Here is a 72,089-nt window from a genome sequence, read left to right on the forward strand (position 1 = left end):
CAAGTAAATTGAAGTTAATCTTTTGTAATCCTTTTTCTTCTTTTTTAACAAGAAAAAACACTGTGACAATAGCAAGAGTCACAATTGAACAAGTTCCAGGATCAAGCAGACTTGAAAATGGCATTTCAGCTGCTGGTCAAATTTTTCTTTGATCCATGAGTTGAAGCATTCCTAATCAAACTGTTCAGAGTCTTTTTAAGCCGGTTTGACTCATCACTATTCATGAAGGTGAAATCATTTCACGTGCAAAATTAGAATGACCTACTTGATAAGTCTGTGATAAAAATGTAGCTGACTACAGCAGAGACGCAGCACTTGCACCTGAGAGATAAGTCAGATTGAATGAAGCACTTCTTTTCCATTGGCTTGGAAGGTCAAGGAGAAGGGGCAGAACTTGGGTGTGATACACTTTTCTATAACAATGAACGTATGTTTTCTTATCTTACTGAACAATAGTGGAAATTTGCAAAGAAAATGGATCACCTCTCAGGAAATAATTTTTAATATTCATGTTAGCACTTTATTTAATATTTAGGATAAGATGAAGAGTATTTTTTCACAAGTCTTTACTGATGAAACAATGGAATTTGACACACTTTTGAAAACGATTAACATGTACATTGAAATAAATCTGCAGTGCTTGCATTTCTTCCTTGATTTTTTTTGAGGCATTGTTAACTGTCACATATAGATTAACAAATCTACGTGCACGGCGCTTCAGATCAGACAACATACTACAGCTGGTAGAATAACTTCCTTAATATCCTTGTCAGGTTTTTCTTTTGTTTATATGCTTTGTTTTTAATCTAAATAAAAAATACTTCAGGGAATACCAAATTTCCATTCACTTCTGTGATTCTAGGGTTTCCTTTGTTTCTTTTTTTTAAGGGGGTCCAATATGCTTTTAAGGAAAATATTGTCAAAAATGAGAGCTTTTTTTTTTTAATTTTTCCAATGAAATACCTCCTGGAAATGAATAATATTTATTTTACCAGCTTTGTAAATGCCCATTCTTAGTAGCATAAATTATGCTGTGCATATTCTAATGCCCATGTCACCAAGCGTATTTAATCTCACTCTGACAGTACTCTGAGCCAACCAAAAGCCGTGTAGCCACATAGCCATGGCAAAGGAAAGCAAATTATCTCTGAGACTCTTGGCTTTTCCTGTGTCACAAAGATCTTTTGAAATTGTTTGTGTACTAAGGTTTATTGGCCGAGGTTTGGCATGTCAGCATCATACTAACACGGTTAAATGATTCCTGGATCCAAATTAGCCTTTGTCATGCAGTACACAATAAAGTCGTGTCCTAGTTTATTCAGTCATATTTTTAATCCTTCATGGAGTTAAAACTTGATTCCTTGTCTTCTAATTCCCATGCTAAAGCCTTAGGCACAGACCAGCTTAAGACCAGCTTTACACGAATTGGCCTGGCCAACAGAAAACATGCAAAATCTTTCCAAAAGAGAAAACACGATTGTGACTAGCACAGGGTGCAGAAACTTTGCACTTTGGTTGTATGCCTCCCTCTTTTCTCGCCTGTCTCCTGGAAATGGATGTGACTTTTCTATTAAAGCCATTTTTAATTATATAATAATACTGATTTATTTTTTTTCCAGTTGTTGTTGACTGCAGTCATAGATTCATACAATGGTTTAGGTTAGAAGAGGCCTTAAAGATCATCTAGTCCCACCCCCCTACCATGGGCAGGGACACCTCCCACCAGACCAGGCTGCTCAAAGCCCCATCCAGCCTGGCCTTGAACACCTCCAGGGATGGGGCATCCACAACCTTCCTGGGCAACCTGTTCCAGTGTCTCACCACCCCCACAATAAAGATTTTCTTACTAATATCTAATCTAAATGTCCCTTTTTTCAGTTTAAGACCATTACCCCTCGTCCTGTCATTACACTCCCTGATAAGGAGTCCCTCCCCATCCTTCCTGTAGGCCCCCTTTAGGTACTGGAAGGCTGCTGTAAGGTCTCCCTGGAGCCTTCTCTTCTCCAGGCTGAACAACCCCAACTCTCTCAGCCTGTCTTCATAGGAGAAGTGCTCCAGCTCTCCGGACTTGTTCCAACAGGTCTTTCTTATATGCTCTGGAAATGGAATAGTCCCACTTCCACCTAAGCAAGAAACTAATCTGAGATGAAATTTGAAAATATAATTATCAAAAGTAGCCTTTTAAATTCATACTTTTTAAATTTTACTGACAACCATTTCAAAGATAAAGTACACCAAAGTCCTGGGGTTTTTTTAATGGGAGATGCATTTAGTCACATGGATATGGAACTGGTTCTACCTGTTTGAGATGACCTTCACTTTTTCCATGTCAGTCAAAACCTGAAGAGAGTTTAATCTGTGGGCTCCATCTGAGTTTTAAAAACTTCTTTAACTCCTGGAATATTTGTGTTTTCCTGTAGCCAATTATCTCAAATGTGTAACCTTATCAAAGGACTTTTTGAAACTCAAAGTTGATGGCAACCCCTGTGGTTTGCACATCTCACCATAGCAGGAATAACTTCAGAAATGTATTATCTGTTTCTTTGCTCTGAAAATTCCATTCTGATGCACCTGGAAATATGATCACTATCACGGATAGCTTTTTATCTCCCTCTATTATAAAAGAAACAAACAAAGCACTCTGGGCTCAAAAAAAAAAGTGCCAATTTCTTATCATGGTCTCTGCCTCCCCACTAGCTTCTATATTGGTCTGAAATCGTTGGGGTTTGTTTCATCTTCTGTCCACTGCAAATGTTTTGGGAGAAGCACCGCTGGTTACCTATCCAAATAAAAGTCTACAGTGTAACTCAGTGATGAGTGAGAAGCAGGTGCAAAAAATGCAAAATGCCTCACTGGACTTAAAATATAAAAGAGGAAAGAACTGGAGAAATATATAACTATTTAAATTTGAGTTTAAAATTTTTAAAATACCCTGTGTAACAAGTATAGTGGTCATATTTCAGTCTGAGCAATATTTCTCTTTCTATTCTACAGTGTTGATTCAGCATTTAACACTTTGATTCTTTCTTTCAGTTACTAACACCATAGACTTCTGCCCTCTCATCCACCTAGCCGTCTTTGTACCTTACTGTTTCTTTTTTCTACTGTTACCTTTCTATAAATTCACGGTGACCTTGACTGTCCCTTTTGCATTTTATTGGAATAGTTTTAACTTTTAGTGTCCCTCGAACTGTTCCTTTCCTGCTTTTGAGTATTTGATTTGTTACCATCTTCAAGAAAAGGTGAATGAACTACTGGATTATTATATCTGAAGCATTGTATTGATATGGTATTTATCCTACACTTCTGACCTTTAAAAGGGCCATGAAAGCGTTCGGCTTCCCCTTGCCCCTTTTTTTTTTAAATCTATCCGAGGGGTTTGGAGGGCATTTCAATTTTAGCATCTTTCTTTGAAAGGTATTGGCCCATGACACAGGTAGATTTGGGCTGGATAAACTGTGGCTGCTAGTCTTACTGGAAGTTCTTGGTCATGTAGCTTGTATGTCTTTCTCATACGCTGATGATTTAAATATGTTTGGGACAAGGAAGAATTTTTTCTTCAAATTTTTAAGGGACTTGAAACACTGGTAATGATCTGGAATTTTGTTTTTCCCTCTTTCAACAGTATAATCTAAATTTTATAAACTTTTGTCCTTTCGCCCTAATGGTGTGAGCAAGCCATTCTCGCCATACGTGGAATGAAGATTTTTGTGGGGATTTTCTTTCAAACACCTAGTGCACGGTTGCCAATGACACTGAAGCACATAGCAGTCCTGTGCTCAGCTAGTTATTAACTGTCTTATTTTGCTATTCAGAATACAGGCCGTGAATAGCATGATTTTAAAATGATGCATGAGAAGAAGAGGGAACAAAAAGCAGTTACCCTCCTCATAACTCTGAAACCTAAGGACTGATAAGTGGGTCGCAACGCTCTTGGTAGAATCTGAAAGGTTCCCAGGTTCCTCTGACTTACACTCGAGAGAGTAGCACTATCTCTGGAAGTTACAGGACTGCAACATTTAACCTCTCCTTTTCATCCATGCATTTTTCCCAGAAAGCCCTCTAGAAAATGGAAAGAAATTGATTCCACTGGTAGATCAGAGTCCTTGGTCAATGAACATATTAAAACTGTTATTCTCTTTATCAAAGTAAGTATTTAGGCCACTGATTTCATATCCAGGAGCCTCAGTTCCCAGATGTTCCTGGCTGCAAATATACAAGTACTATTGATGGTAATAGGAAAGGACCTTGCACCCCACTAATGTGGAATGAGCTCTAGTTTTAACCAGAGCGGCCTCTGGAGGATGAATTTGCCCCTGGACACCGCCAGTCTTGGAGATTATCAACTAAAATCCCTGAAACAAAGAAGAGCGTGAGAATTTTGCCAGCAAATTTGCTGTAGCCTGTATTTAATCTACCTACACTCTCGCCATGCTATGAGTTGCATGAAAATCTTAGCTCTAGCTCCCTCATTACCCCTCCAATTTAAATGTTTTGAAAGATCCAGTTCATCAACCCAAAATGCAATCAGTTCAACCAGTTAAGTGAACACAACAGAGAAATCTATACCCATTGCCATGAAAGGAAGAGACGCTGAGATTGATTCATTAGAGTCTGCCTTTCTTTTGCTAACCTGCTCAATCAGAAAGCACATCCTGTTGAAAATTTAAAGGACTTCCTGATAACTTAATAAAAATATGGAAGCAGCTCCTCCTGGTCAGCAGATTTAACACTGTAGTTTTCCGTTTGCGCCAAGTTCCCTGGTTATAAATTGCTCCTCCTCCAAGTTCCTTGTATGTTGGAAGCAGAGGGTCTTGAGACACGAAATCATTTATAACGGGTCAGCAATAATTTGTAAGAATGTCTTCTCTCAGGGGAAAAAAAATAAAGGCAAATAAAAAGCAAAAGCAAACAAACCAGCTAAATTAATTCTGCTGCAGTGTATTTAGCATGAATGGGCAAGAAAGTCACAGCCTGAGGGTACCATGCATGGTAATCTATCATGACTAAGGTAACTGATATCCAGATTTCCTGCGCTGCAAGAGATCAGACTGAAGAGAGAAATCTCAAGTGAACAAAGGACTTTTGCTGTTCCTGCTACCTTTATTAAAAGTCTGAGCATTTTATTAAAAGTCTGAGCATTTATTTACAAACCCCGGACTTCTGTCTGGAGCTGGGCATTTACCTAACTGTATGTCCTCAAATGCTTCTGCTGAGTTAATGAAGTGTGAATGGGTTTCAGTGATGAGCACAGGGCTTTTTGGATTCAAGTTCTCCATGAATAAGACACCCTGGTCCAGATAAATGGGCATTCTAAATTAAAGATGCACTTACTGTGTTGGATCATCAGGCCCATGTCCTTCCAGCTCAGAAAAAATCATTTCCAGAAGGCATTTTGTAAAGGATTAGAGCTGTCTCTTTTAATGCATGAACTGGTTCTTGAGAGTCCTGATGGTTCACTGAAGACCCTCTTCCATAGTGCATCACTTTAGGGGTTGTCTGCGGCTCGGTGAAAGCAGCAGCACAGTTACTGACAGTCACATGCACTTGCAGCAGTGTACGCCAGCCCTCTTTCTTGTTTCACTTCAACACACCTGGACTATGCAAACAGTACAGTCCTTTTAACTTCATTAGTCAAACTTCAAACGCCTGAGTCAAAGCGTGTATCTATACCAACAATGTAATACGGACGGTAGTTTATAATCTTATTTGCTTTAGACTTAGTAGCATATTGAATTTTCCCTGCTGATATATATGGGTTGGGGTTTTCTGATCCCTTTTTTTTTTTTTTTTTCTTTTTAATTAATGTAATGTAATTGGTGATCTTTGTATGATAGTTCCCTCTGCGGCTCCCTTCTACAGACATTCCCCATTCAGCACAGTCAGTATGAGATCCAGCTCAAGATCAAGGTGCTTCCATGTAGGATTTTATACATAGGGATCTACATATGAGTGAGATGTCTAAATTATTATTACAGTGTGCAAATATCTAATTTGTTGATTAACCAGGATTGACTTGATTTTTTTTTTTATTTTATTCTTTTTTTCCCCTCTAGACAGGCATTTAGTCCCATTTGAGATATCACAGTGCATCCAGGCACCCACTTAGCTGTCAGATATGAATAGGTCTGCTGGGAGATTTGCAACCAGGAGTGATACCCTGTCCTTATGAACCTTGATCAAGCCTTGCTATTTAATACAAGTCAGAGTGAATTTCTATATACAGTTCAGACAGGTAGACGTCTACACTTGAGGGTCATTAACTGGAGCTGAACTCCATCCTAGCTCTGCAGCAAAAGCAACAAAGAAAGGCCGCATCTTTAACTAAGGTGGAATTGGGTTCTGTGTTTCCTTGAAAAGAAGACATTTTTTTCTTAGATAGTCCTGTAGTTGTAATGTGCAAGTGCTTCACAAGCACACACAGATTTTCCCAAGAAGTCGGGAAGGATTTTTACGTGCACGTTACAGTGGAGCAGCTGAGTTGAAGAGTCCTCTGAAAAAAGAGATATCTTGAAGCCAGTAGGATTCATCTTATATGATTATAAGTGTTCACTTATCTAGATTATCTAGAGCCTATGCCCACCAAATATTCTTCATACATCCCTATTGCAGTGAACAGGGAAACTGAAATGTTTGACTTAGCTCAGGGCTCTATTTCGCTTTGGGACAACACTTTCCAAAAAAAATTGTCTGAAGTATGAACCTGTTTGGCAAACATTTGCTCCTTTCCCAAAGTACTTGAATCCTTTTTTATGTTTGTCATGGTTTAGCCTCAGACGGCAACAAAGAACCATGTGCCGCTCGCTCGGGCCTTCCCAATACAGGAAGAATCGGAAGAAAAAGGCAAAACTCTTGGGTTGAGAAAAAGGCAGTTTAAGAGAACAGCAGAGGGTACAAGAAAACAACAATAACAGGGATAGAGGACTATACAAACACAATTATGGAACCGCCGCTCGCTGACTGGACCCGGGAGCGGTGACTTCCTGCCCCCTCCCGGGCAGCTCAGGATGGGCATGGCTCAGGTGGGATGGAATACCTGTGCCCTGGGGAGAATTAACCCTATCCCCACCGGAACCAGGACAATGTTAAAGGTGAGTTTTGTTTCAGAGCTGCAAAAGTAAAGCTATTGTTTTAAACATCATGAAGCATCTGGTTAAGCACAAGTCATTCATCATTAAGATTTGGTAGCGTTCTGCTTGTGTGTATCATCTGAAAAACAAAATTGGAACTGAACAAACAAAACAAGCAAACAATCAACAACAACAAAAAATAGATGAAAAACTGAGGTGTAGGTTTCAGCAATTTAAGTCTCATTCATCTTCAGACTTAATGTGTTGTATTACAATCCAGCCAAATTACATTCAGATCTGCCATGAAAACAAATTCAGGTGCACAGTGGGCTTAATTACGCTTTAGAAAATAAGAGCATCACCAGTAGCAGAAGGGGGCACTAGAAACTAGCTGCTATATTTTCTGAATCAGTTGCTTCTTTTGCAATCACCTTAACATTCATAATATGTATAAAAAATATGCATGGACATAGTCTCATTTACTAACAAGTTGCCCTCCCACCCTTTATCAAGGTCTTAGTGGATGTAGTGTGATGTGCATCCCATCTTCAGCCTTTAGCTTTCGTGACTGGTATTCTTTACCTGCTCTACAGTTGCATAAGAGATTGCCACTTCAGCAGGCCCAGCAGGGCTCATTGGACCCTAGAGCAGTCTCCTTTTAGAAAATCACGGTACACTTTCAGTGACGCAGAAATTAAGTATTACCTTCTAAAGAAAGTATTCTCTATTAACTCTGTGAAGGAACAAAACCATTTGGGGCAAAGTGCAAAACTAACAGAAGGTCTGAAGGTTGGGGCATTAGTTACACCTTGTTGGAACTTCCCTTCAAAGAACCTGGAAAGTTCTCTACAAGAAACAAGGATCGCCATCTCCTCTCAGCATCAGCATGTTTCCCATGGTAACTAGATCTTTTTTAGCTGTTATATTGAACTAGTTTTAATGAAGAACTCTTATTCCAAAACCTTGTGATTTTAGGTTTTCATTGATTGCAGGAATGATCTTAAGAAAATAAAACCTTTCAAGACAGGAGGTATCTAGAAAGCAGTGGTTAGCCTGTTATCCTAGCTGATTTAGAAATAAGGCTGTGCAGAATTTCTTCTCCTAACAATTATTTTGTTTTCTTTGGCTTCACTCATTTTTGGCCTTCTCTGATTCATCACCATTCAAACACAACAACAGGTAACTATTCTTAGACTCACAGTAGGCTGTCTAAACTGAAAAGCTTCTCTGTGCAATATTTTTTTTTTTTAATTTGTTATCTTTAGGTGTCCCAGGATCCTGTCCTTTCCTTTCAGAAGCCATAGAACTTTCCATGTTTTTCCACAGGTTTTATAGCCAGAGGTACTTTCTTCTTATTTTTTTCCCCATCTATTAGCCAAATTAAGGAACACCCCCCCACCCAAGAAGGCAACATATAAACTAAATTTCATCTTTTAGACTTTTTTATCTAGCTTAAATTTTCCATTATTCAATTTCAAGCTATTATGCTTTTCTTTCGAAGAGACATACAGAAATCTTTTCTCTCCCAATTGTCCTGAAATGTAATAAGAAATGGAAGGAAATATGCTTTAAAAATTTATATTGAGGGGTTATAGTGGTTGACATTGCAATTAGAGGTTAAGAAAATGCTAAAGGCATGTTGTCCTTTTAATGGAGGTTCCAATTCAGATCTTTTTTTCTCCCTGGCTAGAAGCAGGTATACAGGGACTCTGAAATGGATGCATGCAGGATCTGTTAAATGTGTTTCTAATTGTCTGAGTTTAATAATTGATAATATAGACATAGCTTGCGATTTTTTCTTTCACATAAAAGATAATTGTGCCTGAGTATAGCATAGTCTGAAATTAAATGTGTTAAGTGCTCCAGGGACTAGCATGTACGTGCTATGAAAGATCATTCCTCTCGATCAGTGTAAGTTAGAACATGTAACAACTTTTATTTATTTGGATTGTAGTGGCATTCAAAGAGCTAAAGCAGGGCTGATGAGCCCCATGGTGACAGGTGATGTCTATTCTCTTCCCCATAAGGAGGCAGTAAAAGGTGTTGCCTACCTTCATGATTCTACTATTTTCTCCCCATTCGAAGGCTCCAAACAGGACCTCTGGCCTTCCAGGCTGCTCCTTCAAAGGTGACTTCTCTTTCTTTTGTGCAGACCTCTCTCTTATCCCCTTTCTTTCAGTCTCCTGCACCTCAGGGGAGCAAAGAAGAGGCAGAAACAAATGTTTCAGGTTTCTTTTCTTTTCTACTCCAATAGTATTTGGAGGAAGAGGAAGGATTTTTCAAGGGCTGAGAGGAGCAAAGGACACAGGGCATGTGAGGGATGTTCTAGGAGGATGTAAGATCCTAAAAATTTGGACAAAACAGAAGCTATGAGAAAACAGCAAGGGAGTTGAGGTGCAAGTTGATCATTGGGGGAATCTTCCAGGAGACAGAGAGGTCAGAGTGCATCAGAAGGAAAAGAGAGAAATTTATGCTGATGCTTACTATGAATTTATGGATGAGTAACATGAGAAAGTGGCCAAGAAAGAGAAGGAAAGGAAGAAGAGAGAACCAAGGGTATGTAAGATTTTTAGGCTGCATTTTTAACACTTGTATAATCATGGCAACAAATGTGTCAGAATCTTTATATATTTATAGAAAATAAAGTTGAAACTCATGGGCCAGAAAGGTAGGAAGAGTCTAGAAAATGGATGGAAGGAAAGAAAAAGAGCTGTGGGATTGTCCTGGTTTGGAGTGGAGCAGAGACAACTTCCAGTTCAGTGTGAGAGGTTCTTGCATATGCTTGTTGCCGTGGCAACCAGGATCCGCTGACTCGGTTGTTAACCGGGTGGAGGGGTCACACCTGTGGGGAGGAGTGGACAGGTCAGGTGACCCAAACTGACGGTTAGGGTGTTCCATCCCATCTGCCATGCTCACGATAAAAGCTGAGGGATCAAAGAGATCAGGTTGGCTCTTTTCCAAGGGTTCTTCTTCTCCAATGGCACTCTTTCTTCAGTGACTAAGCAGGACCCTGTCAGTTCGTCTACCTTTGATCCCGGTCAGTGTGTTCTGCAATCCAGTTCCCATTTGTCACCAAGTCCAGTCTGGAACTTCCCCGGTGCCTGCTGGTGACATCTCCCTGGGAACTTGATATGGTTTTGTATATATTGTATCTATTTCATTATTTCCTTTTTATTTTATTATTAATATGTAATGAAAGTAGTTTAGTTTTCTCTAACTTATAAATCTCCTTATCTCTCTTTTCTCCTTGGAGGGAGAGGTGGGGGAGAGCATCTGTTGTCTTTTCGTTGGCCAACTGGGCCCAGACTGCGATGGGGATACAGCCAAAACATACGAGGTTTTTTGCTAGATTTCCAGAAGGCATAAGTGTGCAAAACAAATGGTAAACAGGCAGCAATAATTTTAGTAAAAAGGAACTGTGTTCACAGAGATTAATGTTAGGCCTCGATAGAAACCCAACAAAATCTAGAGCAATATTGACTTCATAGGGCTTTGGATTAGGGTTCAACAGACTTTATCTGTTGAGATGCCTGACAATAACTTTTTCTGAAGGGATGGTGGGCAATGAGTAGCATTTTGCTTTAGCAAATGAAGCATAACCCAATCTTACAAAGTTCTTGTTTTGACAGACACAGAGAAAAGGTACTTTCACAACACTCCAGCTGAGGTGAAGCGCCCACAGATAATTTGGAGTATTCCTTCTGCCTACAGCTGCTTATTGCAGTGGGCTTTGGTGCTGGGCTGGAAAGGGCAACCAATGACAGAAATACTCCTGATTGATTGTTTCCCATGGCACTTGCTAAGCACAAAGATGACTTTGCAGGACTACCTTTCCCTGCATTGCTTGGTTTTCCTGGAAGGTGAGCAACAAGACATCACCTTCCAGAAGGCAAAGTGCAACTCTTCTCCCAGATCTCTTCTGTGTGGTTTAGCAGGACTGTGCTCTTGAATCATCAAATAGTCGGGCAACGAAGGTTCAGGAGATGGGTTGGGTTCTTCTGGTTTTATTTTGTTTTGTAATGATGCTTTTATATACTAACCTATACAGGACAAATAATACTCTGCTGGCAAAACTTCTATGGCTTTCTCAAGAGTGCCCACGCTTTTGTGTGTTTGAAATCACAAGCTTTCATCTCTCATTCTAAGGCACAGCAGTCTTTAATGTGTGTGGTCAGGTGCCTGCAATTGCTTTCTTTCAATACAGAGAATCAGCACTCTAGAAAATTAGACACAAATCCTATATACAGGAATAATTCTGGATGAAAATGACTTCTCTGTTGCATTTCTGAACTAAAACTGGCTTAATGTAAAGATTTTTCTCCCCAATCACAGTCTTTTCCAAGCAAATCAAAGAAATTCAGTGAAGCACAGGAAGCTGTATGCCAAATAAATAATAATAATTATCTGTAATGTGAAATCATAGGAAAAAAGCTAGCCATGAAATTAAGAAATTAGAATGAAATTCACAATGGTTGATTTAGATGCAAAATTGATTCAAGAAAAGCACTTTTCTAGTGATGAACAAATCTGTTTGCAATTACATCAATGTAATAAAGGACACTGGTAACCGCATAGACTCTGATAGTGAAGATAAATGGCAGTGATGCACAAGATGATCCTGAAAGCTGGATAAAAAACTCACTGCCATACTACAGCAGAAATTGATGATATTTGAAATGATTCATTGATGAAAAAGTAATAGCCATTAAAGCAAATCTACAAAAAAAAACAAAACAAAAAAACCAAACCAATGCTAGAAATATGTTTGTGTTATATTAAATATATGCTCATAAACAGTTTGTGAAGACTTAGTAAGTGGTTAATCAAATCCAGGAGACTGTCCAAGAGGTCTGTAAGTTTGTGATAACCCTTATTTACACTCATCTATGTAGTCTCTAATTAATAGACCTCTGGATCAGCACATGCATTATTAACACACACTAAAGAAATTACTATTATGAATCCTTTATTAACTACTTAAGTCTCTTTTACAGGTTAAGGGTATATTGGGGTAAGGTGAAAGCCCAAATACATTTAGAAATTTTGTCAGTGATAGATGAAAACTTAGAGTTAAGACACCCAAGAACTGTGAAAAAAAACCCAAACAAACAAAAACCCAAAAAACCACTTTGCAGTTGACTAAATACTAACAGTTATGAATACTAAAGTTAATAACAGCTAGTCCACTCACCAGTGTCATCTTTCCTGTGCGACATGAGCACATCTACTTTGGAAAATGGAAAAATACTTTTCAGTCTCCTCTTTTCTCATTGGTATTATGGACTCAACAGACCATTATGATCCTTAGATCAAAAAGATCTTTAGATCATTTGCTTCTTTTTTGATATAGTAACATTTCTTTTCCATTCTTGAATTAGTCTCAAAGTCTGATGATCTTACAAAGTTCAGCACAGACAATCGTTGCTTTGATCCAATGTCATAGACTCTATCAATAATTACCCTATATTTTCAAATAAGAAGTCACTCGGAACAAGGGACTTCATACTTCCATTTAAAAAAAAATGAACATGATATATTATGAAAACTCAGTATTATTTTTTTTAACAAATGTATGAATACAGGACACCAAGGTATCTCTTGTAAATTTATATTTCCTAACAAAAGCATTTTTTGAACATGGATTCTAATAGCAACATTCCTTCTATATAATTCATTAGCTTTATATGAGTGAGAAAAACGCTTCCATTTTAGTTCATCAAAGGATGAATATGAACAGGTCAATGTGAAGTAACTAACTGGGGGAGGGAAAAAGTTCTTTCCTTTTATCAGAGGATGAAATTTGTGTAGAAATACCAAAGTCCTTATGCCATTTTCCAGCAAAACCTCTACTAGAATATTCTGTGCAGTTGTGGCAGGAATTATGGCACTCAAATTATAAATGAGTAGTAATTATGAAAATCAAGTTTGTTCTTTAGTTCTAACAGTGGAGCAGCTGTGTATCAGATCTGTGTCTGTGTGCACACCCAGCACACTTACAGTCTTACTCAATGGCATGGTCCAAGATGTTCCTGGATGGGTGTTGCGTTAAAGGGTAAAGGAATTTGGCAGAAAACAAACCCCCTTGCTTTCCAGCCTGTCCTCAGATATCAGAGGGGACGGGGGTGCGTGGGCTTAGATTCTGAGTGATGCTCCATTCGACACTTTAGGTCTGGTCACATTCAATGTATTAACTACCACAATAGCACGATGCACTTTCAGTCTAGTTGTGTTCAATGAACTGGCACGGCCAGATTTAAGGAGTTTGGTCACATTCAATGAGAACTCTCATGGCTAGATTAATGAATAGTGCAGTTTATTGAAGCAACAGAATTGCAGATTCTTTTGGATTTCCCGTGACAATACACTGTCTCCAAAGCATGTGCAAGTAATAGAGCAGCATAAAACAACTCTCTATATAGATTTCTAAGTTTTCTGGGGAAACGCTCGGTATAGCTGAGTGTTTGTATCTCACCCAATAGATGTCCCTATGGGGGTGAACAGAGACTCAGCCTGTCGACTTGTCCCAGAAGTCGGCGATGGTTCATGATGGTGTCTTCCTGACTTGTCTGCGACGGTATCTTCCCTAACATCTCTCCATTCTTAAGCCATCTTTATACTATTTTTTTACCTTTCAGGTGGAACTTGAGTGGCTCTAGTCATACATACCCTTGTTATGATTGGTGTAAAATTTCCTCGCTTCGTGTTTAAAGGTATAGACTAGCAAAAAAATTCAGAGTGCAGACTCAGTGAGTGGTGGTTGCACCTTAGAGCCAGGTAGCTTTTAGGATGGAGGTATGGTTTGGTATTATAATGACATTATAATGAACAAAGTTCAACTTAAGGGCACGATTTTTACAAAAAAATAGGAAACTGTTGGCTTGGGGTAACAACTGTGCAGCTTATCAGTATTCATAGTACCATAAGTTTCCATTCCCTGCACTGATGCACAGAGTTTGGCTACTGTAGCTTCACACTGCCCCACTCTCCATGCCTTTTTTCCACCTTAGAATCTGCTGACTCTAAGATTGAAGGTTATGCTGCCCAGGGAACTACGGTGGAATGCATTCTTTGCATATCAGCTGCACTCTATCCTGGAAGTTTCTTCAACACTGTACCTTTCCTTAAAATGTGAATATAACTTTAGTTTCTCAGTCACCTCCAGCAGTTATCCCACAACAGTCATCTGCATAGACAGGATAATGGTCTGCCTTGAGACAGTATAAAAAGTCAAAACTAGGTGACTGATCCAGCCTTCACAATTAAGTATTGGACTGATTGTTACAGGAGCTGTTCAGATGGGAATTTCAGAGAGTTCTATAAATTCCACTGGAGTCAACTCCTGCTGCATCGGGTCCAATCCCAAAGACTTACATATGTCATTCCTGTTGCAGGAGTGTTGTGCATAGATAATACAGTTGTAAATAGACAATCAAAATGTTTTCTTGCAGAACTGGTTGTGTAGGACAGTCTTTCGTATGCAGTTAAGACATCCAAGACACGTTTTGTATGTATTTAAGGTGTATCAACAGCCAAGAATTATATATGTGCTGGGATGGTCATCTTGGAGTCTGGCCATCTGGATTCTACGAACTGAGCAAAGCAGTGGTTTGGGACATCCTTCTTGATTCAGGAGAAGATACGAATGCAAGGACCCTTGCAACAGAATAGAATCATAGAATCATTTAGGTTGGAAAAGACCCTTGGGATGATCGAGTCCAACCATCAACTCCACTCTACAAAGTTCTCCCCTACACCATATCCCTTAACACCACATCTAAACGAGTCTTAAACACATCCAGGGATGGTGACTCCACCACCTCCCTGGGCAGCCTGTTCCAGTGTCTGACCACTCTTTCTGGGAAGAATTTTTTCCTAATGTCCAGCCTAAACCTACCCTGCTGCAGCTTGAACCCATTCCCTCTTGTTCTATCGCTAATTACCTGTGAGAAGAGACCTGCACCAACCTCTCCGCAATGTCCTTTCAAGTAGTTGTAGAGAGTGATGAGGTCTCCCCTCAGCCTCCTCTTCCTCAAACTAACCAGTCCCAGCTCCTTCAGTCGCTCCTCATCAGATTTATTCTCCAGGCCCTTCACCAGCTTCATTGCCCTCCTCTGCACTCGCTCCCCCACCTCGAGATCTCTCTCGTTTTGAGGTGCCCAGAACTGGACACAAGACTCAAGGTGTGGTCTCACCAGTGCTGAGTACAGGGGGACAATCACCTCCCTCCTTCTGCTGGTCACACTATGTCTAATACAAACCAGGATGACATTGGCTTTCTTGGCCACCTGGGCACACTGCTGGCTCATGTTCAGCCGCTTGTCAGTTAGAACCCCCAGGTCCTTTTCTGCCAGGCAGCTCTCCAGCCACACTTCCCCAAGCCTGTAGCGATGCATGGGGTTGTTGTGGCCCAAGTGCAGGACCCGGCACTTGGCCTTGTTGAAGCACATTCCATTAGCATTGGCCCATTGATCCAGTCTATCCAAGTCTCTCTGTAGAGCCTCCCCATCCTCATGCAGATCAACACTCCCGCTTAGCTTCATGTCATCTGCAACTTGCTGATGATACGCTCTATGTCCTTATCAAGGTCATCAATAAAGATGTTAAACAGAAATGGTCCCAACACTGGTCCCAACGGAGATTCCCATCACCACCAGACAGCAACTGACCATTCTGTTTGGGCAAATTAAATTCATGGCATCACCATCTGCCAGAATCCCAATAAATTTGTTTGCGTGTTTGTTTGTTTCTTTCTTTCTTTTAACAGTCTGTCTGTGTAACTCAGCTCTGATCATTCATGTGTAAGTAAAAAATAAATCCAATAAGGCTAGAATAGGTATTGAGACGTGATTGTGCACAGGGAATGAAAAAACATACCTCTGGAGAGTGTACTGAAAGAGCTTGGCTTACTTAGCATAATAAAACAAAGACTGTCAGGATATATAATTGTGATCTATAAATATGCCAGGGGAGTAAACATTAGTGAGAGACAAGTACTGTTAAAGGACAATGTTTTTACATTGCTACTGTAAAGACAGATACTAAATAGACAGATACTGAAATCTAGAAGTTGATTCTAGTGGAGGAAATGAGACTTACTAAAATATTCTGGTAAGAGTAATATGGGTAAAAAAGCTAGAGTTTCATGCTGAAACTATTAGATTTATGAAAGGGATCACATGGTGCATGCCTGGGACAGCAAAGCACTGGATTTAGTGGCCCAGGAAGTCCCTTTCTTTCCAATATTCCAAGTTTCTATTTCAAAATGTTAGTGAATGATGGTCTTTTAGATATTGGACTGTCTATTCACCTACCAGATTGAGGAGTGTAGTGAAGACTACGACCACTGATGTAACTTGTGATTTCTAGCCTAAAACAGGCCCACAGGATTTTCACAGTTTGAATAACTATCTGTTTTGAAGCACCTTCCTGAACCAAAGACGATGACAGTGACGGTGATGTCTAGTACAGCAGTGGCTCCTACATTCATGCACTGAGCAAAACAGGGTGGGTTCAGAATCATTCGATAGCTGAAGAGGACCATATTTTGGGCTGAATCCAGCCCTCTAACCACAGCCTGCATAGCCTCGACTGACAACATTATACATTCTAAAGTGTCAATAAGCAAAGAAATCACTGATTTCTGATCATGGAATCTTCATGGTTGGAAAGGACCTTTGAGATCATCGAGTCCAACCATACGACCACCATTCTGGTGAAGGGTGCTATCCTCACTCTCTGCTGGTGATCCTAATTCAAGACGTATTCGTGAATTTAACAACCCCATCAAATTGCTTATAGGATTCATCATGTTCCAGCTGCATCTGATAACCTGTCCCCTGGACAGGGATATCAGAGCTCCAGTAAGCTATCCTGCTCTGTGCTGCAAGGCATCAACGGTACTATTTGTGTGAATATAGTGAATTATCTGCAAAATAGAGAAAGCATGATAGGGGCCTACAGGTCCTGTCTGGATGCTTTATAAGACCCCTCTTTGGTTAGACTCATTCCTAATGACACCTATGAAGCGCATTACATCTGCAAGATGGATTTATGAGAGGCTGCATCTCTTACTGTCCTCTGGCTCTGTTACAGCACTCTTCAAAGTCATAAATTGAATTTCTGCTTTTTTGGCACTAAGGCAAGACCCTTAGGCAGGAGGAAAGAAAAAAGTAAGTGAAATAAACCAACAGCTGAAGATAATCACAAGTCACGTGCAAACAACCCTCTCTTTTTCAGAGATGGTCTTTAATAATCTTATTTTTCTGGATTCACTTAGATTTCAGCAGGCGCTCATCAGCAGCGTAGGAGTCTTATTAAAAGCAATAGCTAGCTTTTTGCTCATTTCACTGAACACTCTTCACTTCAATGAGTTTCAGCTCAGTCCAATTAGTCAGTGCAATTTGGTTTGTTCAATGCAAATCACTGGGTTTTAATTGAGTCCAATTAGGCACAAATCAATAAAAGACAATTCAAACTAATTATCTTCTATACAAATCAATAGGATTCAATTAAAATCAATGAAGATCTTACTCACTCTAATGACTGACCTGATCCCCCTCTTCAGTTGTTATAAAAGGAGTCCACACATTGTTCAACGTGGTGGCTCTTGGCAAGTATCTCTGCTTTAGTGAGGGAATATTAATCATTAGAGAAAGTATTGAGAAAAAGATATGTAACTGGGTTATCCTTTTCCCATTTCTGAGTCGTCTGCAGTGAATTTTCTGCAGTGAAATCTCTTTTAGATTATGCAGGTGGTTGAATACGTGTGTAAGTTAGGCATGCTTACGTGAAAACAGAGCTTTGTATTCAGAGGAATTAAACATTGGTGAATGTATTTACTCTCATTCACATTGTTTACTTTTACCCTAGAGATTTCTCCTGATTTTCAAAATGTGATTGTGCTTTGGAAAATTGACATTTTGTTGTTAGCTGTGTGTTTAACTGCTTAGCTTCACTGACAGCAGCCTCTGCTTGGTGATAATCCGTAGAGTAAGAAGCCTTCCGGTAAAGACCTTATTACACGCTTTTATAATGCGTACTACAAAGAAAACCTTGCTATAAGTAGAGGGGGGAGGGTATACACTATGGTAATCACAGAATCACTGAGGTTGTGTACTGGTTTTGGCTAGGATTGAAGTAATGTTCTTCATAGCAGGGCATGCAGTGTTATGTTTTGGATTTGTGACTAAAGCAATACTGAAAACACAGTAATGTTCTACCTTTTGCCGAACAGTGTTTGCATAGCTCTGTTTCTTACCCCCCTCTCTGTTTCTGCCCCCCCAGTGAATAGATTGGGGGTGTGCAATAGGTTGAGTGGGGACACAGCTGGGACACCTGAGCCCAACGGGCCAAAGGGATATCCCATACCAAATGACATTTTTCTCAGCAATAAAATAAAAGCTGGGGGGGAGGGAGGGACATTGGGAGTTACGGCATTCATCTTCCCAAGTAATTGTTACACACGATGAAGGCCTGCTTTCCTGGAAATGGTTAAACACCTGCCTGTCAATAGCAAATAGTGAACAAATTCCTTATTTTGCTCTGGTTGTGCGCACAGCTTTTGCTTTACCTGTTGAACTGTCTTTGTTTCCAGCCATGAGTTCTCACACTTTTATCCTTCCGATTCTCTCCCACTGCGAGGGGGCAGCTGTGTGGTGCTTGGCTGCTGGCTAGAGTTAAATCACAACAGTTTGGAAGGGACCTCTTGAGATCGTCTAGTCTAGCTCATCTGCTAGATGAGCTAGAATTGGTTGTCCAGGTCGGGTTTTGAAAATCTCTAAGGACAGAGAATGCACAGAATCTCTGCACAACCTCTGCCAGTGTCTGAGCATGCTCGCAATTCAGCATTGGGGGGGTGTTGTGTTCAGGTGGATTTTAATGTGGTTTAATTTGTGCCCATCGCCTCTTGTCCTGTCATTGGCACTACTGGGAGGATTCTGGCTCTTTCTCCTTCATTTCTTCTCATCAGGTATTTATACACAGGGATAAGATCCACCTGAGCTTTCTCTCCTCCAGGCTGAACAATCCAAGCTCTTTCAGGTTCTTCTCATATGATAATACAGACAAATAATAAGAATAACTTACATAGCAAAGCTTTTTTTTACCCCTACTGCACGCAAATATCATTTTTAGAACCACATTTCTGACTTGTGGTTTTGAATCCAAAATTGTCCTTTCATAATTAGCATCCAATACTCATTAAAGACCTATTTTCTTAGGAAAATAGGAAGCAGAAAGCATAAAACAAAGGCATTTCATGCAGGTTTTCCCTACAGCTGATTAAACATCCTACGTCTACATCTGCAAGTCTACTTAGAATGAAAGACTTGATTCTGGGTAAAAAATGTGTCCCTAAGGCTGATGCCTGGCCCAGTCCAGGATCACTTTGCAGCATCCATAGAAGGCAATGGTTAGTGGCTTAACTTGTTGCTTAAAATCTTAGTGTGTTGTGAATCTGTGTCTATGCACCCATCCTATGTGCAAACATGTAGTTGGGATGTGGGTACCTTGTAGTTGCGCCAAGCTTTGCTCTCTGCCGGAGCATTGTGGCAGTGTGCTCCACCACCAACCTGACCTTTATTTCCTGTAACCCTGCCCAAGTGATAACCACCCATGGTGGTCATAATGGGTGCATCTAGTTGTGATGGTGGCATCTGGGGCTCAAAGTGGTTTCCAGGAGATGGGTAACAACACAACAGCCAAGGGCTAGCTTGAGCAATGCACCCACCTAACCACAATACTGGTACTGTGGTCCACATGCAGATATGACTATAGGTCAATCATCGTACCCTCATAAATAGTGAACAGCCCAAGAGACCTTTAAGCTCTCCTGCAGGGCAGTGGGCTGCACACCAGGATCTCCCCTTGAGCAAGGATGCCTCTCAAGGTTACTTCTCAAGATTCAGAGTTTCCTTGCTGCAACAGTGCCTCAAACTAATAGCACACTAAACTTTGAGATCTTGTTTAAGTGATATAAAGGATTGATTGTGCGTATATAATCCTTTAGACATAAACCATTGACCAAGCCTGGGATTAGGATTGGATCCAGGTGCACAAAGACTCCTCTCTGAGAAGGAGTTTAGAAAGCAAGGGGGTCCTTTCTGAACGTCAACTCAATGGAAGGGTCTCCCTGACCGCTCTGACTGACATACTTTATGCAGTAACTAACCAAGTGTGCCTTGCCATCTTGAATCTTGTTAAACCACTGTCACATTTACTATCAAACTTTGTTAAATCCCTGTATTAAATCAATAAATGTATTGTTGTTTCTCTCTACAAGTGAAGTGCACCACTCCATGGATAAATTATGATTTAAGAAAAGGTACTACCTGAATCCCTTGGGTACCTAGGAACCCCTCTTTCTATTCTGGTAATGCTTTCCCCGCTCTGCTTAGCTACCTCCTACTGAAATGTACAGACTGTCTCTGAATTCAGCAAACTTTTTTGGTCAAGCTTTTAGGAAAGATGGCCCTTGGGGGAGACAAGGTGCGAAGTAGATGTTCTCTAACAACTAGTTTAAAAATAAAATTTTGTATAAAGAAAGACTGTGAATCAAACTGAGGTAGCCCTTGAACATGGAATATAGGAGCAGAGATACTACCTTGATTTCAGATTAAAAATTATGGGGTTTTTTTATTACATCATCTAATATTCATTGTGAAAGTTCATAACACTTGCATTTTTGAAGAAGAAATCATACTTTTTTATTGCATGAGGGATAAAGGTGTATTTCCTGTGCAAAATTCAAAGCTTGGAAATAGAGAATCTGAATGTAGACTTCAAAATATACATATAGGATGGTAGATTGCTTCAGTTTGGTCAGCTTAACCAAAAGGTTGCTTTATTTCTATTTACTTTACCCTAGGCATTACATGGAATCAACACTTATCAAACGCTAAAAATACCACCAATGTAACTTAGAAGTTTGACATATATTAATTCAGTCAGCCTTATTCATAAAAAGTGAAGTTTTCCTGACATAGCATAGAATTGAAATATGTTCTAAGTATGGAGACCTGCAATAATACTTGATATGATGATCTTTAAGGTCCCTTCCAACCCGAACCATTCTGTGTGATTCTGTGTGTGATTCTGTGATTTCAAAAATAAAAACAATAATAAAGAAAAATATAATGAAAGCACAAAACCACCTTTTTTTTATTTTAAAGCAAATGGCTGCAAGAATGGGAAGATATAGTTGGTGGCTCCTTAGACAACAGCAGGACAAGGACCAGTATTAAAGAATCTTCAGTTAAGCTTTCATCTTCATTTAAACTTTCCAATAAAATTTGAAAAATTGAGTTGAAGATGCAGTGCTAGATTTATGGAGTGGTTTTCCTGTGGAATAAAAGTGTAATATGGGATCATGCTACTTATATTAACACAGAGAAGACATTATTAAAGGATGGACCATGACCTAAGTGCCTCCCAAGCTTGAAATAAATTAGGATGTTTTTTGTTTTACTTAAAGTGGAGTCACAAGCAGAAGTGAAATGGAAATTTTTGCCCTAAAGCCTCACTAAGAACAATAAAACTGTTTCTTGAATCCCTGCCCACCTGCACATCCCCAGTTTCAAATGAAATACTGTTTTTTCAACTATATATATCATTTCTTTGTACCAGATTGCTCTTACCCATGCTGAGTAGTAGCTATTTAAATGTCTCTACAGATGTCAACAGCTTTACGTAAGAATAAAATACCAAAAATACCTGACTTCCTGCAGATATCACGCTATCACCTAAGTATGTGCATTTAAAAATAACATTCAAATTATTAAGGTTCCAAGGCCTTTTAGGACAAAAAAAAAAGTAGAAGCTCTCTTTTTCTCCTTTTTTTTCTTCTCCCCCCACCCCCCATAATTTATACTGTGGAAATATCTTTATTAAGAAAGAGGAAGAACTGACAGAGGTTTTGTTAACCTTAAATGTCTTCAGCGTTCCATCTTCTCAAGTGCAGCCATGGTTTATAAGTCTATTACCAATTTGCAATGTCTCTGTTAAAGTGGATGCTCAAATGCACAGCCCAGTGGAGCTAAATGGATGTGGAGGCAATATTGTTCCTAAATATTTCTTGAATTGATGGGTAGACTGGGAAGAAAAGAAAAAAGAAAACACAACTTACACATCACTATATAAGTCAAGAATGCGCATGAATTTGCAAATAAGTGCTGATGGAACAACACAACAAAATCAGATTAATCCTTTATTGAAATATCATGAAAAGTCATCAAATATATAATAAACGATTTTATATTATAAACAAGAGGTTGTAAAAAGGAGAAAGTGCCAGTTACTAGATCTATAAGCAAAACTCCACTTCTTTTGTTCTAGGTGTGACATTACAGTATTTTTTTCAGTGCTAAAATAAATAATAGCTTATGGTGCAGGTGAGCTGGACCAGAGAGACATGTAGCTTAGTACCTTGTATACAGAAAGGCCATCCTATATGATACTTTCTCTGAGCATTCTCCTGGCCTCCAGCAGTTTGCTGCTGAGGAAGTTCCTGAGTAAGAGTACCTTCCTGCTTCATCATTCTGATGGATTTCTCCTCCGTGACCTTGACTAGCAGTTTGTAGTCTGTAGTCAAATGGGTTCTTTCAGATTCTGCAAGAAGTCAGTAAGAATACAGTTCTTACTATAATTAGCTCCAATTACTCCTGAGTTTCCCCAGATCAGGCCTATCAGAGGAGTGTGAGATGATCTACCGCCTTCTGCACATTCCTATAAACAGATTTTGTCATCCTTATCTAGTGATAATTGCTAGATTATATAATTGCTCAATTTCTCTACTGCTTACTAAACTTTCACTATATTCATTCTTCTTATACTCCCAATCCATTTTCTTCTGATATTTTTCATGTTTCTGATCAGTCTTCTACACTCTATAGCACATTTTTGTTCCTTGTGTTTCCCCTTTTACCCTCTTTGTTATTTGACATTTCTAATTACTACATTAGTGAATGAAGATCGTATTTTGGAAAAAAAAAATAATTCTCATTACTGGAAATGTTAAAGTGAAAATGTATGCAAAAGCTGCCCAAAACCTTCTGACCATTCCAATAACCCATAAAGAGTGGGCTTCACTTTCCTCATATAGGAAAAAGAAAAAAAAAAAAAAAAGGAGGACAGCAATATGTCTAAATAAACTAACAGCAAAACCGTATTTGTGAGATTGATTCTGCTGAGCCCTGTATAGATTTTGTCACTGTCATTTCTGCAACCAGAAATTTGCCTTAGATTTAAGAGGGTGTGCACAGGTAATCTTGGGAGGGTGGAAGGTGCCGTTCAAGCAGAAGGGAGGGAGGGAGGAGGCAAGTTTTCAAATTTCATTCTCCTAAAGCTGGATATTTCATGATACCACCAAACACCCTCTAAAGTTTTCAGTTCTTTCTTTCCTAAATGTTTCCTGTGCACTGTCTTGTAGTCTAATGTCTTTTGGGTGTAAGAGTGAGTCTGCTGGAAGTTTAGATGTGGGTTGGGAGGGTCTGAAGTGCATGAAAGTCAGGTCTGTATAATTTGTTTGTAAGGCTTATAGCTAAGAGGTAGAGGGAGTCATCATTTATCTTTAGAAAGAGTTTCCCCTCTGTTTCCTGTTTCACGATGGAATAGAAGTTTAGGGACCAAGTTCCGGAAAAGAGGAATGGAAGTAACTTACTGAAAAAGTGAAAGGCTGTGAAAAGTGAATGGGTAGAGGACTCAAAAAGAAAGCTTGGGCTTAAGATTGAAGGACCATGAATAGACTAAATACTATTTCAGATTTCTTTTTCCCATATCACTTAGTTTTTCATTATTAATAGTAATAAAGTTTCTGCCTAATGTATTAATCCCTTCAACAAATTTACTAATTCTTTAGAGATTATCAAATTTCTCTAATGACTAAACGGAGGGAATAGGGAAAGTTTGGCTAAAATGAGCATAAATATTTTTCTGGAACTGGGGCATGAGGCTCACTTCACATACAGTGCTGCAAAGGTAGCTCCCCGCCCACTCTCTGAACCCCAATTATTGTTAGTTTCTCATAAACTATAGATCTTGTACATCCAGTCCCAGTTTCCTTCTCATCCTGTGTACAGCTGGATCTATACTGAGGGGTACAAGGTATAAAGTATGGATGACACAGAGCCAGAATCTCCTCAGTTCACTCATTTGGCTTCTTACCCAATCTTTTTTGACATTTCAGAGGAAAAAATGGGATGCTCTGGACTGCATAGCAGTCCACAGAAGATTTGTTTGAATTCTCATTTTGGCAAACATTGCTATGAATGTGGCTTGGGGATATAAACGGTGTCTGGTAAAATCATCTGTATTTTGTTAGGGTCACCTCCAATGGTAGTAATTGAGCCAGCTCCATTTAAGAGCTGTTTAATTCTCTTCCCCTTCAGTGTCACTTTGAATCAAAAGTTCTTATTTTTATTTTCTTTATGCTTTATTTCAAAGCTAAATGGGCTGTACATATTACTGGTCTTAATCCTTCATGGAACTAGCACAAATTGACATTTTCCACATCCCAGGGTAAGAAAAAGATTAATTAAAAGCCTCATGCTGGCCTATTATCCTCCCTTTTCATTTCATTTCTAATTCCCATGAATTTTAGACTAATTTTAAAATCATCCCTTTTCCAGATATGAATAAATCTGAGTATCAGACTCTCAAAAAAAAACCAACAAAAAACCCACAGGAGACACCCATGAATCAGTAATATGCATGCCCAAGTGATGATAGGAAATTTCCCAAGACATCCAGTTCTCTAGCAAATCCCAGGCCAGTTTTGCAGAGTTCAGATAAATAAAGATGAATGCCCAAACTTCTAATTGCTCATCCAATTAAAGACTGTGAATCATAGTCATATTCATCTTAAAGTATTGCCAGGAAGAAATAAGCAGTGGAGTTGTGGGGAAAGCTGAATGGGAAATCACTCCTTAGGCTCCCTGTTTTCAATATACAACAGCTTCACCAATAAGGGCCCTCTCCCTTCATGAGAATTGAGTAGGTAGGAAAGGATGATGAAGAAATTCAGCTGTTTCTGTTCTTGGACTTTTATGATTTTCAGTACTGGCCCTAATTTTGAGGAAAATAGCTTTTGCTTTGGTAATTGTTATTATTAAATACTCAGAGAAATTAGGCACCTCCTAAAGAACAGAAAAAAAGACACATTTATTTACCTACTATATTATGGAAATCACTATCATAATATTTTGAAGGTTGAATTGTAAGTATATTCAGTTCAGAATTGCTAAAGGTTTCAAAGATTACACAAAAAATATCTTGTCCTTCTGCTTTCCTTTAAGCATCTGCCTGGACAACACAAATCTTTACTTCTACTGTTTTTAGCATTTTGTGTGTTCTTAAGTGATCAAGAAACACCCAGTGGCAGCACCCAGCCATCTCCCATATCCTACCAGATAAGATCCCTACTAGAGATGTGGAAATGTCTCCTCCATTCCTCATTAGGGGTCAGTCCAACAAGCCCTGTGCTGGGGGAGGACTCGGAGTGTCATGCCTCCACTTCTCTAGTAACCGTGTGTAAATGGAGAAAATACAAGATGTGGACACTGTGATGATGGTGGCAGAGAGCTGTAAAGGGCACAGCTTCTTCTCTGCAACATTGCATGGGGAGACAGGTGGTGCTCAGGAGGAAGGAAAACATGGGCCACATCAGAGAGGGTGAAAGGGTTTTACTTTTCTCCATTTTTTTTCCCCTTTCTTTTCCCTTATCCTGGTTACCATCACTCTTTTCCACTTGGTCCATTGCTATAAGTACCAATACATCAGTGGCATGTTTTCTCTTTGGATTCACATTGTGTAGGAGGAACCAAAAAAAGATTCTTTGCTCCAACCAGGAAAAAAAGAGTGCAGGACATCATGCCGCCTTGTAACCTGGCAAAGGAGTGGAGTTCACCCCCACACGTGCTCGTACTGTGTCCTGTCGCAGGAGGCAATGACAGACGTATTATTCCTCATGAAAAATCCAGAACACAGTTATAAAAATCTGGAGGCAGCTGTTCTATTATGTTTCCTTTTTTGCAAAAAGTTTTATTCATTCACAGGTTTGTCCTTTACCATAATTCTTACTGTCCTAGTGTATTAGTCTTTTGCTTGTATGAATTGTCATCTAGCAGCATTACCACATTATGCTGTTATTAAAAGCTAAAAAATGTTATAATTAGTTTAGAACAGAGCATAGGAGATGTAATTCTGATTGTGCTCACATTACGTCTGTTGTAAAACTATGTGCTGCACCGGATTGAATAATATAATTATACAAGATTTGCTGCCATGTAATTATACTCTCCTGACAAAAGTCAATTTATACATCAATTTGTAGTGTTTGAATAACTGTTTCAAAATAAATTATTCTATTAAAAAGCCTCCATAATCGGAAAGTCAAGAGTAGGAAAAAGTTATATAATTATTTCATACTTTTGAAAATATATTTTCTCCACCTTTCTAATGTATAAAATATTTTCTTGTTATTATGCTGGCTAGTCCACAGATAGAGAACAGACAATTTCCTCCAGCTCACAGGGCAAAACCCCTTATTCTTGTTCTAAATTTATTCTGTTCTTCACGCCACATCCTCACTGTAGTACTGGGGTCTTTTCTAGAAATTAATGAAGCAGTGTCATTAGGTGTTTCCAATGCAGAAGTCTCTACCTTTCTCTTTCTTTTCCATTTTTCTCTAAAGCAAGCATTAAATTAAGGTCTTTTTAAAATTAATTTTGCATTAATATTGTTGGGTTTTATTAGGATACAATCCAATAGCCATTCCACCTGAAATGGAAAATTACGGTATTTCAGGCATGGTTAAAGCTCTACTGGTAGAGCCTGGGAAACTGATATAACTCCCCATACTGCATATTCTGGCATTCAATTCTACCCACATGCACTGCAGGACGTGCAGCTCTGGGTGCATGTGGGGATCACAGGTTCTTTTTTTGTCCAGGGACATAGCATTTCTTAAAGAAATTAGCTGGAAAGTAGATGCTGTTGGAAAACCTGTTGTCCTTATGTGCAGCTTGGTAAGAACTTGTGTGCTACAGGGAAAAGAGATGGAATTGAATGAATAAAAATACATACTGCACCTGGGGCATTGCAAATTGCAAACATGTAGCCATAAGGAAAACAAAACAAAACAAAACAAAACAACAACTAAACCCAAACCAAAACCACAAAAACCCTATATATTTTTCAATGCCTATTCGCTTTCTGTACAGAAATCCCTAATTTTCACTTTTCAAATTTTTGATTTCATAGAGAAATAAACTGGTTTTATTGCTAATGCCTTTGTAGCTAATTTCTTTCCTTTGTATTATTTATTAATCTGTATGAAAATTTAGAAATTACTATAAAGAATAGAAGAGCAATGTCACTTGGGTGACACTGCTTTGAATAAAAATGGGTTGGCAAAGAACAACATAGGTAAAATTAAAAGCACTGCTATTAATCAGCTGACTTGGCTGTTATTAACTCCAAGTCACTTGTGAACTGGATAATCTAAGCAATTATTAAAGCATGAATGTGAATTTAGCTAATGCCCTCGTCCTCCACATCATTATCTTAGGCATAATCACCCTTTGGTCCTTGAATGTCTTTTTCATCTGAGTGCTGAAACTCTCCACATGCTGTTTTCTTTAATGACTGCAAGACAGGGAAAAATTCCTAGCTAACATGGATCTAATGTTTTCCAGTATTCTTCTTGCATATTTTGAGATTTGTTATGTCACTCATAAAAATTGAAAGATATATAATCAACCAATTTTACAATAACAGTTTTGCACTGAAATATTTTAGTTAGCTATAAAACTAGATTTTTAAGTGCTTTTTGCAAGCTGTGGGAAAAGCAGCCTTTGCCAAGACATATTTATTCCATCACGGAAGTTGTTGAAGGCAGGTTGGATAAATTGCCCTCTTCCAGTGCCACTTCTCACTGATAGTAGAAGAAATCTCCATGAGTAACTCAGGTTCAATCTCAAGGTTGGATGTTGAATCCCATATCAACTTTCAGAGTGGGCTGAGGGAAGAGGCAGAAGCTACGCATGTCGCGAAGAAGTTCTGTGTTGAAATAGCTAATCTCTGATACCCTATTGTGTTTTACATATGACCAGATGCTTATGTGTGGGCAAATGGATCAATTTCCTAATGCCTACTGTATAGATATTTGCACATGAACTGAACATCTCATGTGGGTTAACCCCAGTAGGTTGCTCAGCCCCACACAGACACTCGCTCACTCCCCTCCCCACCCCGGTGGGACAGGAGAGAGAATCGAAAGGGAAAACCTGAGAAAATAAAGACCATTAAATAGGTAAAACAAAAGCTACATGCACAAGCAAAGCAAAATCAGGAATTCATTCACTACTTCCTATCAACTGGCAGGCGTTCGGCCATCTCCAGGAAAGCAGGGCTCCATCATCCATAATGGTTACTTGGGAAGACAAACGTCATAACTCCAAATGTCCCTTCTTCCTTCTTCTTTCCCCTGCTTTTATTGCTGCACATGATGTCATATGGTATGGGATATCCCATTGGTCACCTTGGGTCAGCTGTCCCAGCTGTGTCCCCTCCCAACTCCTTGTGTACCCCCAACCTACTCGCTGGCAGGGTGGTGTGAGGAGCAGAAAAGGCTTTCACACAGTATAAGCACTGCTCAGCAATAATGAAAACATTCCTGTGCAATCAACACTGTTTTGGTCACAAATCCGACGTACGGCACATACACAAGCTACTATGAGGAAAATTAACTTTAACACAGCCAAAATGAGTACACCATCCTTCATAATCAACGGAGAGGAATAAACGCTGTGAGGGTGTGGTACACCTAACGCATTTAGGCTGAGCTGTATTAGACCCTGGAAGAATTTGGTTCCTTCCACTGCCTGCAATGGTAGCCTACATAACTGGTTTACTAATAGAAACATTTGGTAATGTAAAACTTACACTGGGTTGAGTGTATATATTATTTTTCTAGATGAAGATGCAGCTACTGTGGTTCCTGGTCTGACCCATGCCAATCACTGAAATTAATGAGTGTAAGTTTCTAGAAATGATTGAGACGTTTCCAATTTCAAACTGCAGAAATCTTGTTATATATAGTTATTTTCTTCATTATACTCAATTTACAAATAGTGTAGAAAATTAGGTAGAAAGTCGGCTGCCAAACTATCATGCTCTGTGTTGAATCAAGTAGAAGTTAGACTGCATTATGAAAAGAGATCATGTAATTTCTGTTTTCTTTTTTGATTGCAGTCTTATTCCTTGATACTTGCATGGTACAGCCCAATTCATCTAAAACTTGACTCCAAGGAAAATGTTCTCAATGAGAGATATTTTTTTTAAAAAGAAAAGTCAGATATTAAGATTGTTGTTCAATCAGAATCAAAGATACTTTTTGTGTTGCGGTTTTTTCTTTGAGTTTACTGACTCTTGCTCAAATGTCACTTGAGAGAAAAACAAATAGATTTCAGATACTTGCTGTTGGTTTTGAATTTATAGCTACTTACACCGTACAGCGATTTAGAAGAAAAATGAAAACTGCTGGAACAAAAAACTGTGGCAGTGGCCCAAATAGCTCCTAATAACCTAAATGATTTAGGTCACAACAAACTCCTTTGGTGTAATGGAGGGATGAGAGTGTGCTATCAAAACTTTTCCATTAAAAATAAAAAAGGTTTAGTGGAAAAAGAACATGGATTTATAATCACTTGTTCAAGGGTGCTAAACATGGCAAAAAGGATTTTTTAGGGTTTTCTAGTAGGTAACTTTTGGATAAACCCCACACACTTATAAACTTTAATCTATAATCTAAAAAATGTTAATCTTCATATTTTATTAAAATCGTGTAGCTTGAAATAAATTTCAGCTTGGTTTACTGGACAGGATTTGCCTAGCAGAATAAGAATATACCAAAACTAGAAAATATTTTTGTATAAATAGAAATTATATGCGTATAAATGTACATGAAAGCAAACACATTGATATATAATTTAAGTATAAGCATAAAATGACACAGGCTTTTGACAGATTCTGAATATAATTAATCAGGTTTTAAGTAATCAGGTTTAATCCAAAATTATTAAGAACGGCCAATAACTGAACTCTGGATTTCTTCAGAGTTTCCTAATTCTGATTAAGTTGTAAGTTTTTTTGTTATGTTTCACTGTCTACTTGAAAGAAACAAAACCTGACTGAGAACAGGGTCCCCATTTGTTGGCTAGAAAGCCATGTGCCTACTATAGATCCTGTTTCTCATTAGCAAGCTTGGTGTGGATATCAAAGATGGGATTCTTGAAAGAACAGCATAGATGATACTTTATTGAAGCAACTTGCTCGAGCCCCTGTTTTCCACTCTTTATGAAGGGCTTCTAAAATTACTTTATTAGCATTTAATTGGGTGATGTTACCCCCGTATTAAATTCCTGGAGGTGATATCACTGTTGTATTCAATTGATTATACCATCCCAAACCATTGTGAGCAATGGAAGTGGGATTGCTGGGGAATTCATACTGGGATTTAGAACTTGAGACATCCATCATACACAAGTTTTCTCTGTAATTTCCATAAATGGTTGAATGGTGGTTGAGAGTCCCCAAAAGTTAGTTAGATGGTCTCTAATGAGTATCTTTATAGATACTTCTAATGACAATGTGATATACCCCAACTGCTAGAGAATTGAAAAGTAAAAGTGTGGTCACTCACATGGTAAAGCTGGGCTTAGGTACCATTTGAAGGAAAGAGACTGGCAGAATACGGATAAACTGAACAGGATGAATAGTTAATGTTACCATAGTGTGTGCAATGAGAAAGTATTTTCACTTTCTTTAATTAAATATGGTTGTCATATAACCATCTCCATTATGTACAGTAGTCAGCACTTGGATACATTACCTTAGAAGAAGTCAAAATATGAAATTATACACAAAAGAGATCTTGTGCTATCAGGTTTGAGATCCAGTATCTCTTAAAAAGTTAAATTCATTTCAATTTCAATTTAACCAGAACTTACCTGATAAACAGCAGCATCGAGTATGTGCTGACAGGTAAGACTGCCGGTCTTTATCTGTTTTTACAGGGATATCAATGCCAAATCCTTCAGCCGTGAAAGGCCTCCCTCATCCTATTAAACCTGTTCTACTGTGCAAGAGATGGGATTGGAAGGGAAAGTACTTGTTTTACACCATCTTCCTTGTTTGGTGGCGCACAAGGTATAGGAGATGTAACTGAGCTAATATGCTCTGACTTACTCTGTGGTCCATGTATGCATATGTGTGTTGGGAAGGTCGCCCAACCATCCATGCATCAACCATGAGGCAGAAGCATGATCTGCATGCTAGAGATGTAGGCTTGGGGAAAGGCAAAGAGAAATATCCGCTCTGCCCTCCAGGCAGACTTGCTGCAGGTTTTACAGGCTTGACTCAATAATATATGAAATTATGGTAAATCAGAATGCACGTTTTGATTAGTTTCTCAAACCATCCACCAACACCTGGGCAGGAGGTTAAAATTCTCCTCATGTACGGTGCAGTCCCTGCACTCTGCCATACAGTTCTCAGATCATCTTCTCTCTCCGTTTGCTCTTCCTTCAGACAGTGAGGAAATCTCATTAGATTCCTGATGGATGGCCTAATTTTCTAATACTACGATGGTGCATTTGTGTAATACTCTCACTGATTTAAATGCAAGAAAATATACACTGAGCAAAGTTACGTACCTACCAGCCATTGAAAAATTAATTACTGGGGCAATGACAAAGATTAAAAGTAGATTTAGTGAAGTGGACTTTTATTTGGGTGGCTTAACTATGAAAGAATTAACATAAATTCTTCCCATTTTGGGGTTTAGATCATGCAGTGCTTACTCAGGTTGACAGCAATGCATTTGCATTAATTGTTCTGGAGGAAATGCTCCCCATAAATGTAATTTGGTAGAATTCCTTGCAAGTGAGTTGCTGATCCTTTTCCATACTTTGTCACTTTATAGTATATATACAATCACGTGAGTTGAAATGTTTGCAGGGTAAACTGCTATTCAATAAGGATAAAAGATCTGTGTTAGTGAATTCCTCTCCTCTGGGAATGTGACAGCATTTTGCTGTTTTCAGATAGCAATATACTATTCTCTGTCACTGCAGTTTGATGCCATCAACCCTCTATTTTTATGTATTGAAGTGGTCTGAGCCTCAGAGGGAGGAGAAATTAAAAAGTCCATGCCTGATCAGTCCTTCACCATTCTGCTCACACAGTTATCTGTGATACCAATTAGCACTATTCGCCACACTGTTTTCTTGTGGCAGGATCTTGCTAGCAATATGTACTCTATTGGTAATGTCTATTTAGGTTTAACAGAATCCATCTTTCTTCTAGGCCTCAGATTTAAAGAGCCACCTGAGCTCTAATTTTGGCTTATTTGATACTACTGCAATGGGTCCTGGTGAGGCAATTGTATTTTAATTGATCATCATTATTAGTAACAATAATACATTTATGCAACTGTAAAGATCCAATTTGGTTTTTAATGAGTCACAAACCAGGCAGTTAGTCTGCACAATGTAGCCTCTGATCCCTGGATAGCTGCATTTCCTTTCAAAATCACAGAGAAAAGTCTTAAGTTCTCTAACATGCTTCATGCTGTTTATTCAAAAAGTTGTGGGTGTTTTTTTAATTTTCAAGAATACATTTTAGATTTCATCTCTTCTATATCTACCTATCATTGTGATAAAGACACAGCATTATGGTCACATTCTTTAAATAAATATTACATATTTAGTTCAAGCTGCTAATATATTCCCGACCTATTCATTTTAAAACGGGTTATTTGTGGCAGCTGATGAAATGTCCATGGAAATGGTCAAAAATCTGAAACAATCATTTTTCCAAAAAGTAATGATATTTTACACTTGCTTTCAGTCAGAAATGGATGAAAAATAAACAACACTAAAAAGGAAAACTGATGTGACTTAAAAAATTATCCTGGAAAATATGTCTGAAAGAGATCCTGAGTTTTCATACAGTCAATTGCAAGGGAATAGGGTATTCCCCTACACCCAGGAGGATCACTGCTACTTGAACCATACCATTTGAAGTTCAATTTAACTTTTATTTTAATTCTTGCTTGATTTTGTACTCAGACATATACTTTAATGGAGACAATGTTGGAGATAATCCCACTCTAAACCAAAAAAATCCCACAACTTCACAGTAAAATCATCTCAATGGTTTCAAACCATTGAAACTTTTTCACTCTCCCTTTTTTGTAAAAAAAAAAAAAAAGAAATATTATGTTTTCTACATGTCTATGAGAAGATTGAATTTTAATATAATGGCATTTTTTTGATGGAGAAAACAAATCCCACAACATTCTCTCTGAAAGTTTACTTATTGGCTTTAATTATCTGTGTGCTTATGTCTGGGATGCTTTTGTCTTTGCCTAATAGTCATTAAAAAAAAAAAAAAGAAGCAGAAAAGTGAACTTCGATTCCCAGAAAGAAGTATAACTTGCTGTTGTCTCTGCTCTGCTCACTTTTCAAAACTTGGGAAAGCCATTGTCATCCCCTTCCTCAGGCCTCCCGTGAGCTCCATAACAATGCTGTTAGAGCATGGTAGGGAAGGTGATGGGTCAGTTTGTGCTTGCAGCGGATGCCCATGCTACTCTTCCTTTATTGAGGGATGCTCCAGGCCACTGAGGTCTATGAAAATGTCTGCCTGTGGCATCCATTGCCCTGACTCAGAAGAGGTCTGTTGTGAGATATTTTTGCAAAAACCACGCTATTTCTAATGAACTCTCTCAATGATTGGTCGGTTCCGAGGCTCTGAATCTACACACAAAACTCACCAAGTGTCCTTCTTTTACATAAAAAATTCTCAGGAATGAAAACAACTGTTTTCTTTTATTAACGTTTTAAACCAAACCACTTTCCCTTAGGTGTACTTCTTGTTTGGCACGTATCATGTCAAATGAGCAGAGAGGCCTTGGTATTTAGAAGCAGGCAAACCTAAATTTCACATTTCCATCTGTAAATGTGCAGAGCAATCCCTCTCTGGCACTTCAGCTAAGCTTTTACTTTAAGTTTTATCAAGACTTAAGCAACGTAGCCACATAAACGGAGTAATGCTAAACCTCCCTCAAACAAACAATTGGAAACAAACTGCTGGAAATAACATAGGTATCGGGAATGATGACTGAAAGAGTTAGTTTTTTCCATTAAATGGGCTGTTGCTTTTCTGCGCGAGGATGATTAAATCAACATTCTGCCAGCAACTTCACATAAATTCCCATGAACTGTCAGGGTGGTCATCCAGGACTACCTGCTTGTGACTACCAAGCTCTTCTGTCAACCTGAATATGTGGCAGTGCCTCCATTGACCTTCCATCCTATTCTCTGTCCTCTCTTTTTACTCTCCAAGCTCTTCAGACAAGTGACAACCTCTGACGATGCATATGCATGGAGGACCACATAACGCAAGGTTAGTCCTGGCCTTTATCATTGTTCAAATACAAATAATAAACATATAGAAAGATTGGATGAGCTAGAGAAACAGTATTAGGTCCACAGGAGTTAGGTTTTTCCTTTCTGAGCTCATGTTTCAATATTAATAAGGTTTATCTGACAGAATGATCTTCAGGAGACATAGTGTCAATGTAACCTTCATCTTGACTAACTCTGACCAATATAAGACAAGACTTAGGAAGGCAACAATTTAGGAAGGCAACTTATTTCTGCTTTACTATTGATGTAGAACAATGGATTGATATTTCAAAGTTTTTTAATTTTCTTTATGGCTACAGCAAAATGGCAAAATATACAAGCCTCAAATTATTCCTATTCTTATATATAAAAAAAAAGTCATCAATTTCTTGCTTTGTGATTTGCTAAAAGATTATGCCATTTGCTGTTGCTAACAAAATAGGGAGTTTTGTATAATTTATTGACCTAGGACGGCTTAGCAGAGAGGCAGCATCTGGTTGCTCAATGAAGTCTTGCATTTCACCCAATTTTCCACGTGGGTTGACTAGAAGATATAAATCTAAACTTGATAAATACCAACCTCTGTTTCCGTGTCTTAGAAATTAATTTCCAAACTCTGCTGTAAGACAGCACAGCAATCAAGAGCACACACAAGCAGCAAAAATAATATTGGTTCAGTGTATTATACTGGCAGAAACAACACTCACCTCTAACTGTTCTACCTCGGATTTGAGAAATATGCAAATACAAGGTTGTTAAAGTAACTGATTGCAGAAATATGGAATCAGTAGGGGTGTTAGCCCTGCTAAATTCCAGTTCAGGTAATTAAATTCCACCTACCTAAATTCTCTTGTTGTTTTATTTCCTCACTTTCACTTAAGGTACAGAGCAAGATTCTTCACAGATATTTATTTGGCTTCCAAACAGTGCAGCTTTGTGAGTGTGTCAGCACCTCGTTGTATGTGTTCTCCAAAAAACAGCATGCATAGAGCTTTGTCCACATGAATATCTTCCTAAGCTTATGATAATTATGATAAAGAAATCTTGGTTTGTCCACTTGTGGAAACTTAAACATCCTTTTGATCTTTAAGCAAGAAAGGACTGTGATATGAGTTTCTCAGGAGAATATGTCTTTTCTTCTTACCAGATGCAGAAAACAGGGAATTTTTGTTCATTTTTCTATGCGAGGAATTGGGTACAAGAATGCTGTAATACCTGCACTAACTAAATGGGGGCAGTTTTCGGATTCAGAATTTATGATTCAGGTGCTGGTTTGGTGCAAAGAGGGTTTTGATGCTGGCGTTGAGACAATTTTGTCTGAACTGGAAGGGTGGAGTCTTATATTTTGAAGCCAAGGGAGAACAATTTTACTATCTCTTCCATAAGTGCATTGATAACAGAGGGATTTATCTTGTAATTATGTCTGGCTGAAGATACAAATATGTTTTAAAAACCTGCCTCCCAACTTCATTCCTAAGAATTTCTTATCATAGATGAAGTAACCTAGATCACTTACTTTTTATTAAAGTGTTATAAAGTTGGTGAAAGGACCCATTTTGATGAAGAGTAATTTAAAAATATTAAATCTCAGAAAAATAACTTCTTTGTAGATTGATCATTCAGTCTTTCAACTGTTCAAAACTCCATTCCTTCTGCTCCAGGTAGGAGCATGAAAATTGTTGTTGTTGTAGTAAATGATTGATACTCAGGCTCTAAATAGTATGTAGTCATGACACCCCAGATTCTATAAAGGTTTAAGTTTCATTTTACACATAAAGTACCGAATACATCACACCTCACACTAAGCATTGGCTGAATGCCCATTTTGGGATTATAGTCCATTTTATCAATGGAGAAAGGCAGAAACTGCAGAGACAGTATCACATTGTAGTGGAAAGTCTGTGTCTGGAAATGCCTGTTCTTCTGCACCAATTGTGAAGAGATACCAGCACAAGAGTATACTCCATGTAGGTCAACATCTAGTGCTTGGTAGGAGGTACCTGCGTCCTTATCTCCAAGCAAAAGTTGTGTATATTTAAGTACCTCCATTTAAAAAACGGCTTGTATAAATCAAAGGAGTTATTCTGTACAATGGCAATACAGTGCCTTTTGATTGAAGCGCTTCTAATGGAATACTTTTGCTTTCAAAAGCGCCAACAGAACCCAGGAATTGGAACTGAAAAAATAAGTTCAGACTCTATAACGGGATTTAGGAAATTTTGGGTGTTTAAAACTCAATGGCAGTCCCTTCTGGGAAGTTTCTTAGGCCTTGACCCTGTTCTTTGACCTGAATATTAACTAGGCATTTGCATTTCTACCTGCAGCAATGCTCAGAGCTGTTCTTGCCAATTTCAAACTCTTTTGTGTTACTTTAACCATGAAAAGGATTTTTAAGTGTATTAGGCTCGCTGGTTTACAAACTAAAATTCATGCTGAGTTCTTTGTAGATTTAGAGTCTATTATGCAACAACGTTTATTGTAATAATAACAATTTTCTCTTTCCAAATAATGTTAGTCAGATGCCATTGTTTAGGAATACTTCTCAAGGTAAGGGTAGTTATATGATCATTCCTTTCATTTCCATAATTTTCATGTGGTATTTCATTCTCCTTTATTTTTTCCACAGAGACATGAAAAATAGAAGCCTCACTATGGGGCTTGAAGTTTTGAGGTTGAGCAAAGTTACAATAAAACCTATTTTCTGTGGCTTCAGTTTTATTTACCAAAGCAATCAACTTTCTTGTTGCTAGTAGATATTTTACAGTTGACGTACTTAATCTCTGGACCTCCTAATGCCAACAAAATAATCTTTTCACATTATAATATAGAATTGCAATAAATATGAGAACTAATTGGCTTGAAAGAGTGCATTAGGAATATACTATTGGGTCATTAATTGGTGTCTGATTTTCTAGAAATTCAAAAAACACACACTCTGCTGACTTGTAAACCATGTATGAATAACAAATAGAATGGAGACTAGGCTGCTGAGATAAAACTATCATGCACTCAACAACCTGACATTTAAAGAATATGTCAACAATTTAAAAGCTTCCCGTATACCAATGATATATTTATTCCATCGAGACTAGCTTAGAATCTCAGACTGTTGACACTTTTCTGATTATGCTAGCCCTCTGCAGGATAGAGCTTCCTGTTTATTATTTTAATCACTTTAGAGGAAAATAAGCCTGTTTGTTGCATATAAGAAAGACCATCCTTTTCATTAGTGGGTTGTTTTGTTTTGTTTTTCTTCTAGATTTGCAGTAGATGTTTGATGGATTTTTGATATTTTTTTCTTCTGTGTTCGTATAGAAATTAATATAATACTAGGATTAGGAGATTTTTTTATTTTGGAAATGTTATTTTTTTTATTTCTTCTTCTACACTTGAATTATTTGTCAAACATAAATCATGCAACAACCTTAGCTAATAAGGACATAGGTTTTTCGGGTTTTTTTTATCATGCTGCATACTGTGAAAACTAAACAATTAATTTCTAGCCCTACTCCCTCCTTAAAGTGTATGCAGTCAGAAATTCATAATGTCCTGCCTTTTTTGGACAAGTTATTTTGTATATAAAAAAAAAATGCAGGATGAGAGTGTTCAAGATTCTTTAACATACCTTTTTTTTCCTGAATTTCCTTATCATCATTCTTTCATATTTTTCCTTGACCAAAAACTGCATCATAATATTTTTTAAAATAAATCTGGAGAATTTTGTGTTACTTCTATAAAATTGTATTGATTAATGAATGCAAACTGGAATTTAGCATGTGTTTTGTTAGCTTCCAGTGTGCGCAGTGTTCTTACAGGATTTTGCACTTTGAGGCATAGTTCTACTGGCTTCTACTAAAATTAAGGTCATATTGTGCTTGGTGGTAGTTTTAATCCTTTTGCCCATAAGTTACAATGCAAATGGTGCAAGCAACCAGAGTAAGATCAAAAAATGAGTTGAAATCACATAATCACAGAATCACAGAAACTTCAGAGTTGGAAGGGAGCTCTAGAGATCATCTAGTCCAACTCCCCTGCTAAGGCAGGATTGCCCAGAGCACATTACTCAGGACTGCATCTAGGTGAGTCTTGAAAGTCTCCAGAGAAGGGACCCCACAACCTCCCTGGGCAGCCTGTTCCAGTGCTCTATCACCCTCACCGTAAATAAGTTTTTCTGTGTATTTGAACGGAACTTCCTATGTTCTAACTTGTGCCTGTTGCCCCTCGTCCTGTCACTGGGAACCAATGAAAAGAGTCTGGCACCATCCCCCTTCAACCCACCCTTTAGATACTTGTATGCCAAATGAGATTTATAAGGCTATAAACCAACTCAGTGGGTCTACCTGTGTGTGACTGGGCACAAGGATGCTCCCAGGCTCCTCTATATGGTCAGCAGACACTAATGCTGGATGTGTATCATCCCTGCCTGCTCCATAGTTTCTACAGAAATAAAACCACACACTTACTTGAAAGTAGGAGAGGTGGTATTTCATAAAGTCTGGCAGATGCCCAGATGGGAAAATATGGTGTTAGGATGGTGGAAAATGCACTAGTTTAAAGGTACAAGTGCAATTTAGGAGGCTAAGGAAGTGAAACTGGATACCTCAACTGATTGCCAGGGCTCTAGGTCCTCAAAGAGACGGATGATCATCTGTCTTTATTTTAGCCTCTAAACAGGCTGATTAAATGGTTGTGATCAGTCACAAATAGTAACTTAATACATACCAGGTCTTATATTAATAAGCATTGGCCTCTGAAAGGCCCATCAAGCTCTTTTTCAGCATTGTTATAAAGCACCATATTTCCCTGTCATAACCATGCTCAGAAAATTACTGTTATTTTATCCTACTGTGATAGCACCAACAATACAATAATAATTGGCATGACAAATAATAAGACACAGTCTGAGAGCTCAGTCTAAGGCTTGGGACATGTCAGTGTTGTAGGAAAAAACATAGCACCAGTCCTTTTGTAAAACACATATTCGTTGTCCTTACTGACTTTCTTCCCGTCTTACTAATTAGTAGCTTCTTGGCTGGAGTGATCATTTGGAAAAATTTGAAAGAAAAGAAAGCAGTAACTCCACACATCAGTGGACTTTGTGTGGCTATGTTTGAAACAGGTTCTTGAAGACAAGAGTGAACTTTATGAAGTTAGGATTTATAAAGATTTGTAAAAGATCTTGAGCGTGAAGGCAAGAAATAGGCTTTGGTTTATTGTTGTGTTGTGTTTTTTTTAGGGGCGGGCAACTAGCATGAGATGAGCAGGAGATATTAAAAGGAAAAGTAAAAGGAATGGAACTTCAGTGTGAGCACCAAAGTGGTATTTATTCCAAAAGCACATTTCTTTTAGAAGATGATGAAGATGTTTATGCAAATTTGGCACTAATCAACCACTTCTGCATGTAAGCTCCCATAGATGGTATAGCTTATATGTAAATAAAATTGCAGAGTAAAGAAAAATCAGAGAAGATTTTAGAGTAAGATAAAAACAAAGAGGATGAACAGGAAAATCAGCTAAATCCTTTAAAAACAATGTAGATAGCTATAAACCCACAAGGACCGACATTTGGCTAACAGCCATTGGTAGTGCTTTGGTGAGACAGTGTCTCCATCAGTTTTTGCTGGACCATCCAAGTAACTCACTTCATTTTCAAAGATACGAATCTAGTAAGACATTAGATGATTTTATTTCTTAAATTATTTTTTATTTTTAATCCCAGAGTTTTGTCACCCTAACTTTTATTCAACTAGATAATCTAGCTCTGGAGGAGAAAAGCACTGGTTCAGACCCTTCCAAGATTTGAATCTGCTCTTCCTAGAACCAAGTAGCTGAGTACGGTTGACACTGACTTCTCGATAAACCCATCATACCTGAGGGTACGATAAGGGTATGAAAGGGCAAAAGAGTTACACTTATGCTGGAAATTAAATGAGAGAAAAGTTCATCTCTGGCTTTGTAATATGTATTAAAAAACCCAAAGAACCGAACAAACAAAAGAAAAACCCAAAACAAAACAAGAACAAAGATAAAGCAAAAGTCTTAAGTTTTTAATAGATGGTGTATATTAGACTGTGGAGTACTTTTTCTTAAATCTGAATCTATTTTTCAGCTGCAAAATTCTGCAGAGCGAGACAGGTCATCCATCATTGAAATGCTCATCAGACGTGAAACAATTAGAGAGTGAGTGTTGTCCTGAAATAATGAAGCACTGATTGTATGCATCTGTAGCTGAATAATGAAATATAAAAGGTAGAAACATTGTAAAACAGAAGTGGATAAAGAAAAAAGGCAAAATTTCCTAGTGCAGCTCAAAGATATATTTTGGTTTATAAGGAGCTACTGTGTCAAAACAGAAGATGGACTGCATGTCGTTGTAACATTGTTCTCTTGACCTTCATGTTATGGAGAGCCTATTCTTCCAAAGCATCTCTGATTATTGGCACTGCCTATTGGTTCTGCAATGCAAACCTCCAGTGACAACTGTGTGCAATCTGAACTTGAGCATATAAATACAGAGATTCATGTAGATTCATCAGTAGTACCTTCAGAGCCCTGGAAACAAGTGTTACCCTCATCCTCTTTAAACTCCTCTTGCAACCAGTGTTGTACTCTGACAAATATAAAAATAACCTAATAACTTCATGCTGAGATGCCTGAGGAGGTGAGAACACTACCTGGGATAGTTACCAACACAGCCTTTTTGTTTCCTTAAGTCCCCTGCACTCTCTGTCTTCCTCTGCTTATTTTTGTTCTCAACAGATTTTAATTTCTTCTTTGTTTTTTTCTTTTTTTCTTTTTTTCCTTTTTTTTTTTTTTAATGAGATATCCCAATATCAGATGGACCTTCCTGTACTAAAGACTTAGAAATAAGGGCAAAAAGATTTATTTTTTTTTTAACTCCTTGCCTCCTAGAATCAAAGCAGTTCAGAGACTTCTAATATTAGTAAGAAAAGATCCTCGTAAAAATGTCAACATCTGGTCAGCCAACACAACTGATTGTGACAGATGTTTTAAAGAAACTGACATAAGAATAAGGGGAAATATTTATTTGAGGAGGTGGACGTATAACAGCTAGTTTTAAGATTAAATAAGGAAGACTGTTGTCTGCTATGACTCAAAATTACTGACTTAAGAAATAGACTATAAGTAAACAGACTGAAAGATCAAGTTCACGGGATGAACAGTGCTAGCTGCACTGATTTCAGTTTACATTGACATTTCAATTTATATCCTGACACAAATACAAGTTCACTGCATATTTCTGTATAGCCTGCAAAATGCACAATATGACATGTTGAAGCTTAATTATTTATAAATAAAAATATGAAAACAACAGTTTTGCTCCTGTTTAAAATTATCCAGCTTTGTTGCAGACGGAATGATTCACTTGTAGAGAGAAGCAGTGAAATATTTACTAATATAAGATAAGGATTTAACAAAGTTTGATAGTAAATATGACTGTTCTAATGAGATTTGATGACAAGGTACACTTGGATATTTACTGCACAGAGGACAGGCTCAGCCAGAGCTGTCAGGGAGACCCTCCTGTTGAATCACGAGCTTCAGAATGGACCCCCCGGCTTTCTAACTCCTTCTCAGAGAGGAGCCTGGGTGCAGCTGGATCCAATCCCAGTCCCAGATTTGGTCATCGGTTTATGTCTAAAAGGATTATATATGCACAATCAATCTTTTATATCACTTAGCTAAGATGTCAAAGTTTAGCATGCTGTTAGTCACTTACCAAGGATCTGTCATGGCAAGGAATCTCTTAAATATCTGTCCAGTCTTACACATACCTGTGGGAGTGTATCTATTTGTGAATGTGTATTAAAAAGGGAGGGTTTTTTGCTTCATTTGAGGAAGAAAAAAAAAAAAAGAGGGGAAAAAAAAGAAGAGAAGACAGGTTTAATTGTTGTGGATTCTTGATGACGAAGACACTTGCAGGGAAGGACACTCATTCCAGACACATAGAGTTTTTAGCAAGGAACATAAATGCCTATCTTAAGTTTGTAAATGCAATTTGCAGGGTCTTGGCACTGATGCTAGAAATGGTCTCAGATTTTTTTGTTTGCTTATTTATTTTGAAGTGTTATAGACACATTTTTTTCTTGGGCTCTGGCAGCTTTACCCTCAGTCACACCTCCTGCCAGCTGGTAAGAACCCTGTTGCTGTTAGAAGGTTTTACTTCCTTAGCTCTCTGGTGGGTGGTTACTAATGTACATTAGTGCATTATCTACATAAAATAAAAGTACATGGTTAAAGCAGATTAGGATTAAACCATTGATGTCATTGGTTCTTCTCATTTACTTTGCAGTTCTATACTGCATTCAGTCTTCATTGATAGCGTGCTGGCTGCCTTTTTTATAAGAAGCTTGATGGGGCTTTTGGCTACTGACCAAAAGTTTGAACTAAAGGTGGCTAGCACTGCTCTTGCTGATCACTGTGGGAATCAGGATCCAAGAATTTTGAATGCAGGGTATGGCTTTCCTGATGAACAGTTCCATCCTTTATTTGTACGTCTTTTTCCTCTGCTGTAGAAAGAAGTTTGTTAACACTCTCATATCTCAGAGGCAATGATGTGACAGGTCTTTCATTCATATAAAGGAAAGATGATATAAATGGTGGCTTGATTATTCTTTTCCTAATGTTCTGTGGAAAAGAAAGAATTTGGTGTTTGCTAGGCCTTTTGCTCTCTCTCTCCGAGAGATTAATTAAATGGCTTGTAACTATAGTGACCTGATACCTGTGCAGAAGAGAATGAAGTGAGGCTTATTAAGCATTAGCTTGCTTTTTGCATGCTTCATTTGAGAAAAAGGTTCACACTGTCTATCCCTGCCTGGAGTTTGTAGGTACCATGCCACATATTCATCACCTGACTAGGTAAGGTTCAAACCATATCTTCGGGGCTCCGTCTGCACAGTAAATATGCCTAGCAGTTAAGAACTTCCATCACTGTGAAGTGATCAGGAAGAACAGTCAACAGAGAGGCTACTTTGTCTTTTCCTCTTGTCATATGCTTTTTGTTTGCTTGTTTGTTTTCCTTCCTGCAAGTCTGCCATGAAGACACTTAGATCAGAAAATAAATAAGCTTAAATAGAAAGCCTAATTTACTTACATTTCCAAAATAGAAAGTAACTTAAAAATTATTTATTTAAAAGAAATCTAGATTTCTAATTTCAGAGGGCTTCTGTTTGTTTCTGGTAGTAAACCAGTTTCATTCCTAAAACCAGTGAGGAGGAGACTGCAATAACTTTTGCAAGAAAACTCGGGGAGCATACCCACCAATTCTTACTGAGGCAAAAAAGCCCCACCTTTTAATTTTGATTTGCAAGATGTACCCTCAAAACAGCAAGATGTTTTGATTCTTGTAGGAGCATGTATACTATTTATGCTGTCAACATTTGGAGTTAGTTCTTGTCATCTGAAAATGCTTCTATGTTCTGCTTCTGCTCAGAATTTCCTGTAGAACTCACACCCAAACTCTTATAAGATCCCAGTGCTTCCATATACTTAGACAAAATGATTGTTTGATTAGGCCATGTTAAATGGCTTTTGAAAAAAAGTCATTTCGATGTCGTTTCTACTTCGAGATATCTCTAAGCTGATAATTGCTGTAACTGGGGATGATACGTCTAGTGAAAGCTTACACTGCTTGTTACTTTTCTTGAAGGACATGCTTCTGATAACAGATAAAGGAGAAACATCTAACCTAGTCTGACTAGCAGTTTAACTTGTTGATCATTTTTTCATCTTTTTATGGTTTGGAATGGTGATAGAATCTTATCCTTTTTATGAATTCAAGTGATAATTACTTCCCACCCGCCCCAGTTGTATGTTTTACAGCATCATTCCTTCAATGTCTGGGTTTTAAACCAAAATTTTAAAAGTATTTATTCTAATTGTGCATGGCAATTATTCAAAGCTGTGTCAGGAGAGATGCAGACTTGATATTAGGAAACAATTTACTGAGAGGTCAGGTCAAACACTGGGACAGGCTTCCTAGAGAAGTGGTCAATGTTCCATGCCTATCAGTGTTTAAGAGGCATTTGGGCAGTTCCCTTAATAACGTGCTTTAACTTTTGGCCAGCCCTGAAGTGGTCAGGCGGTTGGACTACGGTTCCTTCCCACTGAACTATTCTATTCTATTCTATTCTATTCTATTCTATTCTATTCTAATTTTTTTTCCTCCAGATTGAGTGTTGAGATATATGTGAACAAATACAAAAGCAAAACATGTCGGGATAATATTTCTGAGCAGTATTAATTGCCATTTCAAGTGTTTTTCAACCAGCTTGGAAGATAATGTTCTGCTTCTGAAATGACACATTCCCAGGTAAAACAGCTTCTGTCTGTTTTTTCAGTCTGAGTTTATGTGTTGATGACTAGAATGTTAATGCAATAATTTACAGTTGCATTATCTTTATGGTTTTATATTATAATAACTTAATGGAGCAGAAATGCATTGCAGATGGACAGATAAAGACTGCCTGTGAAAATTAGAGAGAAAGGAAGTGGAATGTCTTTGATTAGAGAATGTACTGCGGTGAAGGAGATTGGTGATGAATATTAATATAAGTAGTGGGGATTTTTTACCCATATTTCCTTCCATATTCCATGTTTCACACATGACTTTGCAAAGCCACATGTTAAGTAAAGGTGATATGATAGCTGTGAGTAGTTCACAGAGACACAGCTATTGGTTCTCATTTTTCTTACATTCAGAAAGACATGAGAATTAACCTTTTATTTTTTTATTTTTTTATTTTTTTTTTACCACCAGAGTGTGTCACTCGATCTTTAGCTTTTGCCAAGACATTTACAAGACAAGCAGGTACAATGTCGATTTGACATCATCTCTGACAGGGTGATGCGGTTCAGACTGGACAGGGACTGTTGTCAGTTCTTGGAAGTGCCATGCCAGGGAGAAAAGGAAGGGAATAAGAGAAAGCAAATGTCATAAATGGTTTGAATAGACTAAATCATGGTAGAAGACTAAAGGGAAAAAAATATTCTGATAGCTCTGTTACAGTGGCAGCTGCAAATCTCAGCCACATGATGAGGTAGTGAACTTGTTAGGTTCTCAATACAGGGATGTATATGAAGACAAACTTTAGACAGGTTGACAGATGAAGAAACGCCCAGAAGTCAAGCAATTTGCACAAAATCACAAATATAATAAAAAATATTTGTGGCAGAAAAGATTTAATTTGTGATATTATACAAATCAAATAGAAAAGAGAAGTTAGGTTTCCTGAATTTCTTTCTAGCATTCCACTAATTTATTAATTGTAATGTATAGAACAGTTTCTACATTTATTACCATCAAGTCATGTTTTCCTATGATTTCAAGACCTTCTCAAAACTCTAAGCATATTTCATTATATTTATGCCAACAGCAAAATCAAGTAGTTGTATAATATATTCACCCTGAAATCTCTTTGTAATAAATATCCCATGGGAATTGCTGTACAGTCCCCTTGAGAAGTTTATGAAATTTCCACTGATACTGCTTTTAGCACTAAATTGTAGTCCTCAAGAACCAGCTATTGACTCTAAAATGTCTTAGATTGTTCGGTCATTGAAGAAGAATAAATAGCCACAGGCGATGTATGAGATGATTTGATTGACTTAGGAAGAGGGATGGGTCATGCAAAAAAAAATAATCATGCGTTATGGTAGTCTCAGCTGTGTGCAGTTTGAGTAATTTATGACAAATTCCTCTCATAGCTGAACAATACGTGCTGAAATTAGGATAGTATTCACACAAATGCTCTTAGCCTATTAATGGAAAAAAAAAAGGCTTATCTCTGAGTGATGTGTAGTGTGTACTCTAAGGCTTGGTTGGGCTTTAAGCTAATTTTAAAGAGCAATTTTTTTGGCCAAATTTTCTGTTAGACAGAACAGTTCTCCTATTTGTATTAACAAATATTTGAAGAAAGTGAGAAATAAAAAAATTAGGAAAGGAATGAACATCAAGTGAATTTCACCTTAGAAGTGGCAACTTTTAGTAAAATTGATACTTATAATCAGAGTTGTTTTTCTATTCACGGGTCTCAGCAATTAGTACTATGACAAAAGAAAATTCACATGTCAATTGAGGGTCTGAGGAACATGTCATGTTGCAAGAAGCGTTAAGAGATGGTCATCGGGGACTTTGGATTAAATACGCTGTGAACTACCTTATAACAAGTGAATGTGGCAAAGTTGTGTTCTTTCCAGCACCGGAACACGTTAAGATTTAGCCACTATGCACAGAGGAAAAATCAGCTCTCAGACTTTAATCCAGCAGTTTACTGCACAAGACAGAGTGCAAAGATTGTCAACAAGAAGTATAACAAGTGGCTAATCAGGTTCCTGAGTTTCCAAACGCTTAGGAGAGCTGAGGAATCAAAAGGTATTATGTGAGATTTTGAAATGAAGCAGAAAATGACAAACAACCATTTCTGGGGCTTGAGGGTCTAGATTAGGTCTGCTATAGAAAGCCTAAGCCTGCATCCTGCTCTTGATACTGAGAAAAATGAAACTTATTACAAAGAGAATAAGCAAAGATCCTAGGAACCAGGTTTATTTTTGGTGCAACTTTTCTAATCCAGAGAACTATGCCGTAACAGGGACAAGTTTCACCTTCTCGCCAAAAGGAGGTAGGATTCTTATAAGAAGAAAAGTCCCACATGTATAAGGAAGTTTATATAGGTTTAGAATTTGTCTCACAGTATTTTCTGGAGTGTATATATTTGGATAATCTAGTTTACTAGCAGAAACAACATTCATTTTAATATACAGTGACAAAACTATTTATAAATAGCAAGATTCCTGTCATTGGAAGCGCCTAATATTATCTGTTATTCAGCATAGGTTCAAGCAACAGGAGAAACTGACCAAATTTTACAAAAGACAAATACAAAATATCAGAATAAGTAAACAGTGGTTGCCATGGTTTTTTTTATTGTGTTGATTTTTTAAAATCATCTTAATTTTTTAAAATACTCTGAGAGTTTACTCTGGTATATAAAGGCTGGTTTTCCAGACAGATTTTTTTCAGAGGAACCACAGTTGACTAAAAGCAGTATTTTGGGGAGTGTTGGATGAAGTTGCATACACACATTTGCCCAGACACATACACAATTTCCTTTGAAATACAATTTAGGAAATTGCAATTCAGTGGAAAACAGTAAATTGCATGTCTGTATTACAAGCAAGAGCCTCAATTAATGAATGGAAACACTGGTTTGCTGTGGCCCTAGCTCACTGCTGGCTGCTGGTGGCAGCTGAGAAACAAATTGAGTCTTTCTAACCTCTAGTGCTGAGAGGAAGGAAGAGCACAGGAACAAGGGGTTTGGTGGGAAGGGGCAGTTGAGACTCTAAGCAAGGCAATGGTTCTGATCACTTGCAGTTTTCTGATGACTCCAGAAAGCTGTTATTCAGTTCCTTCATAGTTACAAAAAAAATCAGTTATTCATTGTGATGTTTTTTAAAGTTACTTCTGTATATAGTCATAGAATCATAGAATCATAGAACCAGAGAATAATGTGTTGAGTTGGAAGGGACATTTAAAGGTCATCTAGTCCAACTCCCCTGCAGTAAGCAGGGACATCTTCAACTGGATTGGGTTGCTCAGAGCCTCATCAAGCCTGGCCTTGAATGTCTCCAGGGATGGGGCCTCCTCCACCTCTCTGGGCAACCTGTTCCAGTGTCTCACCACCCTCATTGTAAAGAACTTCTTCCTAATGTCTAAACTAAACCTACCCTGCTCTAGTTTAAAACCATTGCCCCTCGTCTTATTGCTACCCCCAAAGGGTGTTTTGTTTGTTTGTTTGTTTGTTTGGGGTTTTTCACACTGATCACTTAGAGTTTCATTGTTAAATCATGTCACATTTTCCATTTCACTAGGTCATAAAAGAAAGAGTACGAAATTATATATGGAAGACTAATAATTAGCTTTATGCAAGGATTGGCTATTTCTGGGCAGAATTTGTTGATATCATTTGTATGTACTAAGTCCCAACTTGTCTTGGGGCTTAGCTATGCAAACTACTTAAAATCCAATGTTAATAAGCAATCAATTTCTGCTGTTAAACAAACTATTGGAAATTTCGCTCTGTGGTGGTTGACTGTAACAAGGAATTTGGGGGTGTGATTCATTTCATCTGTTTGTTGTTTATAAAATGTATCTATCTGCAGCTCAGCTATCTGTTTAGGCTTCCATGGTCAATGTAGACTAATCAATACAGTCAATAGAGTTTAATGTGATTAATTTGGACAAATGTGTTTACTTTAGGGTGAGGTAAACTTCTCAGACCTCAGTTCCATTGGGTCTATTGACTAATCCTCCACTGACTCAAAAAAGAAACTCAGAGTAATTTGGTCAGATGTCTCTACATTGAAGAAATCCATAGGTAGTTAAATGAACCCTAGAGTTTGTGATGCTCATAATCACAGAGCTCATCAACAGGCAGATCTTCTGAATTACAGAGTAAAGATTTCTTCTTTTGAATTGTGCTAGTTCTGGTATTGTGAATAGTTGGTAGCAGGCAAAAAATGATATTCCATCTCTACAAAACTGGGGTATTTGAAAAAAAAAAAACAAAACAAGTCTTAGCATCTTCACAACAAAGCTTAAGGGTATAAACATTTTATCTTTTACAGAAACATACAGTCCCCATACAGATTTCCTCAGAAGTACTTAACCTTGACTTATGCATAAATTGAACACTTCTTGGAATACAAAATATCAGAAGTTTCACCACAGGCTACTCCTGCCTGCTTCTAACAGGCATTGATTTTTCATATCAAGGAAAACAGGAATGACTGTGAGCAGTCTGTGCTTAGCAGAAGAGGGAAATAAGATTTTGCCAGGGTTTTATTCTCAAGATAAAACCTGCCCCGGTCCTGTAATTTCTTGGGACAAAGGAAGTCACAATATAAGTCATAAGAAGAGCCTTCTCATGCAGTTTTCCATTATTTTTTTTCATCTCACTTCATGCCCTCTGTCTTTACAAGAAACACTTGGTCTTTCTTCTTATTGTATGTCAGTTATCTCTTCTTCCAGTTGAAGATTCACACGCTTCTTAACTTCTGGCATGGAAATCATCCTGCAACTTTGATCATGTGTTATCTTTCTGTATATCCTTTTTTTACAGTTTCATTATATTATTTGCAATAAAATAACTACACATATCTCTGCCACTTCTATCCTACAAGAACTTTTCAGATACGCTTGCAATAAACTGAAGGATAGGTATTTCTTTAGAAACTGATTCTACATTTCCTAATGGATGGACCAGTTCATGGTAAAGAACACTGACTTGGCGGTTCACAGATTTCCAAGTTAGCTGGGTCTGTGCAGATTCTGATCTCTTCCTCCTGAGGCTCAGGCTCCCATAAACACACATGAGCACAAATTGCTTTCCCAGTTCCTCTCCTGTGGGACTCTGCTGTCGTAGATCTTGGAAATAGTGAAAGAGCTGTCCAAGCCCCCATCAGAAGGTACTTTCAGACCAGCTTTCAGATAAGAATTTACTTCTTCGGGTACAGGAAAGAGTAAAGCAAAAAAGTTGCAGGTGTTTCTTGATTTACTTTTAGTACAAGCACCAGAACTCCTCTGTTCCTCTTCAATTTATTGAATAAATGAACAAAATCTATGCATTAGTTTCCCTTTTCAGATGATCCTGGGATTTGTTTAGTTTTTCTAGTGGAAAAAACATCCTTTGAAATCTACCTGGACATCTCATTATTTTCTGATAATTGACTAGCTTCTTTGGCTTAAGGCATTTAAAAGTATTTTTATACATCTTTTGCTATCCCTCAGCTCCTCAGCTCTTTTTCATACTTCTATGTTCCTGATTTTTCTTAGGCAGAGTTGTTGAAAACAGTGTCACATCTGTTAGAAACTGTGCTGTCCCACCAATGTGGAATATGGCTCCAGGATTTCTTGTCTATTTCTATTATAAAATGAAGTATTTGACTCATGCTTATGATTTTAATCATAACTGTTACCCTACAACATAAGTTGAAAGAGTTATTCTGAATTTGATAGGAAAGACGAAAAACTGAAAAGCAGACATAAAAACTTGGCTTTTGAAATGCCTGTCTCCTGTTGGGAGTCTCAAACAATTCAGACTGAGTTTATTGAAAGAAGTTCCCTTCAAACAAGATTTTAAAGACGTGACCTTTTGCATGAAACAAAAGTGTAAAATATTAATAATTATTATATAACTAGGAAAATGACTTTTTCTTCTCAATATCATTGAGGCCAGGAGGCCTTCTCACCTGTTGGTGAGAAGCTCAACATAAGCCATAAAGGTGTGCTTGCAGCCCAGAAAGCTAACTGTATCCTGGGCTGCATCTCTTTGCCAGGGAGTGTACTGACAGATCAAGGGGTAATGTCTTTAAACCGGGAGAGGGTAGATTTACATTAGATATTAGGAAAAAAATCTTTACTGCGTGGGTACAGGCTGAGACCCTGGAACAGGTTGCCCAGGGAAGCTGTGGATGCCCCATCCCTGGAGGTGTTCAAGGCCAGGCTGGATGGGGCTTTGAGGAGCCTGGTCTAGTGGGAGGTGTCCCTGCCCATTGGAACTAGATGATTTGGAACTAGATCTTTAAGGTCCCTTCCAACACAAACCATTTTATGATTTGATGAATCTATGATTTTCATAATTTAATTCAGTGTGAAGATTCCTCCTAAAAGGTGTTTAATCCTGTGTTATCTTCATTGAGCTCATTTCATAGATACGTCACCTCTAACTCCTTAACATATACCTACACGACATGCCACATTCCTTTGTAAAAAAACTCCCCTCAGCCTGGACCCCCTGCCTCGTGGCTACATCATTCGTCTCTTTTGCTGCCTCCTTGTACAATTCTTTCGAGGACCTGGAGTGAGTTCTTCAGAACCTTGTGTTTAACGGCTACCTCTTCCAGTATCGTGCAAGACTAAGCTTGGTGGAAACAGACGCAGTATGTTCCTTTCACAGAACATAATCACTCCATTAAACTATTTAGAAGCTACTGCTCCAGACTCAGTTTTACACCATGTCTATTCACTTCCCTCTGCTTTCGTACTCTTGTGTTATAATTGCTATAGCTAACAGTAAGCAATTGGTAGACAAAGCCCTTCCTCTGACATTGAAATTCAGAAGGAAGGAGACAGCAACAGTGATCACTAATTGTATGCTTTCCCTCTTTTTGCATTTTGTTTGTATTTTTACCTTGAAGAATCTTAGTCGTCCATCTGCCAGTTTCATAACAGCTGACATCTTCTGCTTAAGTGAGACACACTGTCAATCTTTGCTGGGAAAACTGGTTAGAAAGCACACCAAAAATAAAAAGGATCAGAGGATGGATTGCCATGTTAGCATACGTTTTCAGCTCTCATTTATGTCCCTTCTTGATTCAGCTTCAGTTCGGGGGAGGGAAATGGGAGTAGCGCTGCTTTAAAAGCCATAACCTTTGGAATTAAAATGAGTTCCCAGCACAAACTGAGCAATAAAAAAGCAATCATATCACCAGGCTGCTGCCCCTTATTATTTTAGCATCAGTGTGATGGGCTTTAAAAGCTTTAGACATGCTGGGAAAGTTAAATACACGTGTTCCATTTAAAACTGACCAGCATTTAAATACACAGACACCTGCCACGACAAGCAGTCAAGGGATTGCTCTTTCATTTTATAAATGGAATAAAACTGCTCAGTAGAATGGCATGACATCTGTGTGGATATTTGTTTAGTTGCTACTGGTGTACTTAATATAAGGGATTTAGCGTATTAGGCTCAGACAGCATACTGCAGACTCCACTTCCCCACAGTGACTTATCTATTCAATGCAAGATTTAAGTAGTTGAACAAAGTGATCCTTTTGTCTAGCAAGAAATAAAGAAGAAGTGTGTAGGGGTGAGGTGGCCTGTGTTCTCGTTTTCCCTTCCTGCAAGAACACTGTTAGCTTTGTTAGCAGCAGGAGCCGTACAATGCACGCACTCTTGAGACGCAGGCACTAAGATTATGGGGAGAGAGAAGGAGATGTTTTTATTCACTGGGCAAATGGAATAAAAATTCTGTTCACCTGAGGGTTTAAACAGAAATACTTGTCTCTAATTGTGAGGTGGTTTAGTCCTTTTTAATGTTTACATTCAAGTTAATTTTGAATTGAAAACATGCATTGCATTGAAACAAGTCAACACTTTGAAAATACCAGAACTAAATATTCTGATTTTCCAGATATTTCCTCCCTTGAATTTTCACACAACTACAATGCCCTCCCCATCCCACCCACCGTGGCTTCAACTTGAACGTTGTTTCAACTTTCCCAAATGTGCTTAGGGGTGGAAAGATGTCGAACTTACTACTTACTGAAAATATTTTGCTCATGGCTAGCTTTTTTTTCCCCCATGATGGAATGAAGACGCCAACACAGAAATACAGATTATTGCCAGGTGCAAGACTTATTACAGAAATCACCTTCTGTCTTTTTCTATGTTTTTTTGTTTGTTTAGTTGTTTTTTTTTTCCCTTGCTCATTCTTTCCCCTCCACCAATGCAAAGCAATCACTGTGCCTTATTTTTGGGGATGTTTTCCTTCCACCAGCACTTTTTTTTTGTTATGGAACATTCCTCAGTTCGGTATCCTGATGTTAGCTCTTCCACCCCTCTGCTCTTTTATTGACAATTATTTAAGCTGGAAATGAAAAACTGTAACAACAAGGGAAAAGACTCATTTACACTGGAGGACTGAGGACTGTTTTTAATTATCCTACATAAATAATTTGTCAGTGTCTTATTTCTGACCCTCTGTAAAAGATGTCTAGCCTTTATTGTTTTACAAAGTAATAAAACTATTAAAGCCAATTTGGGTTATCATTTTCCCTGCTGCTTTTCTTCTTTTTCCACTGTCATAAAAGCATCATCTGTAAAAAGACCATCTTCAAATGACTGCCGTAATCCCAAGGTGAAAAAAGTACAGTCCTCTTTGTGTTGCGTGTTACTGTTAACATGATTTAAAGAAGTACAAACCACAGAGAGTTAATCAATCCTATGTCCTTAAACATAATTTTGTAGCCCTGGATTGTTTTATGGAAGTGTGAATATAAATGATTGTGCTTGATTTTGATGCTGCTAGACAACATTTTTCATGTTATAAAAGCAGGACAGTGCTTCCTTATACCCCATGGATCCTATTTAAGAGTGTTAACTCCCTACGTTGACTTTTATCTTCTAGAAAGGACCATACAGAATTTATATCAAAAATAAATTCCAGAACAGCCTGACAAAGAAAAAGAATCAAAACTGGGAGAAAGATTTAAGAAAAAGAAAAACCTCTGTTACATACATACTTGCCTATTACTTCAGTACCTGATCATCCCTCAGGATTAATGTTTTAAAACCACTTGAAGGAATATTTCAGAGACAGGGAACTAAGAAAAAAACAAAGGATTGACTTCATCATAGAGTTAGTCAGGGACATCTGTATCTGTGCTTGAATGCCTGGCACCACACAGTCACCTGGGACTCCATAATGGAAATGTGAGATGGCATGATTCTGTCGGCATCAGAGGAGAAGACATCAGACCTTCTGAGCCGCTGGGGATACCCTGGAGGGATGTCACCTTCTGAATGTTTTAATCTGACTCCTCAATAAGAAAACCTGAGTGTAAGCCTAAATCATGCTCTAGCTCATAACAGTAGCAACGAATCCAAGTCACGAAGATCACCAGATCCATGGAGGTTACAGAAGAGCTAAGAGCATCCAGCAGGAGTGGTAAGGCCCAAAGGGAGGCAGGCACTAGATGACTTGTTTGAGGGCACAGAAAGTCAATGGAAGAGCAGAAGTGTCAACAGAGTAGAGCAGGAAATTATCTTGCTCTGTGTCCTCTTTCTCTATATTCTCCCCAGCCACTCTCACTTCTGATCCGTGCTTTTTACAAGTTTCATCCTCGTTTTGATAACTTCAACAAATCATGAAAAAAATATAGCATGTTTTTTTGTTGTTGTTGTTTTTGTTTTTGTTTTTTTCTGGACACTAGACTTTATTGAACACACAGCAAGTGTTTTTGCTAATTCTTTTTTGTCTCATGTGGGAGCAAAATATCCTGGGAACACAGTGAAAAAGTTTTTCTTCTTAAGTTTTCTGGCTAGGATTTATTGATGGCAGAAATCTAAATAAAATCTTCAAAATCCTTTTGGGGAGTTCTTTAGGTACGAACTTGCAAATGCTTTGAAGGTCATCCTTTCCTTTCTCAGGAACGAGGGAAAATTTATATCAATATGAGCAACTGGGACACACATCAAACATTCTGTGGGACATGTTTGCTAGTGGTGTAAATGAGTGTGTTGATACTGACTTGAAGGATACATCCATTCATAGTTTAGTTAAAAAAATGCAATAATAATTAGTTATCGATCAGTCACTGTATTGGGTCTGGCTGGGATGGAGTTCCCCCACAACAACCTTCATAGTGCTGTGCTTTGTATTTTTAGCTAGAGTGCTGTTAATAACACACCAATGTTTTGGCTACTGCCCAGCAGTGCTCCCACTACATCAAGGTTGTCTCTCCAGCCCACCCTTCTGCCCCCACCCCTGATGGCCAGTAAGCTGGGGGTGAGCAAGACGTTGTGAGGGGACATAGCCAGGACAGATGACCCAAAATGATCAAAGGGTTATTACACACCACATGACATCAGCAATAAAAGATAAGAAGGAGGAGCAGGAGAAGTATCATTTTCATTAAGGAATTTGTCTTCTGAAGGAAATGCTATGTGTACTGAAACCCTACTTCCCAGGAAGTAGCTGGACATCACCTGCTGTTGGGAGGTAGAGAATAAATCTTTTTGGTTTTGTTTGTTTCCAGACACAGCCTTTGCTTTTCTTTGTTAAACTGTCTTTACCTTGACCCATGAGTTTTTCATCTTACTTTCTCCCCCTGTCCCACTGAGGAGGGGGAGTGAGAGAGCGGCTTGGTGGGCACCTGGCAGCCAGCCATGGTCAACGCACCACAATCCCAGATAACATAAGAACATAAAATTGTCATTCTACATTAGCCCAGTGTTTACCCATTTAAGAAGCTGAAATGAGACAAGTGGAAATAAATTCGTAGTGTGCTAATATTTCATCTACAAAAGCCTTTTGAATTCTAGACTGCCAGCAGAGAATAGCATGCATAGTCTTGTCAGTTGATGGTATCCCATGACACGCTATCATTAGCTATTCAGGCAGACTGATTGTAATGGCTGCCACTTATACTGCTGTAATACCAGACAACCCATTATGTAGTCTCCTGTAATCTTATCAGGTATGTACTGCAAAGTGATAAATCAGCCTATAACCCACAACTGAATGGCTTATGCCTGATACCACTGATTGAGTTTAAAACAGATGGGTAAGTTACATATTGGTGAAAAGGTAATGAAGATATTCAACAAATTAGCTCTTAGAAAGCCCATGTTCACCGAGTCTCAGTTTTCAGTTTTCTTTGCCCAGGACCTACTAAAGAGCATCTTCAGGGCCTAGAGGACCAAGCGAATAGGTGTCGGTCTACATCGATACCAGTAAAAAACATTACAAAACCTGAACACAGACCATGATTGCCTATACCATTAAGTATTCAGCTGTATGGATATTAACGTCTTGACAGATAGGCTCTGGATCAGAGGAGGGTGTATATTAATAGAGGTAAATCCAGGGTTCAAAGACTTCTGGGACAAATTTTCTCTTAAAATATTCCTTCGGAATTTGTTACTGAATATGCTTGTGCCAGTCTGAGCTTTGTATTTTAAATTTTTTTTTGGTTCATGATCAGCCATCACTGAAACTCCTTTTCATTCTGCTGTTGTTTTTCTCTTTTACCTTTCTTTAGAAAATTTATTTGAATGAGACCTTACTTTCTGTGGCTCTGCCTACTCTGAAAGCCTTCTGTGTACACTGCCTTCCTCTCCCACCTCCAGTCCCCTTCCATTTTCGTAAACTGTAAAGAAGGTTTTTTCTCAGCATCTTTCCAGTGCAAACTTTTTTCTTATGGTGTATTTGTTTATTTAATTTACATTCCGTAATCATACAGAGGCAGAATGAGCTGTAGTGTAATGCAGTGAGGACTAGGTAATCGCTTCCTTGTGGAGGACTCTGGGATTTTTCAGCATGAAAACCCAGAACAGTACAAGGTAAAGGTGTACTTGTACTTCTGTGGGAATATATACCCTATGCTTAAAGTTAATAAAATTAGTACAAAAGTGTTATCCAAGATCAGAAAGCATAACAGCCCAAAAAAGGCAGAGGCACAGTCCCCAGGCCTGATCCAAAGCCACAGAAATTAATGAAAAGACTTCCGTGTGCATTGGATCAGGCTGTAACCTAGTGAATAGCTGTGAGGTGTCTTTAATGCTGCCAGCACAGCTGCAAGAAGAACACATACAAAAAGTAAATGATGAAGGGAGATTATTTTCAGCCTGGCATCTGGGTCTTTTGACTGCCATTTCAAAAAGGAGATGGGAGGAGCCTTGCAAAATGCTATGATAATTGGCCTCTTCCTGGCCCATTGAAGGACGTCTCAAGGCTTTAAAAGTCAAATTTCGCTCATCTCTCTTTTTTAAAAAAAATTATTTTAATTTCCAGCCAAATTAATGGAAGTGGCATCAATAATAGAACTCGGGACCTCCGGCTCTAGAAATAGAGATTGCCTCCTGAAGGGCAAAGCAGCATCTCTTGTAGCTCAGCCAAAAAAATAAAGTGATGTTCTCATGAACATAGCTTTTATATTCTATATTGAAGAAGATGTCAAATAAATAAAGGTCAATATTAGCCAGCAATGTGCCCTTGTGGCCAAAAAGGCCAACGGCATCCTGGGGTGCATCAAGAAGAGTGTGGCCAGCAGGTGGAGGGAGGTCATCCTCCCTCTCTACTCTGCCTTGGTGAGGCCGCACCTGGAGTACTGTGTCCAGTTCTGGGCTCCTCGGTTCAAGAGGGACAGGGAACTGCTGGAAAGGGTGCAGCAAAGGGATACCAAGATGATGAGGGGACTGGAACACCTCTCTTATGAAGAAAGGCTGAGGGATTTGGGTCTCTTCAGTCTGGAAAAAAGATGGCTGAGGGGGCACCTTATCAACACTTACAAATACTTAAAGGGTGGGTGTCAGGAGGATGGGGCCAGGCTCTTTTCAGTGGTGCCCGGCAACAGGACAAGAGGTAATGGGCACAAACTTGAGCATAGGAAGATCCACCTAAACATGAGGAGGAACTTCTTTGCTTTGAGGGTGGCAGAGCCCTGGCACAGGCTGCCCAGAGAGGTGATGGAGTCTCCGTCTCTGGAGACATTCCAAACCCGCCTGGACAACCTGCTGTGGGTGACCCTGCTCTGGCAGGGGGTTGGACAAGATGATCTCCAGAGGTCCCTTCCAACCCTATGATTCTATGATTCTATGATTCTATGAATACCAAGTTGAATCCAGTTCACCTGTACACCCAAATTTTTCAGCTCAGCTTCTCTTACGCTTAGCTGGTAGCTTACAAAAAATAAATTCAAAGGTATTTAGTCCCTAGCGAAACTGGAACAAGAACTCAGCCAAAAAGGCATGATGTTGGTGTTTGCCCACCACTTGACAGCCTCCTCCAAGAGCCATCATTTAAAATAATGTAAAGTAGCTAGCCATAAAATATCTTATGGTACAGCCCGTACTTATACGCCTCCTTTTCAATTACAAATGTCACAAGAAGGAACAATATAATTCCAGTAGCTTTCAAAAGTCTAAAATTTGATCCAGTTAAAGATTTAAATTTAAATTAAATCGAACAATGTTTCTAATTGAATTTCAAAATTTTAGGAGGAAATGTCTTTTTGTCAGAGGCATTGCAGCTGCAGACAATGATTTCTCTAATACATATATATTTTTTAATTGGCTTACTGCTGTTTTAACTTACTTAATGCATTTTTATAGGTGAAGGTGTACTTTGGAACCTACATTGGATACATGTGTTTTTTCTTTCAAATGATTTTCTAAAGGGTAGGTGCCAGCATTACTTCAATCATATTTTTTTTTAATTGGTAGTTTCTTTAAAGATTCAGTGGGAATCTAGGTTCTTCAAGGGGCGAATTAACTCTTGTTATAAGCTTGTATATGATCTCTACAAGACCCCCATGGTGATACTATGATGAAACAGAAAGACAAAAGGTTTGAAACCCCACCGGAGGAACATCCCAGAAGTGGACTATGTTCCTTTCCATCACCTTGCCATGGACATGGTGTCTCAACAACACAGATTCATTGTATGGGGCTAAAAGTTACCTCCACTCCTGTCTACAGGTTTTCCGCATGGACTACAAATCACATTGCTAACTGGGTTGTTTGAAACATATGTGAAAAATAATATCAAAATCAGGATATTTTTTAAAATCAAATTAATGTGAATTACAGAAGGGGAGATGATAGGCTTGCACAACACTCTGGTATTTCAAACTAACTCCAGTAATAACGTCATTTAGCTCATATTTTATAGCAGAAGCAACACCCACCAAGCTGTTCAGTGTTCATCTGCCAGAAGAAATTGCTCAAGACAGGACTGCTTTGTTTCTAGATATTATTACTAATTCTGTTAATTTTTGTGAGGATGTACTAGTTCATTGAATATACACATAAAGCATCAGTTTGAAATAGGTATTATTTTACAGTGATTTTTTTCTCCGATTTTTTCTGCCTCACTATGTAAATGACCATTACATAAATCAAAAACGCTGCTCCATCACTCCATTCTTGCTTCTACTCTACTGCTGATATAAAATTATTGGAAGGCAGTTCGGTCCCACTCTGGACATCAAGCAGAAGGTATCGGTGTCGACAAATTTATTCTAACTTTATCCACAAAACCTGCTTTCTACAATTGTTTCCTTGTCTGTACCCTTAACTGACAACATCCTTTCTCTCCCTCAAATCCTGTTTGCAACATCTGTTCGTCTCTCTCCCCTGTTCTGAATTCTTACCATATATGCATAATTTTATGAAGTTGCATAGCAAAACAGTTCTTCTAGGATTATAGTCAGTAGAAGGGCCACCTCTTTTCTAAGCAAATCATTACTGTACACTTACTGCGCAGCAGGGTGACCTTTGAAGGAGCTTTTTCCTCATTATACCTTTCCAGAGCTGGTTCTTTGTATCGGACAATGAAGCAGACCTATCTGGTGGCCAATACCTGTCTGCCCCTAGACTAGCCATTTTTATAACTGTTCATTAAGGATTTTTATTTTTTTTCATTTCCTCCAAAACCTTGATATCATTATTAGTTTTTCATCCCTTGATCTTGAGGCAGGGTAATTGCACACTTCATTCTGATTGAAAAAAAACTCCATGTTTTACAGTTCAGTACCTAAAGCTGTGTCTGATACCCTATAATGAGACATAGTTTTCATTTTTTTTTTTCTCTCCTTGCTCTGTGATTCTTTATCATCAGATGTTTATGCATGACACAACACTGTGTAATGAAAATTCTCCCTTCCCTTTTCCTCTTAATTAAAATCTTACCTTAAATTTTCCCTTGCTTCTTAGAGTAAGATAAAGGAAAAGTGTGCTCTTTGAGACTAAATCTACAAAGGGATTAAACACATGGAATAATATCCAGACCAGGAGCTCCAAGTGCTTATGCTGTAATGTATGAGAATGCTGCCTGAGAAGGGGGACACGTTGTCTGAATGTAGAACTTGGACTGCTTGAGAAGCTAATGCTTAGATTTCTCCAAAATGTGATTAAAAAAAAATAATCTCATAAACTGAAAAGTCAACACCTAGAAAACAAAAAAAAACCCCACAGGTCTTTTTTTCCTGCCTTGCATCTCTGCAAGTCACGGTATAGAGCTCTCTCCCCAGGATGGCCACCTACATGAGGAAGGACCACTCAGGCAGTTTGCGGAGCTGCTACCTGCCTTGTGCAATATATTCCAATGCTTATAATACTTAGAAAGTGTTAATGGGTTTTGTGCTCCACCTGAGGGCATTTATTTGAGCTTGAATAGACACCTTGCACTTTCCTACATCACTGCCCTTGGAGTTAATGAAGTCAAAGCACCTGCTGATCATAAGATGCTGTGTAGATTCAGACACTGTTAGCAGAGCTCATGCAAAAAGCAATGTTGATCTGGCATCTGCAGTTTAGGTACTTGGCTAAGAGGAGAAAGAAATCAGTTTCTGCCCCTATAACTATTCCTATTTTTCATATGTATGAACTACATAATTCCGGGAGCTATGAATGTAAAGAATGAAGACATTATTGATGCCAATTTAAACCCTAGCTCTGTTCTCTGACTCGGAACCTTATACCAAGTGTTCCTGCCTTAACCTGACTTTCTCTTCTTCCAAGCAATTTACACCTACAGTTCAACTGCATTCAGTAAGAGCTGATAATAGACTAGCCTTTGTCACCTATTCTCTACAAGGCTTTGCCAGTGGATAGCAAAAAAGTATAGAAAAACAGCCGAGCCTAGCTTCTGAAAGCTATCCCCATCTCAGTGATACATTTCAAACAGAAGTTCCTTTTTCTGTTTGTTGGGAGACCAGGGAACAGGCAGAAGAATGTTAGTTCTAGTTTTTCTACTTCTTAGTAGCGTTTTGAACCTCTGAAGTATTTACATACAAACCAGATGAGTCATTCCCTTATGATCCGAGTGCAGGCAGATTTTTTTATTTCTTGCTAAATTCTCATGCATTCCCCCCCTCACTCCACTCCACATAAAGCCATACAAAAAGGATTGGTGTCTCTGTCAGGGAGCAGCAAGGGCTGGCTGCTCCCCGGCGACAAGGAGGCAGGGGGGTGTCAACCCTCAGGCTCCTGACAGTGTCTCTACAAACGCTCTTCTCTCTTTTTTTCCTACATAAACTGCCTATTTCTAGAAGTAATTTGGATTTGGGAGATTGAGTCTACTGAAAATGACTGTTCAGTAATGTGCTCCTTTGCACAGTTTTCAGACCAAAAAAAACCAAAAAAACAAACTAAATCTAAACATTTGAGATACTTGTGTTACAGAATCAGTCATTTACTTTAAAGCAGGTGGAAGAGCTCAGTGAATGGTCACTCACAGGCAGGGCTCTAAGCAGCTTGTTTTCTGTAGGATCTGATTTGTTGCTTGCTGCAGATTTTCAATTAGGCCCTAATTCTGTAGCCCTTATTCATGGGGGCAGCCTCATTACAAGAAGAGACTAGAAGAGCATAGGTTGTTTAGTCTAGCCAAACAAAGGCTGAGAAGAGATATGACTGCTGTCTATAAATACATCATGGGGTAAACACAGGAGAAGGAGAAGCACTATTTAAGTTTAAGGACAATGTTGGTACAAGAACAACCGGGAATTAACTGGCTATGAATAAATTTAGGCTGGAAATTAGAAGTAGGATTCTAGTCATGAGATCAATGAAGTTGTGGAAGGGAATGGGTAAGAAGAGAGTGAGGGAAGAGGGAAATAATCTATTTTAAAGAAAAAGCTAATTCAGGTTATGGAAAAGTTTATGATGTCAGTGCTGTGATAGCACACTCTTCATCACTTAGACTCTTCCCAATCTTTCACTCATTTTTTTTTTAATTGAATTCCAAAAACCCCAAGTTGTTTAAATTTTAATGCTTAATAATAATCTAAAGCTTAAACTGTATTAGAAAACTCTGCCTGATTGACATATATAGCTGGAACTGGGTTTAATGCATTCAGGGATATCTTCTGCAAAATAAGGCTTGTAAAACATTCAGGAACACAGTAATAATCTGGATTATCTAGAGATCAAGAGAGACTACAACTCACAAATGTTCAGAACACCGCTCAGCCGAAATCAGTACACTTTTGCAAACCTCAGTGCAAAATAATAGGGTGTGTTAGGAGGCAAAAAGGATTTTACTTTCAAGAGAAGGAGAAAACCAAGGCAAAAATAAAAAGCAAAAATGTCAAGTTCCAGAGGCACAGGAATTCACATTCTGTAGGCAAAGCAGTTCACTCTGACGAATTACACTTCACAAACCATACAGCTGCAGCCATCACAGTGTCGCAAACAAGAAGATATGATGTACCTTCGTTTTTTAAAAGAAAAATAATTGAATGTATGCTACCACAGTGTCATGGTTTAACTCCAGCCAGCAACTAGAACCACGCAGCAGCTCACTCACCCCTCCTTGCCCCCAGAGGGGTGGGGAGAAGAGGGAGAAAATGAGGGGAAAGGGAAAAGAAAAAAACTCGTGGGTTGAGATAGAAGTTTAATAGAACAATAATGGAAAAGGAAAATAACAGCAACAACAACAACAACAATAATAATAATAATAATAATGGTAAAAGAATTTACAAGTCACTCTCACCACGTGTTAAATTGGTGAATTGGCACTACCCTGAGCAGTTATCATGACTACTCCACCCCTCAGCTAATCCCATTTATATACCGAGCATGATATCTGTGGTACAGAGTATTCCACTGGCCATTCTATCATTCTGTCTATGATCATTCTCAGCTTCTATGGGAAGATTAAAAAAGTCTTTGAAAAATATAAGCATCACCTGGCAACAAATAGAACAACATGCATTATTGACGTTCCTTTCATACAAAATCTAAAAACACAACAACCACTAGAAAGAAAATTAACTCTATCCAAGCTAAAACCAGTACCCTCAGACACTTTTCTGTCCAAATGGACAGTTTGGAGATCAACCAGAGAGACCTTAGTCTGTCTGCATCTGCATCCATGTTTGTGCATCTACTTTTAGATTACGTGATGGAGTCTGGAGCTAGAAAAGTACTGTGTGGTCCATCTATGGTTCATCTTCCTTCATCTACCAGACTCTTATGTAACAGCACTTTAAAGGTCTCTCTCAAACACATATTAAACATCTACCAAATCAAAAATGCAAAGGTTTCCAAGTATCACAGATTTAGTGAAGCTGGATATTTAATTCACTGGTTTTCTGTGCCCTTACTGACTGACAAATGATAGAGTCACCCTTGCAGATAGAGTCAACATGGTCACCATCACATCTTCACCTGTTGTCCTCTTTGTAGCTCTATGATGGCGTATGTGGTTACTAAACTTCCCAGGATATGGTTCCTGTTCTTGTTCTGCACTTCCACAGTTTCCTGCAGTTTGGGATCCTGGTTCATGTTTGGATCTCCTGTGTCAGCACATTAAAAATACAGTTAATAATAGCTGGGGAGTATAGTGCCACAGAGAATGCAAAGGAAGGCTCATCCATTTTCCCAGGCTCATCTATTCACTGTGTGTGAGTGAATAACTCAGTCTGAGTACAGGTCTGGCTTCCGGGAGCAGACGGTGCATTAATATGGATCAAAAATCTCTCCTCAATAAAAAAAAAAAAAAAAGTATACTCTAGCTAAGATCTGTTTGCTCAGAAAAATAACATAAATTGAACTTTTTTTTATATGATTGGAGATGTCAGGCAAAATACTTAAATCTTAAAACAAATCTTCTTTGTAATCAGACTGCAGAAAATTACTTTAGCAAAGTATTTTAGCTATATAGAAAATGAGTAAAAATGCGAAATGCGTACTTATTCCTAATGTGCATTATTTATTCACCAAAGTAGCATATGATAATGGTCTGAAATCTGATATCACTTACATAACTGGCACATGTAAGGGTAGTAGTTTTATTTTTATTTGCAAATTATACAGTGGAAATTATGCATTCATACAGATACCGCACTTCAAAAGACAAATAGTATGACAGATAACAACGTTGAAAGTAACACTGTAAGCAAAAGAAGCTTTTCTTAATATGTTTTGCACATTGGAGAAAAAGTATTTTAAAGTCTATATCGGTGCCTATAATAACATGCAAGAAAACAGTAAAAAAACATGTGAAAAGAACACAGATGAAAGCCACAATAATAATTTAAAATTACTAACTGTGGAGCCTGAATGCATATGTGGAGGGGTGTGGGGGGTGTGCACGTGTCTGTATGTGTGTGTGTGTGTGTGTGTCTGTTCAAGCTCTAAAAACTTCTCATTGGAATTCCTCTTGGATTTATCAGATCTCAGTCTTACAAGTTCCCTCGTAAGACTGATGATGATATATTCACATCATACTTGTTCAACAGTGGGGGTGATTAACTACCGGATAAACTACAAAGAGAAATGGTAAATGCTCCTACAGTTAAAATCAAGTTTGAATGCTTTTCTGAAACGTATTCACATGTCTTTTTGAGATGAATAAAGATATAAATAGGCGAAATTTAATTGTCCAGGGTAAACATGAGATCATATCAGAAGATCCGTAGTTTTAAACGATACCATAGCTTTAAAAATCTGCAAATCTCCAGGGAAAAACAGTTATGTAAGAGAGAGAAGAGAAAAGAGACAAGAGCAAAGAAAGTTATTCACTCCTTCACATGCAGCTGCACTCACAAATTGACATTCCCATAGTACATATAGTTTTTAAAAAGGGGTTTCATTGGATTAAGTAATTTGTTAAAAGAGCAAAGAAAGATGTAGCTAGAAAACTATTAAAACTAAGTTTTGCAAATCACGCAGCTAAATACTTTTTACTGTTTGCCCTCTTTCCTCTAGGTATCTTCAAGATGTTTATCCATCCAGAAGGACACCAAGATGCGGATCCGAGCCTTCCCCCTGACTATGGGTGAGAAATACGTGAATAGCATTTGGGATCTTCTAAAAAATGCAATCCAAGAGATCCAGCGTAAGAACAATAGTGGGCTCAGTTTTGAGGAGCTGTATAAGAATGCATATACAATGGTGTTGCATAAACATGGTGAAAAACTCTACACTGGAGTAAGAGAAGTGGTCACTGAACATCTAATAAATAAGGTGCGAGATGATGTGTTAAACTTCTTGAATAACAACCTTCTACAAACACTAAACCAAGCGTGGAATGGTCATCAAACAGCGATGGTGATGACTAGAGACATTCTGATGTATATGGACCATGTGTATGTGCAACAAAACAATGTGGAGAGTGTCTACAATTTGGGCTTGATTATTTTTCGAGATCAAGTTGTATGCTACGGCTGTATTAGGGATCACCTGTGGCAAACTCGATATGATTGCAAGAGAAAGGAACGGAGAAGTTGTAGACGGAGGCGCAATAAGAAATGCTTGCCAGATGTTAATGATTCTAGGTCTTGAAGGAAGGTCAGTCTACGAAGAAGACTTCTATGATCTGTAGTTGAAAGAGTTGTACAGTGAATATATTTTTGGTGCAACTACAGTAGGGAATGCTTATAAAAGTGAATGTTACCTGCAAATAAAAGGGAAAAGGAACCTTAAACTGCACCTTTGTTCTGTAGCCATCTCCAAAATGCAAAATGACAGCTGTTTAATATTACATAGAAATGATGTATCAAGAGGATCATAGAAAGTGAAGAAGAAAAAAAATCCTTTCTTCAGTTGAAACTGGCAGACAAATGTTTATAAAGCAGGGGCTAAAACTGTGATTCACAATCTCGGATCCAAAGCTGGTCTGTGAGTCAAGGTGAGACCCATAATCATAATGCGGGTTCTTCCTCTTGGCACTTGATCTGACATCTCTCTCATTGGATGAACTATTTTTACTGTGTGAAAAAGTAAACCAAGAGTCACAGATAAATGCACTCAGAGTCACAAGTTACCATTTCTACTTTTCAAAAAGCTATATCATCTTGTCATGCTCTTTAGCAAACAGCAAGTCTCATATTATCAAAAAGACAGTGCTATAGCTGGCTGGAAAACAACATTTCTGTGTCATGAAACAGTGACACCTCACTGCTGTTTTCAGCTTCAAGTCAGGACAATTGAAGGTTTGAACATGGATAACCTATCACCTAGGAAATTGCTTGTATCTTCAGGTCATTTAGAAAGTAGTTTCGCTCCCACATCTTTATTGGCATGGTCTTAAGAAATGCTTGTAAGAAAACCTGGCTAAGTTTCTGTGCAAAGTTTTTGTTTCAATAAGAGGTCATTTAACAGAAAAATCTTTTTTTTTCTGAAAGACTTCTGACTGGTTTTAATGCGAATTTGCAGCAGCCTTTCTGAGGTCCGGTCTCAGATGGACCCATGGAGTCTGCTAAACCATCATCACTGAGGAGCTCCAGGGTGTTTTGGCTGATTTTTCATTCAAACCAGAAAGTGGACAAAACCCTTTCAAGATGTACTGTATCTTCCTACAGATGTAGTTCTACCTTACGTTCACCTACGCTTACATCTACAGCTCATAGCATTCTTACAAATTTTTCAAAATGAAGACTGTGAGTTAATATTGTTTGAGGATGCAAGCAATGAGATCAATTTTAACTACAGTAGATTTGCTCCCATCCCGAAAGAATCTTTCTAATGATGATCTGCTGTTCAGAGTGAAAGCTCTGTAAAGTGTAGGTAATTTTTGCTCTCAAAATAAATTATAAAATAAATAAATAAATAAATAAATATACACATTTGCTCTTTATTTTAAATTTTCCAGCACAGTTTTTCAAATTAATGTAGGGTTCTTTGGACTGTGTGTTTGGTAAAACAACCAAACACAAAAATGCTTATTTGAACTCAACCTAACATTTCATCTCCCACTACTGTGGTGATCTCATTCATACTCCTTGCAAAATGGCACCAAAAAAAAAGAAAAAATTACATAGCTGGCATCTTGAGGAGCTCGAGTTGATAATAAAAGTCAAAAGATCACATTGAAGTATACTAGCTGAGCTTTCTCATGAAACCTGTATAATGCCTATTTACTCTGTTTTCTGCTTCTGTCAAATGCATTAATCTCTCATTCCCTGAGTGCTACATTTGATCAAAATCCATTTCATTTAAAAAGTAGAGGTAAAATATGTCTGAAATCTTACTGTTGTACAGAACTGTACTGAGTAGGGCAACAAATCCTCGGTTTTCCCTTTTCACTCCCTTCCACTGGAGTTTTGTTTGTTTGTTTTTTTTTTTTTTAATCTAAAACCCAAGACTAAAGCCTTTCATATTTATTCTTCCAGAACAAAAGATGAATAGCCTATTCACTTACACTTTCTTAGATATTTATTTTAGTCTACTCAAAGTTACTTATAATAAAATATGGAACAATATTTGAATCTTGACTGTAGTTGTCCTGGAAGATTTGACTATTTGTCTCCGTTTATCTTTCAGATAGTTTCTTAAAGATTTAGCTCTCAAAACAAACCAACCAACCAACCAACCAACCAACCAACCCCAAAAGAAAACAGAATCTTTGTTTTAAGTTTGTCAGTGCAGGAGATAAAAATTTCCTAACTTGGTTCAGTCTCAGACTTTGGACAGAGCTATGATCTATAACAAGCTTTTCCAGCATTTGGCCCAGGATAATAATTTTGAACGCAGATATTTAAAAAAAGCCAGACTGAACAAGGGGACATTTGTTACTGTGTAACATTGTAAGGCTATATAAAAAGACAGTGACTGAGCCAGGACTAAAATATGCACATCTTCCACTTTGAAAGCCACTGAATGACCCAATAGGTAGCAATACAATGGCCATATCTACTGTTTAACCTTGGATAATGTTTGTTACAGTTAAGCCCAGACCAATATCTTGCACTTCAAACTTAAAAAGCATCAGCTTTCCAGACCATCCTTAAATAAGACTTTCTGTGAACTGATTGAAATCTAGTTTATCTGAAGGTTTGGTATAAATGACACTTCTTCATTGACGGCAATTCAATACAGAATTAGCAGTTTCACATGCTGGATATAACTCTCAGTCTGTTTATAGCTGCATCTATTTTCCTTCATCACTACCGTGTCTCAGTACGGCTCTTTTCTTGTTCCTCAACATTTCTGAAGAATTCAAATAATGTGCTCTTATCTTCAGAAGTAAAATATGAAAACTGTGTTAATACTTTATTAACAGACTGATATTGATGAATGTAATGTTTTCCCCCTGCTAAACTGGTTATTGTTTTAAATGAATACTTTGTCACAGCAACTTTCCATCACAGTCTCGTTACACAATATTACATTTTGGAAAGCTCAACATTGCATTTAATGTCCTGATTTGTAAATGTTTCCCCTACTTAATTTCTCTCTTTAACATGGCAATGTCTCATTGCAATGGATAGTTTTCATTAAGTTCTTAAAATTGTTGGTATTTATCATTCCTACAAATGCATCCCTAGAAGTCTCTTTCAGCTAGAAACCCCATTACAGTAGGATTAGTGTAAATATATAATCTAAGACAGTCTCTGTCCTCCAGGTACTCATTCAGACATTCATGACTGGAAAAAGTATTGTAAACCTCATGATAAAGTAAATTAACTTACCTGGAAAACCTTAAATGTATATGACTCCTTAACTCTCACTTAAATCGGGGCTAGTCAAATAACTTAAAATGCAGGTATAGATATGTACCTTATAGATATATACACACCTTAAAAGCAGGATAGAGGAGTTGAGTGGTTTTTTTGCAGGTTATACGAGCATCCTTTGCCAGAACTAGGAATGAATTTCATATATGCCAAACCTTAATGCCTTTACCACCTTTATCTTTCAAACCTTTCACAAAAAAATCAATATTAAATTGAGCTAAAAGATATACTAGAAACCAGTCTATGTATATCTTAATTCCAGAAAGAACTGCTAATGACAGCACCAAAACAGGAGTATGCAGGGTTGTGATGTATAATTTCTGGGGTTTGTTTATATGTTTGTTTGTTGTTTGGGTTTTTTTGTTTTGCTTTTTGGTTTGGGGTTTTTTTTTAATATATGGAGGCCTTGTTCTTCTCTGGAATAATAACTAGAAGGTTAATAGGTTGCATGCTTTAGAAATTGCATTGGTGAATGTGTAACGCTTAGAGATTCTTATTTGCCCTGTACAAGATAACCCTTGCAGCAGGTCTGTTTGGAGAGAAAGAATTTTGTGCAATATAGGGTAAAAATTAAATTTACATCATATATGCCAAATGAATGTTACATGAGTGCATCTGTGGGAAAGTGGATTTGCATAAGGTGGAGGGGATAAAAGAAATGAATATTTAGGGGAGATAACATCACAAATGATATCTCAAAATATTCATGGTCAGTCATGGGATTTTCCCCCCTCCTTGCAACATGTAGTCATTAAAATGAGATGCAGGAGATTAAACTTTGCATTTTTTTTCTAGAACCTAAAATATTAATAATTCTGGGGGGAAGTAATGCCTAGAAACAGATGTTGTAGAGAGCTGTTTTCTGCCAGAGAGATGAGAAATTGCAACGCTGAGTCCCCACAGAAACTGAGCCCTCTGCAATCCACAGGGCTCCTTCCAGATGCAGGGACAAGCAGAGCAGAATTGGGATAATGGTACTTGGCCTTACACAGTGGTCCTCTCTTGGGGAACCCAGTCCAGTTACAGGTACATCCCTAATCTTGACGACTGAATAATTGATAAAATTAACGTGTATTTTTTTTTAAAGTCGTGAATAATCTCATAAAGTTGTTATCACAGTGGCATTCAAAACAAAAAACAGGGGAAAAAAAGCAAAAAAAAACAAACCAGAAACTGTGTGTGATTGCCAAAAGATTGTATCTTTCTCAAATTTTCTGTCATTTTGATTGAAGTCGTGTGCTTGGTGGGGGCAGAAAATATCTTCTTTTTATTTTTATCTTAAATATATTCCTGCAGTCACTCCATGGTTTACCTTCTATTGTTTTATGGGAATCATTCATTCACAGATCACTCTTTGAAATAAAGTGCAAGAGGAAATGAGTGTGATTAACACAGCAGCTAAATTGGCTCTTCTAGCTCTGAAACAGCCATTCCAAGGTCAAACAGGAATCCTATTGCTATTTTGTGGGAATTTTACATAAATCCCACAGTTTGTTTGAAATGAATGTTGTCCATATGTCTGATAATTCATTTGCCTATGCATTTCTTTTCCTAGGATGTTCTTAGCTCAGAAAAATGTAGCAGTAATAGCAATGTTCCCAAGTCTAAGAAAATAGGAAATTTACCACCATTTCTGTGCAAAGTACTGACAATTTAAATGCATTTAAATTGTAAATTCTTCAGGTTCATCTTTTTATGATGTACAGCACCCAAATCCTCTCTGAGGATAATGTATTATAGTGTTATAAATAAAACAATGCAACACAGTGTCCGGAAAGCACATGGATAGGATCAGGATCCTATATACCACAAAGACTGGAGCCACAGCCACCCTGGACATCAGGTTTCAGGGCAGTTCTCTAAATATATTTAAAATACTATGCAATAATCTTCTTATTGTTTATCCTCTGCATAACCATAAGTGCTACAAATCTTCCTGTGTTCAAAACAGCCTTTTGTCCAGTTCTGTTCTGAAAATACTTGTGTGTGCCTGCAGCAATGCAAATCAGCCCTGCTTCTGTATTTCAAAACTTGTGCCATTTCAGAGCTTCCCCTCACTTCTGTCTTACAGTTTCTTTTGAGAAAACTTCAGCTCAGTCCGTGTTGATCAGATTTTCCTCAGTTTAATAAATGGACATTTGATTACGTTGAGACGTGGGACAATTTGTCTTTGTTGATATTCTTTGTGGCATACTTAAATATTATTTAGATGAAGTCACTTTCCAAGGAAATTACTCTCTGCAGGAGCCTGAAAGTGGCAAATTAAAAAAAAAAAAAAATTTTTGGAAGCTGTGCAGTGTTTCACACGTGTGAATAGCTGGAAGCAGTTGGTTATGGAATTTTAATGGCTAGATTATAACCTCTATTGCTATAAGAGGCAAAGTTATTACAGTTTGAAGTATGTTGTAATTTTTAAAAAGTAATTGTACATGGATTCTCCTAAACCAATAATACATTTCAGACTGATTTCCTACATTTAATATACACTATGACACAGAGGATGGAAATGTGGGTCTTCAGCATGAGCCTTCAGAACTGAGGAAGAAAATTGCAGTTAAATTATGTTTATTCAGAAGACCTTTTTTCCCTCTGTAAATCTTAAATGTAGATTTAAATCTTCCTTTCTTGCTATGATTAAGAGTCAAAAGAAAAAAAAAAGGGGGGCGGGGGGGAGGGAAAGGAACCGGCTACCCGTAAGGAGGATAGGTGCTGCAGGATGCAAATTCTGTTCTTTCTTCAGCCCCTGACTAGATGTGAGACCGTGGACAAAATGTATTACTTTGTGGTTTTATCTTTTTTTTATGGCATAACCCCATCACTCCAGGGTCATCCCTTTCCCTGTGAGGTCTCATCATGATGGGATTTTACTGTGATATATCATCTGTATCTACATATGTATTTATCTAAATATCTCTCTGTAATCTAGGAAATTATCTGTATTTTTTTTTAGTCTGCATGTTATTTTTAGTCATCATCACTGAAAATATCTATATCTCTATAACAACTTCTATACTGATACCTGTATCTATACCTAATATTTTTTACTCTTCCTGTTATCTTTAGTCATCATCACTGAAACAGCTGTGATTTCTGTAGCTGCTGGTACAGAGACTAGGGGAGCTTGAAACGGTGCCATGAGTGACCTGGGCAGCATGAGTGCGGAGTCACACAGTTTGTTTGTACATGGCTGGATCTGGCCTGAATGGACTCTCTTGGTCTCAGAATAGGAACCAAGCAACACTGTCAGTTGAAGAGCTGATAAGCAATTGGGGTGGAACTGCCCCCCCCCGCC

Source organism: Rissa tridactyla, chromosome 2, assembly GCF_028500815.1.
Source record: "Rissa tridactyla isolate bRisTri1 chromosome 2, bRisTri1.patW.cur.20221130, whole genome shotgun sequence".
NCBI lineage: Eukaryota > Metazoa > Chordata > Aves > Charadriiformes > Laridae > Rissa > Rissa tridactyla.